This window comes from Dendrobates tinctorius, unplaced genomic scaffold (assembly GCF_039654945.1).
Source record: "Dendrobates tinctorius isolate UK_male_01 unplaced genomic scaffold, ASM3965494v1 ptg000254l, whole genome shotgun sequence".
Taxonomy (NCBI): Eukaryota; Metazoa; Chordata; class Amphibia; order Anura; family Dendrobatidae; genus Dendrobates; species Dendrobates tinctorius.
In genome coordinates this window covers 8001548-8073636 of record NW_027361921.1, presented here as the reverse complement: position 1 = coordinate 8073636, position 72089 = coordinate 8001548, and the positions used below count along the sequence as shown (strand labels likewise).

Genomic DNA, 72089 nt, shown 5'->3' with positions numbered 1-72089 from the left:
ATTGGACCCCAAAAGTTGTTTTGCAATTTGTCCTGAGTAGGCTGACACCCCATATGTGTGGGTAAAACTGTTTGGGCGCATGGCAGAGCATGGAAGGGAAGGAGCACCATTTGACTTTTTCAACGCAGAATTGGCTGGAATTGAGATCCGACGCCGTATTGCATTTGGAGAGCCCCTGATGTGCCCAAACAGTGAAAACCCCCAATTATAACTCCAACCCTAACCCCAACACATCCCTAACCCTAATCTCAGCCCTAACCCTAGCCCTAACCCTTGTCCTACCCCTAGCCCAAACCCTAATCTCAGCCCTAACCCTAATGGGAAAATGGAAATAAATACATTTTCTTTTAATTTTATTATTTTTCCCTAACTAAGGGGGTGTTAACGGGGGGTTTGATTTACTATTTATAGCGGGTTTTTATGTTTGGCAGCTGTCATAGGCTAAAAGACGCTTTTTATTGTAAAAATATTTTTTGCATCACCACATATTGAGAGCTATAATTTTTCCATATTTTGACCCACCGAGTCATGTGAGGTCTTATTTTTTGCGGGACGAGTTGACGTTTTTATTGGTACCATTTTCGGGCACGTGACATTTTTTGATCGCTTTTTATTCCGATTTTTGGGACGCAGAATGAACAAAAACCTGCGTTTCATGAATTTCTTTTGCGTTTACACCGTTCCGCGTGCGATAAAATTGATAAAGCGGTTTTCTTCTTCGGGTCAGTATGGTTACAGCGATACCTCATTTATGTCGTTTTTTATGCTTTGGCGCTTTTATGCAATGAAAACTATTTTATATAAAAAATAATTATTTTTTGCATCGCTTTATTCTGCGAGCTATAACTTTTTTATTTTTTCGCTGATGTTGCTGTATGGTGGCTCATTTTTTGCGGGACAAGATGATGTTTTCAGCGGTACCATGGATATTTATATGCGTCTTTTTGATCGCGAATTATTGCACTTTTTGTTCGGCGGTATGATAATAAATCATTATTTTTGCTTCGTTTTTTATTTTTTAAGGGGTTCGCTAAAGGGGTTAACTAATGGGACAGTTTTATAGGGCAGGTCGTTACGGACGCGGCGATAACAAATATGTGTACTTCTATTGTTTTTTTATTTTTTAATTTCCAAAAAATGAATTTATTGGGGAATATTTTTTTTTCTAATTTATTTAGCGATTTTTTCAAAATTATTTTTACACTTTCTTTTTTTTTTTTTTAACTTTATTAGGTTGTCCCAGGGGGGACATCACTGTCCTGTGACAGATCGCTGATCTGTCACATCACAGATCACTGTGACAGATCAGCGATCTGTCACAGGCATAGACGCAGACTTCCTCATGCCTGCGCTTTGCAGGCACTGAGGAAGTCAGCTCCCTATAGGCCCCCGAAGGTCCTCGTCGCCATCTTGGATCCGGGGACATGTGGGGAAAGAGACCCCCCGCAGCGGCGCTGCACATTGCGCTGCTGTGGGGGGCTCAGGGAAGCACGGAGGGAGCCCCCTCCCTGCCGATGCTTCCCTTTAACCCCCGGTACACCGCGATCGTGTTTGATCGTGGTGTGCAAGGGGTTAACGTGTCGGGGGCGGTCCGAGACCGCCCCTGACAAATTGTGCCGGGTGTCAGCTGTGATAATTAGCTGACATTCGGCCACGATCAGCGGCGCTCACCACGTGGGCGCCGCTGATCGCTGTGACGTACTATCCCGTCCCTGGGAATTAAGTCCCAGGGCACATGGACGGGATAGTACGTCACATGGGATTAAGGGTATGTGCACACGCTGCGGATTTTGCTGCGGTTCTGCAGCGGATTTGGCCGCTGCGGACCCGCAGCAGTTTTTGCTGCGGTGTACAGTACCATGATTCCCTATGGGAATCCCCTATGGGAATCAAAAACCGCAGTTCAGACGGTGCAGAATTTTCCGCGGTTTTCAATCCCCAGAAAGAATTGACATGTCAATTCTTTCTGCGGATTCTGCTGCGGTTTGCCATCTCCTCCATTGAGGAGATGAAAAACAGCAGAGCAATCCGCAGGTAAAACCGCAGGTCTTTTGACCTGTGGTTTTACCTGCGGATTTTACAAAATCTGCGCGGATGAATCCGCACCCCAATCTGCAGCGTGTGCACATACCCTAAGGGGTTAAAGGGAACTCCGCTATGGAAGTTAGGGCAAATCCCTCAGCGCTCTGATTCTGACCCCAGGCCTCTCTTAAAGGGATCATTGGTATGGAAGTCAGGGCAAATCCATCCAGTGCTTTGTTTTTGATGCCAGGCCTCTCTTAAAGGGATCCCCAGTAAGGAAGTTAGGGCAAGTCCACTCAGCATTATGGTTCTGACCCCAGGCTCTCTTAAAGGGATCCCCGGTATGGAAGTCAGGGCAATTGCCTTCAAATGCTTTGGTACTGACCCCAGGCTCTCTTAAAGGGATCTCCTGTATGGAAGTCAGGGCAAATCCCTCAGCGCTTTGATTCTGACCCCAGGATTCTATTAAAGCGATCATTAGTATGCAAGTTAGGGCAAATCCACGCAGCGCTCTGGTTCTGATCCCAGGCTCTCTTAAAGGGATCCCCGGTATAGAAGTTAGGGCAATTTCACTCTGTGCTCTGGTTCTGACCCCAGGCCCCTCTTAATGGGATCCCCAGTTTGGAAGTGAGGGCAAATCCACTCTGCGCTTTGGTACTGACCCCAGGCCTCTCTTAAAGGGATCTCCGTTATGGAAGTTAGGGTAAATCCCTCAGCGCTCTGATTCTCACCCCAGTCTTCTATTAAAGCGATCATTGGTATGGAAGTCAGGGCAAATCCACTCAGCACTCTGGTTCTGACACCAGGCCGCTCTTAAAGGGATCCCCAGTATGGAAGTTAGGACCGTTCCACTCAGCATTCCGGTTCTGACCCCAGGCTGACAGGATGATGTGGGATATTAGCGGTAGTAGTCCGGTGGCTCTGGCTGATGGGATGATGTGGGATATTAGGGGGAGTAGTCCAGTGGCTCTGGCTGACAGGATGATGTGGGATATTAGGGGTAGCAGTCCGGCGGCTGTGACGGGATGATGTGGGATATTAGTGGTAGTTGTCCAGTGGCTCTGGCTGACAGGATGATGTGGGTATTAGGGGTAGTAGTCCGGTGGCTTTGACGGGATGATGTGGAATATTAGGGGTAGTAGTCCGGTGGCTCTGAAGGGATAATGTGAGATATTAGGGGTAGAAGTCTGGTGGCTCTGGCTGACGGGATGATGGTGGGATATTAGGGGTAGTAGTCCGGTGGCTCTGGCTGATGGGACGATGTGGGATATTAGGGGTAGTAGTCCAGTAGCTCTGGCTGACAAGATGATGTGGGATATTATAGTGAATGTGGCTATGCGGAGTGGGCGGGGCTATACACTCAGCTTTATATATATAGTTATAATCATTATAATTTGTTATAACTAACTGTAGTTAGTTACTATGCCCGGGCAGCGCCGGGCTCTACAGCTAGCATACAATAAAAAAAATGATATTCATATTTCATATATTTCATATTGACATGCTTTAGCACTACACAGTGCAACTTTTTTTGTTTATTGTATATGGAGATGGCTGTTCCTAGTATGCCCCTGTTCATACTAGCTTGGAAATGCCTGTCATTCTTTTGTCACAAGTAAAAACACAAAAAGCAGTTTTTAAATGAAGGTCTTTATTATTAAGGAAAAAACAACTACAGGTCACTGTGTGAAAAAGTGATTGTCCCCTTAAAACATAAATTAACTGGTTTATCACATCTTTGGAAAGCTGAGTTAAAATTTCTTAGCCAAACCCAGGCCTGAATACTGCCACACCTGTTCTCAATAAAGAAATACTTAAAAAGGACCTCCTTGACAAATTGAAGTAGACCAAAAGGTCCTCAAAAGCTAGATATCATGCCCTGATCCAAAGAAATTCTGGAACAAATGAGAAACAAAGTAATTGCCATCTATCTGTCTGGAAAAATTATAAAGCCATTTTTAAAGCTTTGGGACTCCAGTGAACCATAGTGAGAACCATTATATACAAATGGCGAAAACAGCCATCCAATACAACCCTAAGAGCGTAGAAATGACTTGTCACAAAAAGACACCACAACAACATCCAAATAACAGGCCTCATTTTCCTCAGTTAAGGTCAGTGTTCATAACTCCACCATAAGTAAGAGGTTGGGCAAAAATGTCCTGCATGGCAGAGTTCCAAGATGAAAATCACAAGCAACAAGAACATAAAGGATCTTCTCAGTTTTGCCAGATTATATCTTGATGATTCCCTAGACTTTTGAGAAAATACTCTGTCGACTAATGAGACAAAAGTTGAGCTTTTTGGAAGGTTTATGTCCCATTACATCTGGCATAGAAGTAACAGACCATTTCAGAAAAGGAACATCATACCAACAGTAAAATATGGTGGTAGTAGTGTGATGGTCTGGGGATGTTTTTCTGCTTCAGGACCTTGAAGACTTGCTGGGGTAAATAGAACCATGAATTCTGATGTCTACTAAAAAATCCTAAAGGATAATGTCCGGCCATTTGTTTGTGACCTCAAGCTAAAGATCCCTTGGGTTATGCAGCAGGGCAGTGATTCAAAATGTACAAGCAAGTCCACTTCTGAATGGCTTAAGAAAAACAAATTAAGACTTTTTAATGGCCTAGCCAAAGTCCTGAACTTAATCGGACTGAGATGCTAAGGCATGAGCTTAAAAAGGCGATTCATGATTGGAAACCCTCCAGTGTATCTGAATTTTCTGCAAAGATGAGTGTGCCAATTTTTTTCCAGAGCATTCTAAAAGACTCATTGCCAGTTATCTCAAATACTTGATTGCAGTTGTTTGTGCTAAGGGTGGCCCAACCAGTTATTTGGTTTAGGGGGAAAGCACTTTTTCACACAAGGCCTTTAACAACTCGGTTGTTTAGTGACCCAGGAACAGGGGCTCCTAACCTGTCCCTAAGACTAGGGGGTGCCCTAGCTCGCCCTATTCCCCGGGTAACTTCTGAAGGTGAGGATGCCAAAGCCACAAACCTTGCCTTATCACCTGTATCCACCCTCCGTCTGTTCCCTTCCCCCACCCAGGGAAGAGGGGAGCAACCGTGCACCGCAGTACACCAACCAGATGAACAAGGCAACATGAACAAAGGAAACTGAAAATAACAGGCATACAAATATTCACTCACATATAACAGAGGAATGCATCGGGGAGTGGAGGATGGGGAAAAACCAAAGAAGGGAAGAAAAGGAAATTATCACACTTACAAGCCCAAGCAACAGTCACAGATAAATCCACCAAACTCCCTCTCATATAACCACCAAATAACTCCCCTCCAAGCCATGTAACATAAGCTAGCTCTGACAATGTGTTTCAGTAAGGACTCAGATTTTATAGGGGATAGGAGTTGCTAACCATGCTCAGCTGAGAGCTCAGACTCCCAGAGCTTCCAACATGGCCGATTAACCACTGTACTGCCAAAAGAAATTAATATAATTTAAAAAGAAGGTGAAGTGCTTCTTTTCAGTGCAGGAGTAGGAGCAATCAGGCGCTGTGGTCTTCTGGCTCCTCTCTGTTGTGGTAACCCCGTGACAGTACCCCTCCTTCTACAATGGACCTCTGGAACCTCACGCCTGGGTTTATCGAGGTGTGCCACGTGAAAAGACCAGATCAGTCTGGCCGCAAGGACGTCAGATGCTGGGACCCACATCCTCTATTCAGGACCTTATCTCCTCCAATGAACCAGATACTGAAGCAACTGACGAACTAAACGAGAATCCATGATTTTCGCTATCTGAAATTCTAAGTTTCCATCCACAATGACAGGAGATAGTGGTAGCAGTGATGGTACCAAAGATGCAGCATATTTTTGAGGAGAGATCGATGAAATACATTATGGATCCTAAAGGTAGGTAGCAGAGCAAGGCAGAATGCTACGGAATTGATGATGGCTACAATCTTATAAGGACCGATGAACCTGGGAACCAGTTTCCAAGATGGAACCTTCAACTTAATGTTCCTAGAGAAAAACAAAGTCATCAACACACAGGTCTAGACTCACCAATCTTCTCGGATCAGCCACACTTATGTTTGGACCTCACCTTCCTCAAATTATTAGTAACCCCTTGCCACACGGACATAATAGATAATGAAAACAGTTCATCAGGTAATCCAAAAGAACGATTCTTATCAAATGAGCTGAACTGAAGATGAAATCCGTATGCTCTGAAGAATGGGGACTTACCAGTAGACTCATGACAAGGATTATTTATTGTGAATTCGGCTAGTTGTAAGTAGGTAACCCAATCCTCCTGATTCTCAGATACAAAACACCTAAGATAAGTCTCCAGACTCTGGTTGACCCATTCAATTTGCCCATTAGAATGCGGGTGAAATGCATTAGAGAACGACAGATGGATCCCCAGATGGGTGCAAAACGCCCTCCAAAACTTGGAAATAAACTGTACCGGTCAGAAACAATATCGGTCAGGATCCCGTGTAGTTGTACAGTTTCCCTGATGAAAATTTGCGCCAATGACTTGGCGTTCGGTAAAGATAGTAATGCAATAACATGAGACATCTTACTGAATCTATCCACCACCACCAGAGTTACAGTATTCCCCGCTGACACGGGTAGATCATGATAATGTCGACCAACAGGCAAGTCTACGGTCTTCTGGGAATGTCCAATGGTTGGAGAGACCCTGACGGACGAGTACGAAAGGTCTTAGAATGTGCACAGACACAGGTGGCTACATACTCCTGGACATCCTGATGTAACCCTGGCTACTAAAAATGCAGAGTAAGATCAGTGGTGGCTTTATTACCAGGATGTTCACTAAGGACTCTTAAGATAAAAATTCACAGGTACAACCAGTTCCCATAACGGACAGGCAGCAGGGGCATCCCCCAAGCGTCAACAACCTCTTTTTCAAGATTGGAGCAAATAGATGCTATAACCACTGCTTTTTGTAGAATAAGTACTGGTTCACAATAATTTCCTCCCCCAGGAAAACAATGATAAGGTAAGCGCCTTAATGTTTTTGTTCCCCAGCCTATAAGTGACAAAAAAGTTAAACCTGGTGAAGAACAATGCCCATCATGCCTGTCGAGGCATTAGATGCTTTGAAGATTCTGAATATACAAAATCCTTATGATCTGTGATCACCATTAGCAGCTGAACTGCTCCCTCCAAAAACGATGCCACTCTTCAAAAGCCCACTTGATTGCCAAGAGTTTGCTGTTACCTATGTTATAATTTTTTTCTGCAGGTTAGTTTTTTTAAAAATATGCACATGGACACCATTTACTAGGAGACACACCCTGCAACAGTACAACCCCCATACGCCACTCAGATGCGTCAACCTCGGCGATAAAAGGTTGAGTGACGGCAGGATGTATGAGGATCGGCGCAGATGAAAAACAGCTCTTCATGGTATCGAATGCCTCCCTGGCTGCACTAGACCACTAGGAAAAGGCTGTTCCCTTCCTAGTCATATCCATCAGAGGTTTGACTACTATAGAAAAGTTTTTGATGAACTTAAAGTAGTAGTTGGCGAAACCTAAGAACCTTTGTTACACATTCAAATCCTCAGGATGATCCCAATCCAGTACAGCCCGGATTTTCAACGGATCCATGCGAAAACCAGTGGACGATAACACATATCCTAGAAAAGGGATCTCCTCAACTGAGATCATACATTTGTAGAGTTTGACAAATAAATTATTGTCTATGAGTATTTGTAAAAGCTGCCTGACATGTATCTGATGTGACTCAAGGTTAGGTGAATAAATTATCATGCCATCAAGATAGATCATGATAAATCTACCTACCAGGTGACTAAAGATTTCATTGAAAAAGTGCTGAAAGATGGCGGGCATGTATGTCAACCCAAATGGCATCACCAGGTTCTCATAGTGTCCCTTTGTGTCTCTCAGGCAGATTGAAAGCTGTTTTCCACTCATCCCCCTCTTTAATGCAAATGAGATTGTATGCCCCCTGAGGTCCAGTATTGAAAACCATTTTGCTCCTATAATCTGATTAAAGAGGTCTGGGATGAGAGGGAGTGGATATAGATCCCGGGCCGTGATCAGATTGAGTTTGCATAAGTCAAGACATGGGTATAACCCTTTATTAGTGTTGAGCAACTTTTGTTTTTTTAGGGTCGAGTTTCGTTTCATGAAACCCGACTTTTCCAAAAGTCGGGTCGAGCAAAATCGGCCGACTATAGGGAAAAGTCGGGGTCGTCTCGAAACACGAAACCCAATGTAAGTCAATGGAGAATTAAAGTCGGCAGTGAGAGGAGGACAGGAAACACACCAACAGTGCCCATTTGAATGCCAAAAGCATAAATTCTTGTTACTGAAGCTTGTCAACCTTAATTAACTTCATAATACTAGTTACGCACTGAAAAATGGGGGTTATTTGGCTACAGTTGTGGGGGGGAGGGCTGGCTCCAGGTTTTCGCGGGCCCAGGGCCAAAGAGCGCCCCTTTAACACATACCACAACTCATGATGCTCCGATACGGCAGAGAAATAGCAGTATAGTACAATGAAAAATACTTCACTTCTCACATCATGACTGATATCCATTTTAAATTCTCCAATACCTCCAAAAATAGACAGTATATAACTCCATACAGTATTATGGCCAGCGCTTAGTGCGCTATACAGAGTAATGAGGCCCATATATTTCTCCATACGGAATCATTATTCTCATATAATGTTTCAAACTGTATATGATGAGCTCCACATAATGCTACAGTATATGTTGGTCCCAATGGATGAAGCTCCACTGTCTTATGGGCCCAAATAATGCTCCATATATAATGGCCCCATTTCTACTGCTCTAGTGTATAATGGGCCCTGTAAATGCTGCTCCAGTGTCTCATGTCCACCTTTGGAATGCTCCAGTGTATGGTGGGCCCCATATATCATTCACCAGAGTATAGTGCTCCCCAAAAATTGCTGTCCCAACATTGAAAACAATTACATAAGTCTCCTTGCTAGGGAATCCCTGCACTACTCTGAACTCCTTGTCGTCCCCATCTTCCATCTCACTGCACTTGACTGTTTAGGCCCTCCCACCGGCAGAGACACTTTTGCATACTATGCGGTGCCCTGTGCCAGTGCCATCGCCCATGAGTATGCCCCCCCACCTGCTCAAGGAACATGCACTTTCATCTGCACCTTCCTCTTTGTCACCGTGTAAGGTGGTATAGTATGCGGGAAGGGGAACCTGAGTTTCCTCTGGGTCAGATTCTGGCTGTGTAGAGTCCGAGGGGAATGTAGTGGTCTGGGTCAATGTACCAGCAGCATCATCCAGCAGTGGCTGGGCCTCAGTGCACTTGTGGCGTCCCCAAGAGTACGGTCGCCACTGTGGCTTTGCCTTCCTACTAGGGAGTGTGTTGTCAAGCTTGGGAGCAATGAAGGATCTCTCTAGCAGTGAAACCAACACACAACACATTTCCCACTCCAGGCCAGCAGGGAGACCTCTGAACCTGACTGCTGAGGAGCTGCTCTCTGTGGTCAGGAGGAGGTAAGTTAGGGCACTCTGTGCAGGGAAGGGGAAGTGTGTGGACGTGAGAAGGCAAGCTGGAGGATGAGCACAGTTAAGGCTCACTCCTAGCTGGAGCGCATGGTCCGGATTCCGGTCTCCGAGTTTGTAGGGACACTGACGTTCCTGCAGCAGAAACCGGGGGAAGTAGCAGCTATAAATGCTCTGTACCCAACTAAGGCTCGGAGGCCCCAGCATCGACGTGTGCGAGGCAGAAGGAAAAGGCTACAACTGTCTGCCATACAAGTAAAGTCTGAGGAACATCTGTTAGACAGGGGGCGTTTCAGTGAACCACGGTCCTGTGAGTGCTTCCCCCACAAGCGCTAGAAAGGAGACGTTCAGGAAGGTACATGTTGGCGGAGTGTTGGAAGGGAGCTGTCCATTCTGGTCCCGGAGGTTGGCAGAGGTCCTGACCTGGAGGACACAGCACGGAGGCAGGCATCTGTGTAACCTGCAGACTGTGAGTAAAGCTTTGGAACTGCACGCTCTGGTGTCCTACAGGTATTCCAGCACCGCTACATCTGGGTACCAGCACCTACACCGCCTGTGCCTTTCCCCCATCACTACATCTACACTTCCCTGGGACTCCAGCTTCACCTGTGGGGAGCTTCACCATCTTTGCTGCACAACACCATCAGTCCCAGAGGATCTGCATGCAGCATCGGCCTAACATCTATGTTGCCGAACACCACAGGTGGCGTCAAACTATATAAACTCTTTACCATTATACCACGCCATTTACATGGGTGCCCAGGGCCACCATCTGGGTCACCGCTGCTGTGACACATCCCACTGACACCAGCCCGGTACGGAGTACCCCACAGCCCTGGGAGGGCGACCCATATGCCGACTGCTGATCGGGAGGCGTTATTCCCACGAACCTCCAAACAGCGTCCCTGAAGGCAAAGTTTTTGGATTCCGGGGGCAGTATGATTGCAAAGCTGAACCTTAAAGGAATGTCCAAAAGGGCACCACCAGGAGTGGAGCCTGTGGCTTAATTGGACTGCACCCGGGAAACCACTACCATACAAGCTACAGAAAAGATGGACAGATTGCAAGCTTTGTCGATTCTGTGTGTGGTGTGGTATGTCCGTTTGTAGTTGTGCTAGCGATTTCTCAGCTTTATTCCGTTAACGACCGAGACTCCGGCATGGACCCGCGGTACGCGTCAAGCTTACTAGAGGGATACGCGAGGCTGTGGCACGTGAGATCGAGCAATAACAGGTCTAGCATTCCAGTCCGGGGCTGCATGCATGCTACACTGAAAGGACCAGCTTTTGTCGCTTACAGGTGCAGATAACCTGCTGAACTCCGTTAGTGATGGGGATCTGGGATTCAGATTATTCCCCGCGAACGATGATTTCCCAGTAAGTTCAGGTCAACCGCAATTCCGGAGTTAGACCTAACCGTCATTCCTGAAAAAATTACGTGTCCAAACCACAGGTGCTGTAGCTTGCATAACAGCTCGGCAGCCGTTCTCAGGCCCAGTATGGATTCAACAACATTGTAGAAAGTTGATAAAGGGTACAGTTTCACCGGATAACACGTATATATGCAGCCTAGTTTACACGTTAAAAATATATGTCTATAGATCAGGAGGCAGACTCAGATGTTCTCAGGCCCAGTATGGATTTGAACAGATTGTACAAAGTTGAGAAAGGGTACTTTATCACTGGATTGCAGGTATATAGCATAGTTTAAACATGTAAAATCTCCGTGTTCTCAGTATGGATTACACAGCAATCTAAAAAGTGGAAAAAAGGAAATGCATTTGAGGCGTACACAACTATATACTTTTGGTGCTATTTTTAAATCTTCATATATATTTCTGTCTCAGTAATACAGTCCAGCCTCTCCGCAATAGGAAATGAGATGCATACAATTAGTGACATAAAGGCTATTGATTGCAGAAATCTAGGAATTATTATTCACGGGAAAAAACTTCCGTCACAATTCTCATAGGCGATGTTGACCCTCAATTAATTTGTGTGTTGAGACAGTGAAAACATTTTTTTGTGAATAAAGTCTTGCTGTATCGCACTTCCGTTGATTCCATCACTGTTACTCATCTCAATCCAATTTTTATCACAGGGAGCGATGTAAACATGGTGCTCACTGGCTATCATGATCTGTCACGTAACTTTGGAGTGCAAAAGACAGAAGCCACAGGCCGTAGGCGATTCTATTTGATTAGCATGAGAGGGCACATTTTGAAATGTGCGCCGGAATGTCACACGTTTGTGAGTAGGAAAACTGTGAAAGCTGATGATAAACCACCACTGCATGTAATTGTGAGTCGACGTCCATAAGAAATGGAAGCCACTGATCATCTGGAGCTAGAGCCCAGCCAGCAGGACAGGGCATAGCTACATCTTAACCATCATCTTTCAGTTCAATCAATTTGTAGTGGCAGTCCCAGTGAAGGATTTGACAGCCCAGACTACACAGCGGAGGAGCAGGGAGAGGTAAACATTGCAAATGCTGGGGCCCTGCCCAAGCAAGGGGGGCACAATTGTGGGCGTCGGTACTGGCACTGTGCCCCTCATAGTACGGCGGTGTGTCTGACGGTGGGTGTGCACCACCACTGTCAGAGACACTTGATTGCACTATGAGGGACCCTATGCCAGTGCCCGCGCCCAAGAGTCGGCCTACCCACCTGTCCAGGGCAACGGCACTCGCACGGTTTTGTGCGCTAGGTGGTGACCCCGGCCATGGGGGGGCGCCCACTTAGGGAGGTTTGCAAAGTGGCATATGTAGATGTGGGTCATTCAGCTGCTGCAAAAGGCGAAATAGGTCAAGTTCGCGGAATAGGAGGAGGACCAAAGCAAGCCATTTTTCTGGCAACCTATGTGTCATCAAGGGAAGGTGGGACAAAATCATTGGAAACCCATGCATGGTTCATTTTAATAAAGGTTAGATCATCCACATTTTGGGTTGACAGACGGGTCCTTTTTTCTGTCAGGATTGATCCAGCTGCACTGAAGACTCTTTCCGATAGCACACTTGCAGCTGGGCAAGCGAGCTCCTGTAAGGCATATTTTGCCAATTCAGGCCAGGTGTCCAGTTTAGCGGACCAATAGTCAAAGGGGAATGACCTGTGCGGGAGAACATCGATATGGGAGGAAAAGTAGTTGTTAACCATAGTTGACAACTGCTGTCTCCTGTCACTTTCCATCGTTGCAGTATTACCAGTTGTGTGAGCGGTCCGTGAAAAATCAGTCCACAACATTGTCATGAAACAACCTGTCTCCAACGCCACTTATGCTGTGTGCACCACGAACACCTCTGCCAAGCTGCCCCCGGCCCGTACGGCTCGTGTGAGAACCATCACCGCTGCTGTGTGCTGGGAATGCCTCAACAAACCGGTTAACCAGAGTTGCTTGTTTAGTAGCCAATATTAGGTCAAGGTTCTCCTGTGGCATGATGTTTTGTAATTTGCCTTTATAGCGTGGATCCAGGTTGCTGGCCAACCAGTAGTCGTCATCGTTCATCATTTTGGCAATGCGTGGGTCCCTTTTTAGGATCTGCAAGGCATAATCTGACATGTGGGCCAATGTTCCCGGTGTCAATGATGCACTGCGAGTGCTGGGTGGAGGAGCACTTTCTGGCAAATCCACATCCCTCCAGTCATGCACAAACCATGTACCAGACCTTGCCACGCCAACATTTTCACTTGCCCCACGAGATGCATCCTCCTCCCCTAAGTAATCATCCCCATCATCATCCTCCTCCTCCTCTTCTTCCTCCACCTCGTCCAGGAGAGGTCCCTGAGCAGACAATGGCTGAATGTCATCAAGGATTCCCTCCACCTCTTCCTCCTCGTCAACATTGGCTGCAGACGCCTGCTCCTTAAGGTGCGTCAAAGTTTGCATGAGCAGACGCATAAGTGGGATGCTCATGCTTATGATGGCGTCGTCTGCGCTTACCAGCCGTGTGCATTCCTCAAAACACTGAAGGACTTTACAGAGGTCTTTCAGCTTCGACCACTGCACACCTGTCAACTCCATGTCTGCTCTCAAAGTGCCTGGCCGTGTATCCTCCCACAAATGCATTATGGCCTGCCTCTGCTCGCACAGCCGCTCAACCATGTGCAGGGTGGAGTTCCACCTTGTTGCAATGTCGATAATGAGGCGGTGGTTGGGAAGGTGGAGCAATCGCTGCAGCTTCTGCATACGAATGGAGTGTACAGGCGACCGGCGGATGTGCGCGCACTGTCTTCGCACCTTCTGGAGCAGGGCTGTTAACTCCGGATAATTATTGAGGAAGCACTGCACCACCAGGTTCAAGGTGTGAGCCAAGCAAGGTATGTGGCTGAGTTTTGAAAGGGCTATGGCTGCCACAAAATTACGGCCGTTATCACTAACTACCTTGCCTGCCTCAAGATGTACTCTGCCCAGCCATGACTCAGTTTGTTGCTGAAAGTACTCGGCCAGCACCTCGGCGGTGTGTCTGTCTCCCAAACACATCATCTGCAGCACAGCCTGCTGACACTTTCCACTAGCTGCTCGATAGGGGAACACCTCATGTGCAACAGTGGCAGCTGCAGATGGAGTGCTCATACGACTGCGCTCTGTGGACGAGCTTTCGCTTCTGGAGGAGGAGGAGGAGGAGGGTCGAACGCCTACAGCCAACTGTTTCCTATACCGTGGGCTAGGCAGCACTGTCCCACCTCCGCTGTCCCCTGTGGACCCTACATCCACCACATTAACCCAGTGCGCAGTGATGGACACGTAACAGCCCTGGCCATGCCGACTGGACCATGCATCAGTTGTGAGGTGCACCTTTCCACTCACTGACTGCTTGAGTGCATGGACAATGCGGTCTTTCACATGATGGTGGAGGGCTTGGATGGCTTTGCGAGAGAAGAAGTGGCGACTGTGTAGGTCATAGCGTGGTACTGCATAGGCCATGAGTTCGTGGAAAGCTGCGCTTTCCACCAACCGATAGGGCATCATCTCTAACGAGATTAGTTTGGCAATGTGGGCGTTCAAACCCAGTGTACGCGGATGAGAGACTGAGTACTTTCTTGACCTACTCATAGTGTCTGGGAGGGTGAGCTGGACTTGAGAGCTGCATATGGTGGAAGTAGCGATGGACAGGGCGGACTGAGAGAGGGTTGATGATGGTGTTGGAGTTGGTGTTCTTTCTGATGGCCTAGATTCAGTCTTTCGTTGATATAACAGTGGGATTCCCTGACTGCTGTGGCCTTGCAACGACACCTCAACATTTGCTGCTGTGCTAACCGGTGGGCTTACAGTGGGGGAAACAATGTAGCATTGCTGACTACCTTCTTTGTGATCAGTTGCACATGTGGCACTTGAGGTTTGGTGTTGTGTCCACGCTTGCAAGGGCATGCTGGTTAAATGTCTAAGCATGCAACTGGTATTCAAATTTTTCTGATTTTTCCCTCGGCTAAAGGTCTTTGCGCATTTCTTACAGATAACCTTGGCCTCATCATGAGGATTTTGTTCAAAAAAGTGCCACACTGCACTCTTCCTACTTTGGCAGACATTTTGCAGCCTAGCACGCTGTGATATTTTGTCCCTCTGGACAATCTGTCCAGCAACTCTTTTGATTTTTGGAACCTGTCTTTGGAGTGCTCCGGGCCTGCCAGATAACAGCTGTTGTGATGTCGATGTCTGCTGTGGATGCTCCTCCTCCTCATCTGAGCTATTGGAAGCAGCACCCTCTTCCCCCAATGGATGCCAATCTGGGTCAACAACTGGGTCATCCATCACCTCCTCTTCAATGTCATGTGCACCTTCCTCTGTGTCACCGTGTTTGGTGGTATAGTGTGCGGGAAGGGGCACCTGAGTCTCATCAGGGTCAGAATCTGGCTCTGTACACTGCGAGGACAATGTAGTGCTCTGAGTGAATGTACCAGCAGAATCATCTATCAGTGGCTGTGCATCAGTGCACTCCATGTCAGATTCATCTTGGCCTGGGTAATTCACCATTTCACTTGATAATCCAGGCATGGTATGTGAAAACAGCTCCATGGAGTAATCAGTAGTATGGCCTGCGTCATCCTTCAATCTTGGTTGGGGTGAAGGACACAAGGAAAGGTGTGGTTCATGAGCATGAGCCTCCAATGACGACTCAGTGCTTTTATTTTTTACAACTTCAGAAGAGGAGGCAATAGAGCTGGAGGCTGAGTCAGCAATGTAAGACAAAACTTTTTCCTGAAGCTCTGGCTTTAAAAGCGGTTTGCCAACTCCTAGAAAACTAAGCCTTTGAGGCCTTGTGGAGCCAGATGATGACGCAGGCTCAACACCTCCTGCATTCGGTCCTATTTTGCTTTTGCCACTACCATCAGATCCACCACCAACACCATCATTACCAGCTGCCAACCCCCGCCCAATTCCACGGCCTCTTCCACCAGCCTTCCTCATTTTTGGTAGAAATGTAGACAAAATCCAACAAACTATATAGTAATGTAAAACAAGGTACAAGGTGTCTATAGGACAGGGGAGATTTTGAATTTCTGCACACACTTGTGGACACTGGACACTTTTGGATTGTGTGAGGCCCACTGAATATCACAGCGCTATGTCACAGGCTCGATGTCGCAGGTGTGAAAAATGTCACTAGAGGATAACGGAGATTTTGAATTTCTGCACACACTTGTGGACACTGGACACTTTTGGATTGTGTGAGGCCCACTGATTATCACAGCGCTATGTCACAGGCTCGATGTCGCAGGTGTGAAAAATGTCACTAGAAGATAACGGAGATTTTGAACTTCTGCACACACTTGTGGACACTGGACACTTTTGGATTGTGTGAGGCCCACTGAATATCACAGCGCTATGTCACAGGCTCGATGTCGAAGGTGTGAAAAATGTCACTAGAGGATAACGGAGATTTTGAATTTCTGCACACACTTGTGGACACTGGACACTTTTGGATTGTGTGAGGCCCACTGAATATCACAGCGCTATGTCACAGGCTCGATGTCGCAGGTGTCAAAAATGTCACTAGAGGATAACGGAGATTTTGAATTTCTGCACACACTTGTGGACACTGGACACTTTTTGATTGTGTGAGGCCCACTGAATATCACTGCGCTATGTCACAGGCTAGATGTCGCAGGTGTGAAAAATGTCACTAGAGGATAACGGAGATTTTGAATTTCTGCACACACTTGTGGACACTGGACACTTTTGGATTGTGTGAGGCCCACTGAATATCACAGCGCTATGTCACAGGCTCGATGTCGCAGGTGTGAAAAATGTGACTAGAGGATAACGGAGATTTTGAATTTCAGCACACACTTGTGGACACTGGACACTTTTGGATTGTGTGAGGCCCAGTGAATATCACAGCGCTATGTCACAGGCAGAAATTGGCTAGTGTATGACAAACTACAAGGTGTATATAGAATTGGGCAGAATAGGAATCTCCCTAGAGTGTAGGTCTGTAAGAACGGAACAAGTCCTCGACTTATCCTTACAGAGCGACACACAGATAGCTTCACTGTGGCCGTGATAACAGCCGTTACACGGTACTGAGAGAGGAGCGTGCACATACACGGCTGTCCGGTGTACGTAAAATTGTCAAGCTCCGTGTTTTTTAAGTATACGGACTGACACACGCTGTCTCTCTATAGTTTTGAATGTGATCAAACAGCAAATATATTTAACTGTTTGAAAACTAGACAAAACTAGAAGGTGCAGGTCTGTAAGAACGGAACATGTCCTCGACTTATCCTTACAGAGCGACACACAGATGGCTTCATTGTGGCCGTGATAACAGCCGTTACACGGTACTGAGAGAGGAGTGTGCACGTACACGGCTGTCCGGTGTACGTAAAATTGTCAAGCTGCGTGTTTTTTAAGTATACGAACTGACACACGCTGTCTCTCTATAGTTTTGAATGTGATCAAACAGCAAATATATTTAACTGTTTGAAAACTAGACAAAACTAGAAGGTGCAGGTCTGTAAGAACGGAACATGTCCTCGACTTATCCTTACAGAGCGACACACAGATAGCTTCACTGTGGCCGTGACAACAGCCGTTACACGGTACTGAGAGAGGAGTGTGCACCGCTGTATGGTGTGAAAAAATGCACGCTCAGTACCTCACCAGGACAAAAAAAAAAATTGGGATTGCTTTTAAAAAAGCAGTTTGCAGAGCAGTGGGTAAACAGCAATGCAGCCGTCAGGAAGCCTTAGAAGGCAGCCTAACAACCAACACCACTGATCCAGCAAAATATAGCCTCCACTTGCACTGCACACACAGTGACTGGTGTGTGGTACAGGCAAAATCACTAGCAGCAGAAGCAGTTTTTGGTGTCTTCTTCCCTGCCTAACGCTCTCCCTACAAAATCAGCAGCAGCAGCAGCAGCTCTCCCTATTCTGAGATCAGCATGAGTAACATGGCGGTCGGCGTGCATGCCCTTTTATACCCCCTCTGACGCCCACCAAAGCAAGCCAATCACTTGCATGCCCTTCTGAAAGATGGTGGTGACCCCTGCCTATGTCATCACGTTGCCCACAGTGTCCGTGGATCCTGATTGGCTGAAAAAGAACGCAAAACAAACTTTTGAAACGCATCTTTGGCGCTTAAGTCGCCGACCTCGTGGCCGACCTCATCCTAGGGTCGGGTTTCGTTTCATGAAACCCGACTTTGCCAAAAGTCGGCGACTTTTGAAATTTTTCGACCCGTTTCGCTCAACTCTACCCTTTATCTTTCTCTTAACAAAGAAAATCCCTGCAGCAATGTTAGTGGACGATGGTCTGATATGGCCTATGCCAAGTTCTCTGTGATATAGTCCTTCATGGCTTGCCTTTCTGGACCAGAGATATTATATAGTCTGCTCTTAGGCAGCTTGGCCCCAGGAACAAGATTAACGGCGCAGTCATAAAGACGATGGGGAGAAAGTTCTTGGCACCCCTGCTCCGAGAACATATTCCCAAAGTCAGACAGGTATATCCACCCTAGCAAGTAGGATATCCAAGCAGTGTCCTTGACAATACTCACTCCACTTTACCACATCCTGAGTCTGGCAATCTACCACAGAATTGTGCAGCGTGAGGGTCCTGTTACATTTAGTGATGCACCAGCAATCCCGACAACGATATGACCTGGTCAGGATAGCTGGTGCATCGCTAAATGGTCGCTAGTGATCTGCCAAACAGGCAGATCTAACCAGCGATGCAGCAGCGATATGCGATCTGTCGGCGGTCTTTGTTAACTGTCACACCGCAATGATGATTTCCGCCTGTGTCCATGCATCGCCAGTCGGCGCCAGCGGGATGCCAACAAGGAAAAAATGGCCTGGGACATTCGAGCGTGATCAGCGTTATCCAGCGGGAGGGGTCGGTCACAGGTACGTGTCACACAAAGCGAGATCGCTAGCGATGTCGCTGTTGCGTCATAAAATCGGTGACGCTTTATCGCTAGCGATCTCGCTATGTGTGAAAGGCCCTTCAGCCAAATAAGTCCATGAACCACAAGAGAGGGCAGACTCTAGCACATAATGGTCAATTACTTCAGAGTGCATGGCCCCTACCTGAAAATGTAAACCTCAAACGACTTGGGTAAAATACCCGTCTCAAGGAGGTGTCAATGGCGAATTATGGGTATGTGGATTGAGGCCCCAGACCTGGACGAACCTAGCATGAATCAAGTTAAACCCCGCCCCACTGTCCAGAAATAGACACAACCACCTTAATTTCACCCAGGTGAATCTCAGCTGGCAGACAAAAATTGGGTCCTATCCACGGAGGTGATAAGTACACCCAGGTTGCTAACCAACCCGCAAGCTGGATTTCTTTATCAGTGGTTGTTTTACTATGAGGTCAGGAAGGACACTGGCCCACGAAATGACCCTTTTTACCGCAGTAAAAACACACTCCTTGTTTGCGCCGGACAGCAGACTGTTTTCTAGGAAGAGATGCCGCACCCAACTGGATGGTTTCTTCAGTTGATTCAGACCCAATCTCACTTGGCTCAGGACCTCCCACACAATGGAATGTCTCCCTATGTCTCTGGCGAAGACTGATAGCCAGAGACATGGCTGCCTCAAGGGAAACTGAAATCTCATACAGGGCTAAGGCATACTTCACCCTTACTGATAACCCCTCACAGAACAGGCTACGGAGTGCGGGGTCATTCCACTTAGTATCTGTGGATCACCTCCAAAACTCAGAGCAATACTCCTATGCCAGCCAGTCCCCCTGCTGAAGCTGACGTAGTGTGGACTCAGTCAAGGAGACGCAGGTGGGCAGGGTCGTTGTATATAAAACCCAGCGCCAGAAAAAAATCCTCCACCATCTGAAGCAACTGACTAGAGAGAAAACGCCCCTGCTTGGGGGTCCCCCTGAAGGAGCGAGATTATCCCCACACATTGCTCCTCTGTACGTGAGGAAACAGAATGGAACAAAAACTACAGATTAAAGGTGTCCCTGAAAACAAACTTGTCACACCCCCAGAGAACCTGTCAAGCAACGCGATCTTGGGGTCCACTATGTTTAGGGTGCTGCAAAACAGTGTGTAAATCTGCTACCTCCAGACTGAGTGGCTGCAGTTCCTTGTCAGAGCAGTAATAGGATCCATAATGGATCAAAAAATGGCTTCAGTCAGAGCTAATTTCACTACTCGATTGTCAGGTGACAATCCCTAACACTTGGGGGCGCCCTAACTCACCCTATTCCCTGGGTTACTTTTGAAGGTGAAGATGCCGACGCCACCAATCTTACCTTATCTCCCTGTATCCACCCTGTCTGTTCCCTTCCCCCACCCAGGAAGAGGGGAGCAACCGTGCACCACAGTTCACCAACCAGACTAACAAGGAAACACGAACAAGGGCAACTGAAAATACCAGGCATGCAAATATTCTTATCCTGGCATATGTCCCTTATCTTGGGTCCCATGCTGGTATATGTCCTCATCCTGGCATATGTCCTTTATCCTGGGCCCCATGCTGGTATATGTCTCTTATGCTGGTAATGTCCCTTACCCTGGGCCCAATCCTGGTATATGTCCCTTATCCCAGGCCCCATCCTTGTATAAGTGCTTCTCACAAAACTAGAATATCATCAAAAAGTTAATATACAGTGCCTTGCGAAAGTATTCGGCCCCCTGGAACTTTTCAACCTTTTCCCACATATCGTGCTTCAAACATAAAGATGCCAAATGTAAATTTTTGGTGAAGAATCAACAATTGGAACACAATTGTGAAGTTGAACGAAATTTATTGGTTATTTTAAATTTTTGTGGAAAGTCAAAAACTGAAAAGTGGGGCGTGCAATATTATTCGGCCCCTTTAACTTAATACTTTGTTGCGCCACCTTTTGCTGCGATTACAGCTGCAAGTCGCTTGGGGTATGTCTATCAGTTTTGCATATTGAGAGACTGAAATTCTTGCCCATTCTTCCTTGGCAAACAGCTTGAGCTCAGTGAGGTTTGATGGAGATCGTTTGTGAACAGTAGTTTTCCGCTCTTTCCAGATTCTCGTTTGGATTCAGGTCTGGACTTTGACTTGGCCATTCTAACACCTGGATACGTTTATTTGTGAACCATTCCATTGTACATTTTTGAATGTCCTTTTCTTAACAATCCTTTCAAGGCTGCTGTTATCCCGGTTGCTTGTGCACCTTTTTCTACCACACTTTCCCCTTCCACTCAACTTTCCATTAATATGCTTGGATACAGCACTCTGTGAACAGCCAGCTTCTTTAGCAATGACCTTTTGTGGTTTACCTACCTTGTAGAGTGTGTCAATCACTGCCTTCCGGACATTTGTCAAGTCAGCAGTCTTCCCCATGATTGTGGAGCCTACTGAAACAGACTAAGGGACCTTTTTAAACGCTTAGGAAGCCTTTGTAGGTATTTTTTGTTAATTATTGTAATTTACTGAGATAATGACTTGTGGGTTTTCATTGGCTGTAAGCCATAATCATCAACATTAACAGAAATAAACACTTGAAGTAGATCACACTGTAATATTATATTATATATGAATTTCACTTTTTGTACTGAAGAACTGAAATAAATTAACTTTTTAATGATATTCTAAATAGTACAGTAGGTAAATCATCAAGCTATAAAATAAAATATGAACTAGTCTTAAACAATTAATAGTCTTTACACCAAACTTGGGCAAAGTGCGGCCCGCAGACCACCTCTGGCTGTCTCAGTAAAGCCCACTGACCGAGTCAGCCATGGGGCTGGAAACTAGGTCAACGGGCCGCACCGTGCCCTCCCGCTTTCTCCATCTGCGCTAGTGACCTGCGCTGCCCGCCCGCTTTCTCCATTTGCACTAGTTACCTGCGCGGCTGACATCTTTGGTGGAGGAGGGGCATCCAGCCACTTCCTCCACAATCAGATTTTTACAACTTATTCAATTAAGTAATTTCATCGCGTCTGCTGTGTACTGCGGAGAGTTTGCACACCGGAGGCAGGGAGAGAAGCAGAGCTCAGGGGAACGGGACCGAGGAGAGAGTATGTTTTTTTTTTCCATGTGTATGGGATGTTTGGGTGGGCATGGGGAGGCTCTGGGGGGTGATATGCTGCTGCACATGGGATGACAGGTTGCTGCATGTGGGGGGGTGACATGCTGCACATGCTGGATGACACGCTGCTGCACATGGTAGTGACATGGTGCTGCATATGGGGGCGGCGTGCTGCACATGGGGGCGATATGCTGCTGCACATGGGTTGACAGGCTGCTTCCCGTGGGGGTGACGTGCTGCACATGCTGTTGCACATGGGGGGTGAAATGCTGTTGCATTTTCGTAGTGACATGGTGCTGCATATGGGGGCGGCGTGCTGCACATGGTACTGCATATGGGGGGACATGCTGCACATGGCGCTGCATATGGGGGCGGCACGCTGCACATGGCACTGCATATGGGGCGGCACGCTGCACATGGCACTGCATATGGGGCAACATGCTGCACATGGCACTGCATATGGGGCAACATGCTGCATATGGCGCTGCATAAGGGACAACATACTGCACATGGTGCTGCATATGGTGGAGACATGGGGGAGACAAGCTGCACATGGTGGCGACATGCTGCACATGGGGAGGCTATGGGGCCACATGCTGCACATTGGGGTGACATGCTGCTACACATGGGGGTGACATGCTGCTGCACATCGGGGTGACATGCTGCACATGGGGAGGCTACGGGGCCTCATGTAGTGTATATGGGGAGGCTGTGTGGGGCTTATGATGTACAGTGGATATGGAAAGTATTCAGACCAGACCCTTTTAAATTTTTCACTTTTTGTTTTATTGCAGCCATTTGGTAAATTCAAAAAAGTTCATTTTTTTCTCATTAATGTACACTCCACTCCATCTTGACTGCAAAAAATTTATTAAGAAAAAATGAAATATCACATGGCCCTATGTATACAGACCCTTTGCTCAGACACTCATATTTAAGTCACATGCAGTCCATTTCCTTGTGAACCTCCTTGAGATGGTTCTACACCTTCATTTGAGTCCAGCTGTGTTTAATTAAACTGATAGGACTTGATTTGTAAAGGCACACACCTGTTTATATAAGACCTCACAGCGCATGTCAGACCAAATGAGAATCATAAGGTCAAAGGAACTGGTCAAGGAGCTCAGAGACAGAATTGTGGCAAGGCAGAGATCTGGCCAAGGTTACAAAAAATTTATGCTGTACTTCAGGTTCCTAAGAGCAGTGGCCTCCATAATCCTTAAATGGAAGAAATTTGGAACCACCAGAAGTCTTCCTAGACCTGGCCGTCCAACCAAACTGAGCAATCGTGGGAGAAGAGCCTTGGTCAGAGAGGTAAAGAACCCCAAGATCACTGTGGCTGAGCTCCATAGATGCAGTAGGGAGATAGAAGAAAGTTCCACAAGGTCAACTAACACTACAGCCCTCCACCATTCGGGCCTATATGGCAGAGTGGCCCGACGGAAGCCTTTCCTCACTGCCAGACATATGAAAGCCTGCTTAGAAATTGCTAAAAAACACATGAAGGACTCCCAGACTGAGAAATAAGATTCTCTGGTCTGATGAGACGAAGATAGAACTTTTTGGTGATAATTCTAAGCAGTATGTGTGGAGAAAACCAGGCATTGCTCATCACCTGCCCAATACAATCCCATCAGTGAAACATGGAGGTGGCAGCATCATGCTATGGGGTGTTTTTCAGCTGCAGGGACAAGACGACTGGTTGACATTGAAGGAAACATGAATGCGGCCAAGTACAGAGATATATTAGATGAAAACCTCTTCCAGAGTGCGCTGGACCTCAGACTTGGCCGAAGGTTCACCTCCCAATAAGACAATAACGCTAAGCACACAGCTCAAATAACAAAGAAGTGGCTTCAGAACAACTCTGTGACCATTCTTGACTGACCCAGCCAGAGCCCTGACCTAAACCCAATTGAGCATCTCTGGAAAGACCTAAAAATGGCTGTCCACCAACATTCATCATCCAACCTGACGGAACTGGAGAGGATCTGCAAGGAAGAATGGCAGAGGATCCCCAAATCCAGGTGTGAAAAACTTGTTGCACCATTCCCAAGACGACTCATGGCTGTACTAGCTCAAAAGGTGCTGCTACTCAATACTGAGCAAAGGGTCTGAATACTTATGGCCATGTGATATTTCAGTTTTTCTTTTTTTAAAAATTTGCAAAAATGTCTACATTTCTGGGTTTTTTTTGGTCAAGATGGGCTGCAGAGTGTACATTAATGAGAAAAAAAATGAACTTTTTTGAATTTACCAAATGGCTGTAATGAAACAAATAATGAAATTTTTTTTAAAGGAGTCTGAATACTATCCGTACTCGCTGTATATGGGAGACTGTGTGGGGCTCATGCTGTATATAAGGTGCGGTGGGGGGCTCATACGAGATACAGAAGGGACTGTACTCGGGTTCAAACGATATATAGGGGGTGTCAGCATACTTAATTCTGCTCAATATTCCGTGATACAATTAAGATTAATATAATTATCAATGATATATCAATATTAATATTGAATAGAATTACAGTAATTTCGGCCTCTTGGTTCGGACCACCACAAGAGTCACAGTCTCTCATGTGGCCCCTCGAGAAAATTAATTGTCCACCCCTGCTTTAAATTGACCTTTTATCATTTGTCCCTTCTACTGGGTGAAACAATCTTGTCCATAATCTGTTACTAAGCATATGTTCACATGTTGCGGTTTTGTCTGCAGGAAAAACCTGCTCCCTTGGAAGTAAAGAAGCTGCTTACAAAAAGCAGGTTTGGGTGCATTTTTTCAGCTACATTTTTCTCTTGTGGATACAAGTTTTATGCACCAAAAAAGTAGCAAAACCTGATTCCTGTGTTTTTGTACTTACTGCGTCTATGGGCGCAAAAACGCAGAAAGAAGCTACATGCTGCAGTTTTCCAATTGTCAGGAAAAAAAAAATGTGTGCATGAGATTTCTGTAATCTCATAACTTTTGCTGGTACTGTGAAGCACAGCTTTTAATTTGCATAAAAAATGCAGCAAAAACGCAACGTGTGAACATAGCCTAACACTGGCCATTTCCTTTTGTGTCAGAGTATGTAAAGCTGGTTTGGGTCCATGTTAATATAAGATTTCTGTTTACTTATACAATATTTGGTTTTCTTGGCTAGATAAAAGATGGTGATAATTAGAGTTGAGCGACTTTGGTCGGATTGGGTTTCGTGAAACCCGAATGAAACAAAATAAGTTTCAGATGAAACTCGTCCGACTAGAGCAAAACAAAGTCGGAGTTTCGTCCGAAACCCGACCCCAATGCAAGTCAATGGGAAATAAAAGTCGGACGAAACTCCGACTTTTTTTGCTCTAGTCGGACGAGTTTCATCTGAAACTTATTTTGTTTCATTCGGGTTTCACGAAACCCGATCCGACCAAAGTCGCTCAACTCTAGTGATAATCTTTGGAGAGTCCATTAGCCAGCCTCCAGCGCCAATCATATTCACAGGTCACATAACCTGTTATGTCATCCATTGCCAATTTTATGCCACCTTTAATCACTTCATGGACTTCACTGTCGTTGCTGAATGAAATAAAATCCTTGTTTTTATTTCTGTTTCACTACATGGAATGAAAGTGTGGTATTGCCGAGTCCCTTTGCTGTGTTTTGCTTCCTGTAAACGACGTTTCCACAAACTCTTCTCTTCTTTGTCGTCCTGGTTTGTACAGAACATACAGTCATGGCCAAAAGTATTCACACCCCTGCAATTCTGTCAGATAATACTCAGTTTCTTCCTGAAAATGATTGCAAACACAAATTCTTTGGTATTATTATCTTCATTTAATTTGTCTTAAATGAAAAAACACAAAAAGAATTGTCCTAAATCCAAATTGGATATAATTCCACACCAAACATAAAAAAGAGGGTGGACAAAAGTATTGGCACTGTGCGAAAAATCATGTGACGCTTCTCTAATTTGTGTAATTAACAGCACCTGTAACTAACCTGTGGCACCTAACAGGTGTTGGCAATAACTAAATCACACTTGCAGCCAGTTGACATGGATTAAAGTTGACTCAACCTCTGTCCTGTGTCCTTGTGTGTACCACATTGAGCATGGAGAAAAGAAAGAAGACCAAAGAACTGTCTGAGGACTTGAGAAACCAAATTGTGAGGAAGCATGAGCAATCTCAAAGCTACAAGTCCATCTCCAAAGACCTGAATGTTCCTGTGTCTACCGTGCGCAGTGTCATCAAGAAGTGTAAAGCCCATGGCACTGTGGCTAACCTCCCTAGATGTGGACGGAAAAGAAAAACTGACAAGAGATTTCAACGCAAGATTGTGCGGATGTTGGATAAAGAACCTCCACTAACATCCAAACAAGTTCAAGCTGCCCTGCAGTCCGAGGGTACAACAGTGTCAACCCGTACTATCCGTCGGCATCTGAATGAAAAGGGACTGTATGGTAGGAGACCCAGGAAGACTCCACTTCTTACCCCGAGACATAAAAAAGCCAGGCTGGAGTTTGCCAAAACTTACCTGAAAAAGCCTAAAACATTTTGGAAGAATGTTCTTTGGTCAGATGAGACAAAAGTGGAGTTTTAGGGCAAAAGCATCAACATAGAGTTTACAGGAGAAAAAAGAGGCATTCAAAGAAAAGTACACGGTCCCTACAGTCAAACATGGCGGAGGTTCCCTGATGTTTTGGGGTTGCTTTGCTGCCTCTGGCACTGGACTGCTTGACCGTGTGCATGGCATTATGAAGTCTGAAGACTACCAACAAATTTTGCAGCATAATGTAGGGCCCAATGTGAGAAAGCTGGGTCTACCTCAGAGGTCATGGGTCTTCCAGCAGGACAATAACCCAAAACACACTTCAAAAAGCACTAGAAAATGGTTTGAGAGAAAGCACTGGAGACTTCTAAGGTGGCCAGCAATGAGTCCAGACCTGAATCCCATAGAACACCTGTGGAGAGATCTAAAAATGGCAGTTTGGAGAAGGCACCCTTCAAATATCAGGGACCTGGAGTAGTTTGCCAAAGAAGAATGGTCTAAAATTCCAGCAGGGCATTGTAAGAAACGCATTGATGGTTACCGGAAGTGGTTGGTCGCAGCTATTTTGGCTAAAGGTTGTGCAACCAAGTATTAGGCTGAGGGTGCCAATACTTTTGTCCGGCCCATTTTTGGAGTTTTGTGTGAAATGATCAATGTTTTGCTTTTTGCTTCATTCTCTTTTGTGTTTTTTCATTTAAGACAAATTAAATGAAGATAATAATACCAAAGAATTTGTGTTTGCAATCATTTTCAGGAAGAAACTGAATATTATCTGACAGAATTGCAGGGGTGTCAATACTTTTGGCCATGACTGTATATACTGGATGTTAGGAATATTTTTCTCACTGTACAGTCAGCCAAAAGTTTTGAGAATGACACAAATATTATATTTTCACATGATCTGCTGGCCTCTGGTTTTTATGTGTGTTTGTCAGATGTTTTTATCATATACAGAAATATAATTGCAATCATATTATGAGCAGCAAAAGGTTATATTGACAGAATGAGTTAATGCAGCAAGTCAATATTTGCAGTGTTGACCCTTCTTCTTCAGGACCTCAGCAATTCTCCCTGGCATGCTCTCAATCAACTTCTGGATCAAATCCTGACTGATAGCAGTCCATTCTTGCAAAATCAATGCTTTTATTTTGTCTGAATTTGAAGGTTTTTGTTTGTCCACCCGTCTCTTGATGATTGACCACAAGTTCTCAATGGGACTAAGATCTGGGGAGTTTCCAGGCCATGGTCCCAAAATCTTTGTTTTGTTCCCTGAGCCATTTAGTTATCACCTTTGCTTTATGGCAAGGTGCTCCATCATGTTGAAAAAGGCATTGTTGATCGCCAAACTGCTCTTGGACGGTTGGGAGAAGTTGCTCTCGGAGGACATTCTGGTACCATTCTTTATTCATGGCTGTGTTTTTAGGCAAGACTGAGAGAGAGCTCATTCCCTTGGCTGAGAAGCAACCCCACACATGAATGATTTCAGGATGCTTGACAGTTGGCATGAGACAAGACTGGTGGTAGCGCTCACCTGGTCTTCTCCGAAATAAGCCGTTTTCCAGATGTCCCAAACAATCGAAAAGGGGATTCATCAGAGAAAATGACTTTACATAACCCAGTCCTCAGCAGTCCACTCCCTGTACCTCTTGCAGAATATCAGTCTGTCCATGATGTTTTTCCTGGAGAGAAGTGGCTTCTTTGCTGCCCTCCTTGAGACCCGGCCTTGCTCCAAGAGTCTCCGCCTCACAGTGCGTGCAGATGCACTCACACCTGCCTGCTGCCATTCCCGAGCAAGCTCTGCACTGCTGGTAGCCCGATCCTGCAGCTGAAACACTTTTAAGAGACGGTCCTGGCGCTTGCTGGTCTTTCTTGGGCGCCCTGGAGCCTTTTTGGCAACAAGGGAACCTCTCTCCTTGAAGTTCTTGATGATGCGATAGATTGTTGACTGAGGGGCAATCTTTCTAGCTGCGATACTCTTCCCTGTTAGGCCATTTTTGTGCAGTGCAATGATGACTGCACGTGTTTCTTTAGAGATAACCATGGTTAACAGAAGAGAAACAATGATGCCAAGCACCAGCCTTCTTTTAAAGTGTCCAGTGGTATCATTCTTACTTAATCATGACAGATTGCTCCATTAACACAGGTGTGGGTGTTGATGAGGACAGGGCTGGAGATCAATCACTGAAACGATGTTAGCTGGTCCTTTTAAGGCAGGGCTGTAATGATGTTGAAATGTGTTTTGGGGGATAAAGTTCATTTTCTAGGCAAATATTGACTTTGCAAGTAATTGCTGTTAAGCTGATCACTCTTTATAACATTCTAGAGTATATGCAAATTGCCATTAGAAAAAATGAAGCAGTAGACTTTGTAAAAATTAATATTTGTGTCATTCTCAAAACTTTTGGCCATGACTGTAGTTGAAAAGTTGCATAGGTGTTAAAGAAGCCATTCACTACTTCGATAGCACCATGTTATACACCATGCTTGGCCCTGATTAGAAAAGCCTATACCTGACTTCCAGTGCCGGTACTCGCTCTCCCCGGGGCTCCTGTGACGTGACCCCGCCGTCACTATCTCTGCCTTGGGACAAATTAAACATGAAGTAGTCTGGGCTGCAGGTGATTGACTTTTTCATGTTCAGTTTGTCCAAAGGCAGAGACAATGATGCCAGCGCACTGATGGCTAGATCGAGCGGCAAGGCGTTTCACTGTGCCTCCTATCCTAAAGTGCCATTCGGCTGGCATATATTTATAAACATTTTCCTGGTTTTATACTGTGCTAGAGCCATCCTCACCAATCTGAATACCTTCCAGCTTCTCTCCTTCGATCATAAGCTTAGTGTTCTGGTGTGCTGTACAATCACACATGAGTGGACCACTCAGCCGGGACACAATTCTTAGGTTGCAGGCCAGCAAATTTTAAAATCCCACTGGCAGCGCAGACAAAACAGCTTTATTTACTAAACAGCGATGACTATTACAATAGGAATAATTTGCAACTCCAGCCGAAAATAAAATAAAAAGGCATGTGGTTTTTACCTTCTTTTTCTGGGGGGGGGGGGGGTACACGTGAAACATGGTTTTAACATTTAATTCTTCAAAACTAAAGACTTATGACCTCCCCCAAGTGCATGCACTGTGCGGTTCAGGGATTCACCAGTTTCTGAACCGGTGGCAGTGGGTACCTCTGCATGATGCATACTCCCAGCCAGAGCCAGACTAGTGAGTGCACCCTCGCTCCATACATTTATCAACCCATCTGAGCTCAGGAACCAGCAAATCACCGCACAGCACAGTGCATGTGCTGGGGGGTAAAATTCATAAGTTTGGACCGGACAGCCCCTTTAAATGCAAAATGTACATACAGATAGATAAGCGAGTCAATGTGGTCATAAAGAAGCTGCAAAAAAGATACTAAAAACAGGATTGCAATTATAATAATTCACACAAAGCTTGCTATCCGGATAGTTCAAACTGGAAGTACAAAAGTATTCTATATACATACACTTTTCATTTAGAAGTAAACCAGGATTGAAAACCATTAGAAAACTTTGTTTTAATTATTCAAATATTTAGATCTACACTTTAAAAATATAAGAATACATTCCTGAGAAAAACAAGTGTTTTAAAAATGCAGATTATGAGCAAAACGTTAAAGTGCTGGGTACAAACATCAACTCTCAATTCGTCACAAATGGTCGGCTTTGCATTTAACATTAATCCATAAAACAAAGATTAGCCAATAGTCCTCAAGTAAATGGCCATCCTTTCCATACAACGGTGCCTATTTGGGAGGCTTGGAGTTCAAAATATAAAATATATATTATATATATATATATATATATATATATATATATATATATATATATATATATACATACATACACACACACACACACACTCTCTAGAGTCAGGCTTTGTGAGAACATCTTCCTCTATCCAAGGTGATGACAAAGATGAATGCCGAAAACAAGCCTATAAAATAAAAAGAGAGATATGTTCAAAGATTTAATTAGGTAGGCGATTCATACTTAACACTTAGAAACTAACCCTATTCTTTTCTTACATATAGTTGAGCAGCAATACCTACAGGAAAAAAACACTAATAAAGGGCATTTAAGGTCTGTGGTCTTAATAGTGTAAAATGGAAGTATGGATTATATTCATCGTTTTACCATGGTCTGCTCTAAAAAGGTAAAAATAACGTCCTCTTATAAATAAACCCCTATACTCTGGCAACTTTCCCTCACTTTAAGGACTTGAGGAATTAATTGACTAAATGCAATTCACTTTCTCGCCCTTAAGTCGCATAAAAGAGGTGAAAATGTCCTATCTTCCTAAATTAATGCATTTCTTCAAGACCCTTCCTGTAAAAGTCGCACTAATCAACCTTAAATCCCTTCAAGCAGGTAACACGAGATTAATCTGGAATAACAAACATCACAAAACCGCTAAACAAATCTTTACCACAAATAGACTTCATATTATTGGACTTCACATTTAAAAAGGATTCCATCCTGGGCCTGGTTAGCCCTGGTTAGTGGGATGGTTAGTCTCATCCACCCAAACTTCCTTTTGTGGTCTGACCAGCCTATTAAAGGGAATCTGTCACCCCTTTTTTGAGATATCATATAATATCATTCAATTGTGTGTCACATAAGGATTCTCTTAGTACTTTTGCTTCCCCCTGACCCCGCACCTTTCATGCATAAATACTTTTTTTATATCAGTTCAGATGTATGTAAACTGCTGCTGTCCCATCCGCTGGGCGGGGCTTATTCACCTGCTCCCCCCTCCCTGTCTTGCTCTACGCAATTCTTCTTGTGTAGAGCAAGACAGGGAGGGGGGGGGGGGGGGGCGCGCAGGTGAATAAGCCCCGCCCAGCAGACCGGACAGCGGCAGTTTATATACATCTGAACCGATATAAAAAAGGTATTTATGCATGAAAGGTGCGGGGTCAGGGGGAAGCAAAAGTACTAAGAGTCCGTATGTGACACACAATTGAATGCTATCATTATATGATATCTCAAAAAAGGGGTGACAGATTCCCTTTAAGTGATCTATTCCACGTCTGGGCCAAGTACAGTTCACTAGAGATATTTAGCATACGTGTATCAAACGGTTTGGACTAGCGTCTTTAAACTCCCCAATGATTTCTTTTATCTACCAACCCTTTACCCCAAGGGTGGTTTGCACGTTCATGACCGGGCCAATTTTTACAATTCTGGCCACTGTCCCTTTATGAGGTAATAACTCTGGAACGCTTCCATGGATCCCGCTGATTCTGACATTGTTTTCTCATGACATATTGTACTTCATATTAGTGGTAAAATTTCTTTGATATAACTTGCATTTGTGAAAAAAACGGAAATTTGGTGAAAATGTCGCAATTTTTTAACTTTGAATTTTCATGCCTTTAAATCACAGAGATACGGCACACAAAAATACTTAATAAGTAACATTTCCCAAATGTTTACTTCACGTCGGCACAATTTTGGAATCAAATTTTTTTTTTTTTGTTATGACGTTATAAGGGTTAAAAGTTGACAAGCGATTTATTATTACAACACCATTTTTTTTTTTTTTTAGGGACCACATCTCATTTGAAGTCACTTTGAGGGGTCTATATGATAGAAAATACCCAAAAGTGACACCATTCTAAAAACTGCACCCCTCAAGGTGCTCAAAACCACATTCAATAAATTTATTAACCCTTCAGGTGCTTCACAGGAATTTTTGGAATGTTTTCAACAAAATGAACATTTTACTTTTTTTCACAAAAAAATTACTTCACATTTGTTTTATTTTTACCAAGGGTAACAGGAGAAATTAGAACCCAAATGTTGTTATACAATTTGTCCTGAGTACATTGATACCCCATATATGCAGGTAAACCACTGTTTGGGCGCATGGTAGAGCTCGGAAGGCAAGGAGCACCGTTTGTCTTTTCAATGCAAAATTGGCTGGAATTGAGATCGGATGCCATGTCGTGTTTAGAGAGCCCCTAATGTGCCTAAACAGTGGAAACTCCCCAATTTTAACTCCAACCCCAACCCGAAAATACTTTTCTATTTTATTATTTTTCCCTAACTTTTTTCCATGTTTTCGAGTACATAATATGGTAAAACCAATGGTGTAATTCAAAAGTACAACTTGTCCCGCAAAAAACAAGCCCTCACATGGCCATATTGATGGAAAAATAAAAAAGCAATGGCTCTGGGAAGGGGAGTGAAAAACAAAAATGGGCTCTGTCATGAAGGGGTTAAAAATGGACAGTACACGGATTTCACACAGATGGCAAAAGTATGTTGTCTGTCATTTTCACAGACTCTCATACTTGTGTGGGTGATTTTGATCTGTGTGTCAGATCAAATTAATGAAATGTTCATGATTTTTCACCAGATACATGGTCTGTCAGGAAAAACCCCCATAAAAAACAACCTGTGAGCAGCCCCATGGTCCTGTACTGTGTATGTGTTCCGACTGAATGGGTCCCAAAATTCATTAGGTAATGTCACGTGGACCCGTCCTGTGTGACGCGACCAGCAGGCCGGTAACTAAGACAAGAAGACGCAGCACGTGATACTGTCCTGTGTGACACGGCTCGCAGGCCGGTAACTAAAACAAGACAAGGGAAGGGAAACAGTTACAACGGTGGGCCCTGCGATAGGGAAAGGGGACGTGGAGACCTCCTCCACTCCCCTGATTCAGTGTCCCTAATGCTCCTAACGTTCCCCATGCTGGCTCCGCACCGGGCGCCGATCAGGAGCATGTCGCCCTAGCACACCCTACACCTATCCCTTGCTAGGGAGCTGGGTGGCGCAGGCACTGACCCCACCGCTGTACTAATACACACTAAGGAAAAGCACAAACAGGGAAACACAACTTAGCTTTACTCTGTTGCACTAGCTCCTGGCAACAGAGTCCACCACCAGAATGCAGCTCTCCTCCTGAATCGCTGCCACCAAGCTCTGTCAGAGCTACAAGGAAATCCCATATGACTCCTTCCACACCAGGGCTAAGACAGTGCTGCAAGGAACGCTCTCCAGCTCCTTCCTTCACAAGGATGGTTGAAATGAACACTATCACCAACACTGATTGCAACACCTGTGACTCTTTTATAGCAGAGCCAGCAATCACACCTGCATTATAATCATGTGCACTTAACTAAAGAAACAAGAGCGCAATGATGCTTACCACCTCCGGGGGCAAACTTAGAACAAACGACACCACAGTGCAATAATCCTAATGGCCACCGGGGGCAAAAACCAAACCTAAGCACAGCTTAGAAAAAAAAAAAAAGGTTACCTGTGCTTTTTATCAGTCCTGATCCAGCATGGATCATGACATGTAATTTTACAAAGAAACTGCATAAAAAACTCAATTCAAGAAAAATCAAAATAACAAAATAACTTCGTGACAAATAAAACCTCTCACTTACACACTTAAGTTACATCATCAGCAAAATGTGCTGTCTAGCCAGCAACTTCCTTTGTACCATCACTCTTAGGCACAAGGCTATCCAACTGGTGTCGATTTTCCGTTTTAATAAGCCATTCATTGAATTTTTGTTCAACAAGAGCCTGAAAATGGTTTCGTTGGTCCCTACAAAAAGCAAAAAAAAAAAAAAAAAAAAATATTAGAATACAACAAAACAACTTTTTAACTAATCGTAACAGCATTTTTAAATGGACTATGAATATGAGAACGTATTTAACCTCTGTGAATGCAGTACTACTACCCTAACTCCAGGAGCTGCTCCTGCTTTCCTTCCTCTCCCTACCATGTGGATCAATTTTCTTGCTTTCTAACCCGTATCTACAGTTCCCAGCCTGACTGTACTGTGTTCTGCCTCACAATACTCACAGCCGAGCTCGGTTAGCCACTCCCTTCCCCTTTATAATTTGGGCTCTGTTACTAATCCTTGTCAGAGCAAGTATTTTCTGCATGCCTAACTGAGGCAGAGGAGTTCATAAGAGGAGTTATTAGTGACTGTTGCTTGGTGTGTATGCATGGTAATTCCTTATCCTTCTCTGTTTTTGTTTATTCCCCTACTTTCACACATTGGTGCATTCCTCTGTTACATAAGCGTGAATATTTTGTATGCCTCGAGTTTTCTGTTACCTGTTGTTTGTCGGGTTGATGTACTACGATGCATAGTAGCGCCCCTTTTTCCTGGGTGGGGGAAGAGAACAGACAGAGGGCTAATTGAGGAGATAAGGCAAGGGTGGAGGCCCCAGGCATCTTCACCTTTAGGGCTCATACTCACTTGCGAGAGACTCACATGATTCTTGTGCAAGACTCTCGCATGAAAACCTGGCACTGCCGCCGGCATAGGGACTGGAGCGTGCGGCTACATGTATTTCTATGCAGCCACACGCTCCGGTCCGAGTGCCGGTGGCAGTGCCAGGTTTTCATGCGAGAGACTTGCGAGAGAATCGTGCGAGTCTCTCGCAAGTGAGTATGAGCCCTTAGAAGTATCCCGGGGAGTAGGGCAAGCTAGGGCGCCCCCTAGGGTTAGCAACAGGAAAGGAGCCCCTAGTCCCGGGTCACCTGACAGCTGTGTCATGACAGCTAGCCATCAATCCCAGGCTCTGCATAAAGCAAGAATAAGGGACAGGTGTCAGATGTGTGCCATGATTAGTCTGCACTACTTAGTGTATTTTGTGTACTGTGACAGACAGGATCATGCTAATTACCTTAAAATTTATATAATTTATTGTGTGTATGGAAGAGTTGTCCACTACTCGCTGAATTTGCCAATGTAATATAAAAGAAAAAGAAAACATACCTCCTGCACTAACACTGTCCCAGCGAGGTCAGCTGTGTTCCATTGGCTTCTACCATTAGGCTGTTTCACTCACACTTGCCTCGGATGAAACTTGAATGCCCGAAGGAAATGTGAGGACCACAGCCTAATAACTGCTCGTGCGCGTGACATAACTCATGTGAGCGCTGCTGGCCCGGCGCGGACATCGCTGGAATGGCGCCAGTGAGTGGTTTTGTTTGTTTTATTTTACAATGGAGAATACATGCAACAACCTTACATGCAAGCATGCTTCTTCTTCCATATTTTTTTTTCTATTAAAAATCACTGCTTCCTAATCTTACTGATCACTAGTTTACTTTGCATTTAAGGCTGTGGCTACATAGCGACTTTGGCCATGACACAAGTCATGCGGTTAAAAGTCATGGTATGTAGTCATTTCATAGAAAAACTGTGCAAGTGAATATGGCCGCATTACGAACCACAAAGTAAAGCAACAAGCAAGTCCGCAAAAAATCCAACTGGTTCAGCCTGAAATTAGCTTCAGTAAAAAGGACAGTAGGTAAGGTGGGTGCAATATAATGAGAAGTCTTAGTGCAATGTATTTTGGGGTTACAGGGTGACTTTGGCTATAACATATGCTGTATGCCACTGATACATCACAGCTTACTGCAAATGAACGGTGTTTGTAACATAGCCCTCAAGTTAAAAACAGTACATTTGTGACTTGCTAATCCATGATAAGACCTCCATGCACGTGCATGATGTCATGGAGCAGCAATAAGTGATCTCTGAAAGCGTGAACTGCGTCATGGGCCCCATGCTCTTTTGGTATACATCTCACTGAACTACCATCTTCCATTATCATTTTAACAAAGATCACTTCAGTCACATGATTACTATGAATTGCTTTGTTACATTTGGGAATGTAAACTTGTTGGATTTTGTATTCTCCATTAAAACTTCAAAAAGATTTAAAAATAATCTAAATCATACGAACCTACTTAATTTTGCTTCCTTGACAGCTGTTTGCCACATCAGGACTTTCTGTTGTCTTTGATCCATTGATTTCTGGAACACTGGTGGAAGACCTCCTGGAATCTCAGCCGTGTCCCCTTCCATTTCAAATGGAATAACAAATGAATAAAACTCACGTGGTGACATGAGCTTCCATACCTGGCCGTCATTCTCTGTAGATAGCAGATGTGGCCTGTCCCAATAATTAGGCAACGTTGCTAAACCAGTCTGTCCCATGTGATCTTCTAACATTGCATAATGCGTGTGAAAGGGGGCAAATACAGCAGACTGATTGCCAGAGAATAACAGAGGCCTTGTAGGAGTAAGTATATGAAAAGTACAGCTTGTGGTAGACAAAAGTGACAGGCGCTGACAAACGCTGATGACTTTCACATGATCACACATCTGAACATGAAGAACTGTTTGCACTGGACCCAGGATAATTGTGCTATTTCTACATTTTTCAATAGTAACGCACCTAGAAATAAAACATTGGAAAAAGTGTAATTTGCTGACTGAACCAAGCTTGAATGAACTTATATGTGCTTTACTAAAACTAGACCAGTTCAGAAGTGACAGGGAAAGACAATTCATCTACATAAAAGGAAGAAGGCAAATAACTCTTATGTCTATTATCAACTATTAATTACATTCAGCTACAGCAAGAACACTTTAAATGGGTTGTTCGGCCCACCATGAGCTGCGATGACTCACCAGTTTCTAAGCCATATGTATGAGTTCTACATACTCCTGGCCAAAGTCTGTCTAGAGGGTGCGGCATTACCCCATATACTTGTAGTGAGCAAGGCAGCACCCCGACTTAAACACGGCTGTCTAGTGGGCATGGCCAACTAGAGGGCGCACACATACCTGCCAGTCCCGACTCGGAAACTGGCGAATTCTCGCAGCGCAGTGCGTGCGTGCGCTGGGGGGGGGGGGGGGGCGGCATTCATAAGACTGCAGATTCAGCCATTTGGACAAGACAAAAAATGTGATGAAAATGGCCACTATCATATATTTCAAGCTGCAACCTATCTTAGTCACGTGTCAGGATGGGTTACAGAATGAACACACACAGCCCGAGACATTCCTCAATATTCAGCATAGTAGCACCGTGAGCAATTGTAACTGATCTACTCGCTCAGCCATGCAGCAGGAGAGAGAAAAAATAACTTGAACATGACGGAATGAGCAAAACAGGCTTTTTTTCCTCCATCTTAAAGAGGATCTTTCACCAAATGTTTCATGTTGAACTGGTCAAAATGTAAGTGCATGCAGAGTAGAATAACTTTTTTCTTTTTATCTCTTGTGGAGCTATTAGTAAAAGTATTAAATAAAAGTTGTTAGTCCACTGCAGTCAATTTTTGACCTGTTCGTTTTTTCCTCCCAGAGCTTTGCAAACTGCGATCAACATAATACGACAAACCCTCATGCCAGCACGCTGTTAATGTTATCGTTTGACAGTGGCATTTAAAAGGTTAACAAATTGTGGGTGGCACAGTGGTTAGAGGCAGATCCTGGCTGTAACACAGTCATTACCTGACGGACATGGGGTGATCTCACCTGGTGAGCCCGCGCCATACACCCGCTACCGACTTGCACCGTACATGTGTGACAGATGTTGGTAATGGGTTAACAGAGATTTCACTAGGGGCGTGTACTTCTTCCTCTTTATGAAGCTGACCAATCAAACAGGCAGCAAAACACTGGGGAAAGATGAACACACCCCCCAGAATAGCTTAGAACAGGGTCAGTGTAAAAGCATATTGACAAGCAGTCTGCTTTTCTTATTGCAGTGTGAGGACTAGTGAAGCGCAAGCACTAAAATTATCAAATGCAAGTCGGACACTCAGGCAGGCTCAACTCAAGTACAATGGGAGTCAATTGGAAATTCAAGCAGTTTTTGTAAGAAAAAGCAATTAGTTCCAGCTGCGTGTAAAAAATTCCTTCTTTATTTCAACATTAAAAATATGTCATCTTCATAGTATATGCCATACACACGGACACGGCAACATTTTTTTCTTGTAAAATCCATTTTAGGCTATGTGCACACGGTGCAGATTCTGCTGCGGATCCGCAGCGTTTCTGCTGCGTTGTACAGTACCATTGTTTCCAATGGTAAAAAAAAACCCGCTGTGCACATGCTGCCGATTTTTCCGCGCGGATTTGCTGCGGGTTACAATCCGCAGCATATCAATTGTTTGTCCGGAATCCGCTACGGTTTCACATCTCCTCCATTGTAGAGGTGTGAAACCACAGGGCTAACCGCAGGTCTTTTTGACCTGCGGTTTTTCCAAAATACACGCGGAAAAATCCGCACCACCGAAAACTACATGTGCACATAGCCTTATTTTGTTAGTCTGTAACAGTGGAGTAATACTCTGACAACATTGTTCCCAACTGCGACCTGGGAGTGAGAGATGCGTCCAGGCATCTTCCCCATGCTGTTGCCATTTCTGCCATTTTTCTTGCACTCCTGTTAGGGTCTTACAAAAACTGAAAACAAACAAAAGCCAGCTCACCAAGTGTTCACCGCAGACCTCGGAGCTCCGTCTGGACTGACGTATAATCAATAGGAAAAAGCAATTAGTTCCAGCTGCGTGTAAAAAATTCCTTCTTTATTTCAACATTAAAAATATGTCATCTTCATAGTATATGCCATACACACGGACACGGCAACGCTTTTCGATCTGTAAGATCTTTGTCAGAGCCATAGAGATACACTGATCTCAGCTGCATATATACTACATTTGATCCAATGACATGCACAAATACAATCACATGACAATTAACTCATTAAAATTACATAGCAATGTACAAAATAAATTAAAACACATGTTGCAAAAGAAAAATATTTATCTTTTCAACAATAATGAAGCATTAGGTCATTTCGTTTATTTAAACCATTCGGGGATCGGACATCTAGGTGATAAATCCAAAAAGCCTCTCTTGTTAACAGGCGTCGCTTTGAATCTCCGCCGCGGAAAGGAATTTTAACCTGTTCTATTCCTTGCACTTTAAAACTCGAGGTATTTCTAGCATGGTGCCTAATGAAATGCTGCGACACAGCTGATATATTACGATTCATGTTATTCGTATTCTCAATATCATGTAGATGTTCCCTAATGCGCATCTTCATTTTTCTAGATGTGCACCCTATATATGATAATTTGCAAATGGTGCAATCTATCTTATATATTAGTTGAATTACAATTGATATATTGTTTTATGGTATATTGCACTTTATTTGCCGCATCAGAAATTTTTTTTGTGACATTTGCATATCTACATGTTTTGCATTTTGTAGCTCCACATCTGAAAAAACCATTGCAGGTTAACCAGGTTTTATTAGTTTTATTATTGAGAGAAAATAAATTAGGTGATAATTTGTCTCCCAATGTAGGAGCTTTTCTCGATACTATATTAATACCTGGCTTTAATATATCTGCCAATTTACTATCTTCATATAAAATGGGCAAATATCTATTAATGATTCCCTTGATTTGTGGAAATTGGCGACTAAACTGAAAACAAATATACGGTTTCTTTCCAATAACTCTCATTTGCGTTGCCACCAGAAAAAATCATTTTATTACGTTTTTTATTTTTTACTATTTGTTGTGCTCGATTTAAAGACCAATCCGGATACATGCGATTTTTTAATTTTTTCTTTACATGTTCCAGTTCACTATCTAGATTACTCTCTTCACTACAATTACGTTTAACCCTTGTGAGTTCTCCTACTGGTATTGCTTTAAGGGTATGTTTATTGTGACTGCTAGTCGCATGTAAGATGGTATTCCCACTATAGGGTTTATGATGTGTTTTCGTAGAGATTATTTCCCCCTCAACACCAAATAAATCCAAAAAAGATATATGTTCCATATTATGTTCATGCGTAAATTTAATATTGTATTGGTTAGAGTTTAGATATAACATAAAGGCAGGTATGGCAGATACATCTCCATCCCAAATTAATAGGGTATCATCGATATATCTGCCATACCATGCCACCTGTCCATGAAAAGGATTGGAATCTGAGAAAATAAATTCATATTCCCAATACGACATAACCAGATTTGCAAGGGACGGTGAAAATTTGGCTCCCATGGCTACTCCCTTCAACTGTAAATAATAACACTGGTTGAAGGAGAAAAAATTGTGACATCAAAAATGTTATTACTTGCAAAATATAATTAATTAGATCCATAGAGTAGTTACTAAACCTTTTTAAATGAAATTGCAAAGCTCTTATTGCTAAATCATGAGGGATACATGTATATAATGATACTACATCACAACTAAGCCATGAATATGATGACAACCACATCTTGTTAGAAAACATTTGTAATACCTGTTTGGAATCTCTAATATAGCCAGGCATCCGCTGTACAAGGGGTTGCAACAATGTGTCAACCCATTGTGACAAATGCTCATGTGCTGAACCGATGCCCGAGACAATCGGTCGCATAGGAGGAATGCCACAGCCTTTGTGTATTTTGGGTACTCCATATATAATTGGAAGCACCGTTTTTTTCACTTGCAGATATTCTGCCTGTTTTTTAGTAATGACTCCTAACTCCAAACCTTCCATGATAATTTGATTAGTTTTATCCCTAAATTGTTCTAAAGGGTTATAATCCAGTTTCCTGTATGTCAACAATGAACAACAATGAATGAAGAAGGAGAATGTGATGACAACACTCAGACAATAACCAACGAATTTTTACATATGAACTTTCAGGAGCAGGTGTCATTGGTAACTTTACAAGATTTGGATACAGAAAAAAATAGAGAGACGGAATATGTTAATCAGTCATTAAATTTTTCCACAAAAAATCCCTATTTCTATCCGGTCCACGCAAGATCTGAGTGCATGGACCGATTCCAAGATATAGTGGAAAAGGAATTGCAAATTTTGTTTAATCAAAAAAATAGTAAATTTAAAAATCTATCTGGCAAGCAATTTATAGCCCTAAGAGAATTAAAATCAATGACAAATATTGTTATAAAAATGTCAGATAAAGGTGGGGTAGTTGTGGTTCTAGATTCTAAAGATTATTATGATAAAATGATTGAGTTATTGTCAGATGAATTGACATACAGGAAACTGGATTATAACCCTTTAGAACAATTTAGGGATAAAACTAATCAAATTATCATGGAAGGTTTGGAGTTAGGAGTCATTACTAAAAAACAGGCAGAATATCTGCAAGTGAAAAAAACGGTGCTTCCAATTATATATGGAGTACCCAAAATACACAAAGGCTGTGGCATTCCTCCTATGCGACCGATTGTCTCGGGCATCGGTTCAGCACATGAGCATTTGTCACAATGGGTTGACACATTGTTGCAACCCCTTGTACAGAGGATGCCTGGCTATATTAGAGATTCCAAACCGGTATTACAAATGTTTTCTAACAAGATGTGGTTGTCATCATATTCATGGCTTAGTTGTGATGTAGTATCATTATATACATGTATCCCTCATGATTTAGCAATAAGAGCTTTGCAATTTCATTTAAAAAGGTTTAGTAACTACTCTATGGATCTAATTAATTATATTTTGCAAGTAATAACATTTTTGATGTCACAATTTTTTCTCCTTCAACCAGTGTTATTATTTACAGTTGAAGGGAGTAGCCATGGGAGCCAAATTTTCACCGTCCCTTGCAAATCTGGTTATGTCGTATTGGGAATATGAATTTATTTTCTCAGATTCCAATCCTTTTCATGGACAGGTGGCATGGTATGGCAGATATATCGAGGATACCCTATTAATTTGGGATGGAGATGTATCTGCCATACCTGCCTTTATGTTATATCTAAACTCTAACCAATACAATATTAAATTTACGCATGAACATAATATGGAACATATATCTTTTTTGGATTTGGATTTATTTGGTGTTGAGGGGGAAATAATCTCTACGAAAACACATCATAAACCCTATAGTGGGAATACCATCTTACATGCGACTAGCAGTCACAATAAACATACCCTTAAAGCAATACCAGTAGGAGAACTCACAAGGGTTAAACGTAATTGTAGTGAAGAGAGTAATCTAGATAGTGAACTGGAACATGTAAAGAAAAAATTAAAAAATCGCATGTATCCGGATTGGTCTTTAAATCGAGCACAACAAATAGTAAAAAATAAAAAACGTAATAAAATGATTTTTTCTGGTGGCAACGCAAATGAGACAGTTATTGGAAAGAAACCGTATATTTGTTTTCAGTTTAGTCGCCAATTTCCACAAATCAAGGGAATCATTAATAGATATTTGCCCATTTTATATGAAGATAGTAAATTGGCAGATATATTAAAGCCAGGTATTAATATTGTATCGAGAAAAGCTCCTACATTGGGAGACAAATTATCACCTAATTTATTTTCTCTCAATAATAAAACTAATAAAACCTGGTTAACCTGCAATGGTTTTTTCAGATGTGGAGCTACAAAATGCAAAACATGTAGATATGCAAATGTCACAAAAAAAATTTCTGATGCGGCAAATAAAGTGCAATATACCATAAAACAATATATCAATTGTAATTCAACTAATATATAAGATAGATTGCACCATTTGCAAATTATCATATATAGGGTGCACATCTAGAAAAATGAAGATGCGCATTAGGGAACATCTACATGATATTGAGAATACGAATAACATGAATCGTAATATATCAGCTGTGTCGCAGCATTTCATTAGGCACCATGCTAGAAATACCTCGAGTTTTAAAGTGCAAGGAATAGAACAGGTTAAAATTCCTTTCCGCGGCGGAGATTCAAAGCGACGCCTGTTAACAAGAGAGGCTTTTTGGATTTATCACCTAGATGTCCGATCCCCGAATGGTTTAAATAAACGAAATGACCTAATGCTTCATTATTGTTGAAAAGATAAATATTTTTCTTTTGCAACATGTGTTTTAATTTATTTTGTACATTGCTATGTAATTTTAATGAGTTAATTGTCATGTGATTGTATTTGTGCATGTCATTGGATCAAATGTAGTATATATGCAGCTGAGATCAGTGTATCTCTATGGCTCTGACAAAGATCTTACAGATCGAAAAGCGTTGCCGTGTCCGTGTGTATGGCATATACTATGAAGATGACATATTTTTAATGTTGAAATAAAGAAGGAATTTTTTACACGCAGCTGGAACTAATTGCTTTTTCCTATTGATTATACGTCAGTCCAGACGGAGCTCCGAGGTCTGCGGTGAACACTTGGTGAGCTGGCTTTTGTTTGTTTTCAGTTTTTGTAAGACCCTAACAGGAGTGCAAGAAAAAAGCCAGAAATGGCAACAGCATGGGGAAGATGCCTGGACGCATCTCTCACTCCCAGGTCGCAGTTGGGAACAATGTTGTCAGAGTATTACTCCACTGTTACAGACTAACAAAATAAGGCTATGTGCACATGTAGTTTTCGGTGGTGCGGATTTTTCCGCGTGTATTTTGGAAAAACCGCAGGTCAAAAAGACCTGCGGTTTAGCCCTGTGGTTTCACACCTCTACAATGGAGGAGATGTGAAACCGTAGCGGATTCCGGACAAACAATTGATATGCTGCGGATTGTAACCCGCAGCAAATCCGCGCGGAAAAATCGGCAGCATGTGCACAGCGGGTTTTTTTTTACCATTGGAAACAATGGTACTGTACAACGCAGCAGAAACGCTGCGGATCCGCAGCAGAATCTGCACCGTGTGCACATAGCCTAAAATGGATTTTACAAGAAAAAAAATGTTTCCCGACTTTTAGATAAGACAAAATTAAAAAAGAAGACTCCTTTACATTTTAATACGTAGTTGACCCAACTCTCACCGTACTTCCCCCGTCACCTACGACTATAGTAGATGGGAATATAAAACTATATCCACCGGTAAAGGCAGTTTTAACATTTTTCTATCTTATCTGGGTATGTAGTGTGTGTGTGTGTGTGTGTGTGTGTGTGTGTGTGTGTGTGTGTGTGTGTGTGTGTGTGTGTGTGTGTGTGTGTGTGACATCGTCAGACACATCTTAGTTAAATTAGGAAGGGGAACTCAAAATAAAAGCAAGAACTGCCAAAGTTTGAAAGGACGAGGGACTTCGATACACCCTGTACCAGATATAAAAGAGGGCCTCATACACATTCTGTTAAAATTGTTAGGTAGTGGGGCTCGTAAATTTTGGCATCACTTTTTATATCACAAACAATACCATAAGAATTTTGTACACAAGAGAATGTACTTATAATTAAAAAAATCTTTATTAAATAAAAATATCAAAAAAACAAAAGGACATGCATACGTGATGCAAGGGGCATGGAATGGCAAAGAAATCCGTGAGAATATAATTTCATATGTATAAAAAAATATATATAACATATGCAATATACATAGTATAAAAATATATCAAGGTGTATAATGATATACAAAAAATGATATACAAAAAATTAATAAAAAGTACACAAGTGACAGTGATTCAATAATTAAACACAGTCTGGCAAATCATACTGTCAATCTATCCAAAACATTATATTGTGAATATTATATAAATCATTGGGAGATAAAAAAAGTGAACAACATGATAAAATATTAATAATTAATTCCCATACGAGATAAAGTGCACAATGGATAAAAAATATACGCAAGACTGATCAACCATGATTAATAAAATAAAGTGCAATAGTAAAAGTGCATGGAAAATCAGATACCAACCAGTCTGGCACTCCACTGCACTGACACCTTTATATATTTTTTTTATTATATATATATATATATATATATATATATATATATATATATATATTTATTTTTTTTTTATTTTTATTTTTTTTTTACACATATGAAATTATATTCTTACTGATTTGTCTGCCATTCCATGCCCCTTGCATCACACATGCATGTAATTTATTTATGATATTTTTATTTAATAAAGATTTTTTAATTACAAGTACTTTCTCTTGTGTACATCATTCTTAGGGTGTGGTATTGTTTGTGTAATCATGTTTTAGATGTTAATAAAGTGATATAATACATTTTTTCATCATAGCACTTTGAATATCTCTTTTTGGATTATAATAGTAGAGATAGGCTTCATACACATCCTGTAAAAATTATGAAGGAGGGCATCATACACACCCTAGAAAAATTAAGAGCGAGGGCCACCTGATAACATGGGAGGGTCGCATGACTTGCTCATTTTAAATTAGGTATATAATATGTCTGCAAACCTTCCAGTATCATTAGGGAAAAAAAAAAAAATACGTAGCCCTGAAAAGGACTTTTGTTTTTAGGTTGCAGTAGAAATATACCTTTAAAATGACAGTAAGGAAATAAACCCTGCCTATATGCCTCTAATCCAAAAGTATCCCTCCTCCACCAGCTATGTCTAAACTGAATGAAGGTAAGAGCGATTTTACTGCAATAGAAATCAACTCTCCCTTAAAGCTTCTAGTGCACCTCGTCACCGGGTCTTATATGAAATGGCTACATGGATACAGCATTATAGTACATGGCAGGTAATCCCTGCATGTTTACTGGCTGTCTAAAAATGAAAAAACTGAGGCTAAAAGAAAAGTTGTGTGAAAAAAGTACTTTCTTTTTTACAGATCAATTTATGAAGCACCTGGGGGTTAAAGTGCTCACTATGCATCTAGATAAGTTCCTTGGGGGGTCTAGTTTCCAAAATGGGGTCACTTGTGGGGGAGCTCCCAAGTTTAGGCGCACAGGGGCTCTCCAAATACAACATGGCAACCACTAAATATTCCAGCATATTTCCATTCAAAAAGTCAAATGGCACTCCTTCCCTTCTGAGCCCTGCCGTGCACTCAAACAGTGGTTTATGACCACATATGAGGTATCTGTGTACTCAGGAGAAATTGCCCAACAAATTTTAGGGTCTATTTTATTCTGTTGCCCATGTGAAAATAAAAAAATTGATGCTAAAAGAAAATTTTTGTTGGAAAAATTAAAATGTCCATTTTTTCCTTCCACGTTGCTTTAGTTCCTGTGAAGCACCCGAAGGGTTAATAATCTTCTTGAATGTTTTGAGTAGCTTGAGGGGTGCAGTTTTTAGAATGTTGTCACTTTTGGGTATTTTCCAGGGCTGTGGAGTCGGAGTCGTGGAGTCGGAGTCGGTGCTCATTTTGGTGGAGTCGGAGTTGGAGTCGGTATAAAATGGACCGACTCCGACTCCTAAAATATATAATAAATTGGGTACAGTAATTCAATGCAGGATGTGCTGAATATTTTTTCATAGGAATTTGGGAAAGTTATGAAATGTCCTATAAATGGCTGTTCTATTCCTGATCTAAGGCTACATTCACACACAGCGTTTTTCCTGTGTTTTTTGAGGATACGTTTTTCAGCTGCAAAAGTTGATCATCTTTTTAAAAAACCGCATCACCTGAAAGGTTTTTGAGCTCATAAATAATGTTTTCAATAGCAAAAGCAGATTAGAAATCTACTCTATCTATCCATTTATCCATATCTGTCTATCCATATCGTATCTGTACCAAAAAGAATGAAAACCGGGTAGTACACCAATATATATTCTGTTCTATCTAAATATCTTGATTATGGGATCATAAAAATGATTAAATGTTTGAGGTTCACATTGTACTACAATAAATTTTTCACTTAAATATAAGCAATATGTGTGGGAGTCGGAGTCGGAGTCGTGGAGTCGGAGTTGGAGTCGGTGTAAGAGAAATTGAGGAGTCGGAGTTGCAGGTTTGGCTTACCGACTCCACAGCCCTGGTATTTTCTGCCATATAGACCCCTCAAAGTGACTGCAAATGTGAGGTGGTCCTTAAAAATATGGTTTTGTAAGTTTTGTTGTAAAAATGAGAAATTGCTGGTCAACTTTTAACCCTTATAACTTCCTAACAAAAAAAAAAAAATTGTTTCCAAAATTGTGCTGATATAAAGTAGACATGTGGGAAATGTTATTTATTATCTAGTTTGTGTCACATAACTCTCTGGTTTAGCTGAATAAAAATTCAAAATTTGAAAATTGTGAAATTTTCACCAAATTTCCGTTTTTTTTTTTCACAAACAAACGTAAAAATTATCAACCTAAATTTACCACTAACATGAAGCACAATATGTCACGAAAAAACCTCAGAATCGCTAGGATCCGTTGAAGCATTCCTGAGTTATTACCTCATAAAGGGACACTGGTCAGAATTGCAAAAAAATGGCCAGGTCATTAAGGTCAAAATAGGCTGGGTCATGAAGGGGTTAAAATGAACTTAGGCTACTTTCACACTTGCTGCGTTAGGAGGCGCAGCGCATGGCCGCCGTGCAGCTGCGCCCCCCTCTACCGTCAGCTCCTCCTATGGGTGCATGAAGCTGCATGCAACCTGCGTACCCTATCGTTATCATTGGGTACGCAGGCTGTGCGCTGGTATGCTTTTGCCGGTGCATGTGCCCTTTTGACGGTGCGCTGTGTGCCAAAACGCACCGTGTTGCATTTTGGTGTGCTCAGCGCACCGTCAGAAGGGCACATGCGCCGGCAAAAGCATACCAGCGCACGGCCTGCGTACCCAATGATAACAATAGGGTACGCAGGTCGCATGCAGCGTCATGCGCCCATAGGAGGAGCTGACTGGAGGGGGCACAGCAGGGGGCGGAACTGCACGGCCGCCGTGCGCTGCGCCTCCTAACGCAAGTGTGAAAGTAGCCTTAGTGGGAAACCCCTTTAATGACATGTTACAGCCAAGAGCCTTATGTGTTTTGAGATTTTCCACCAACCCTTCACAGTCATCTGCTCTTGAGCTTCCCAAAAAATTAACTATTCCTTTATCTTTGCTTCACTCAACTTCAGAAATTCACCAATGAGATACTTTATTTCGCATTTTTATCCATTGCCTTTACAAAGTTCTTCATTAGGCCTAACTTGATATGCACTGGTGGTAACAATCTTAAGTGGGTCAACAACATCTGGATGCAAGACATTTTTACTCCCTGGCTGAAGCGAACGTCAGAGAGGTCAGTCTCTTATTATAGTGATATTCTCTTGCACGACTATCCTATTCACAAAGAAAGCAGCAGTAGTTTCTGAATCCACCCAAGTAAGAGGGCAACCACTTTTAAGTCACCACAGAGGGACCACAAATGTTGAGGTGCCTGAACTATGTTGTCATAGGTTTCCTCCACGTGGACTGCATATCCACGGTGGCTCAGTTGTTAGCTGGGGTCCTGGGTTAAAATTCCATCAAGGACAACATTGCCAGGAGTTTGTATGTTCTCCCCGTGTTTGTGTGGGTTTCCTCCCACATTCCAAAGACATACTGATAGGGAATTTACATTATGAGCTCCAATGGGGACAGTGCCGATAATGTCTGTAAAGGTCTGTGGAATTAATGGCGTAATACAAGTGATTAAAATAAATATCCAACTGGAAGTGAAGGTAGCGCATTGCCATTATGCAGCAAGACAGCTTTTAGGCTTGTTTTGGGCAAATCGATAAAGAGCCTCGATTCCTCTGGACTATGACTTATCTTTATAGCTTCCATTAAACTGTTGATGTTGTTCATGTCACAAGATCGCCCCTCCATGAAGAAGTACTGGACAAGATCTTTATCACGGTCCAAACATCACCCGCTAGGAGATTCCACTGCTGTAGCCTGGGAGCTAAGAGCTCAGCCACACTCTTGGGCAGATCCAAATCACTAATAAGATCGTTCAGTTTTTCTTTGTGTTATAAAGTTTGGTTCAGCTGAGGTTTCTGACAATGTCTGGGTCATGTGAGGAAGATACTTCATGACACCAAGCGCCCTCTTCTTCCTCACTTGACTGAAAATGTTTCTGGTGCTTTTGGAACCAGCAGTCCTTCTGTAAGTGGTACTGGGCGTATTACAATGTTTGTATACTGTAAAGTTCACTTCTTCCTTGAAACGCCTTTCCTAATGGGTAGCACCATACAGAAACAATAAGTGGTAGCGTGATTGGTTGGCTCTCTCCAGATCATTGGGACTGCAAAAGGCACAGATTGCCTCTTCCCATGCAACCACTGGGTAAGGTGATGCACATCTATTACAGTATGTGTGTGGAGCCAAACTCTTACCCTGATCTCTTATTCTGCACCCAAAATACAGGTTGTAGGCTTTCCTTATGACGGTAGCCAAGTTTCGCCTTTGTGACGCAAAAGTGACTTCTCCGTATGTGCAGCAAAAACTAAGGGTTTTGTTAATGCAAGAATGAGGCATGCCTGAAAATACATAGAAACATGTCTATATGCTAAGAAATCTGAAAGCTGTCTACCTTACACAGAGAGCATTTATAAAAGTAGGCGATACAACTGTGACTAGGGTTAGGTCATCGGAATGGAGCGGTCATTTTCTCTCACACTAAGCTTGTTCTAAGCTTTTGTGGGAGCATGTTCTTTTTTTCCTTCAGTGTTTTGCTGTCTGCTTATGATTGGTCAACCTGTTCACGCCTCCCAGAGAAATCATTTTGGAAATACCCATTTGAACTTAACTGTTCGGTGCCAAATACTTAGCAGCAGCCACTATTACATCATGTATTCAGTTCAACATGAAAAATTTCGGAAAGGTACTTATTAGGCCGGGGTCAGACTTGCGAGAAACTCACATGAGTCTCACATCTCAAACCTGGCACTGCTGCCGGCACTCGGGACCTGAGCGTGTGGATGCATAAAAATACATGCTGCTGCACGCTCCGGTCCCGAGTGCCGCCGGCAGTGTCGGGTATTGAGATGCGAGACTCGTGCGAGTTTCTCGCATATGTGACCGTGGCCTTAAAAGGGATTATCCGGTCTAAAGCAACAAGTCTGCAGTCACTGTATGTGACTGCAGACTTGTGAATCCTGACGCATTGTGAGGATCCTCTGGTGTCAGGTGACCTCAAATATATGATATGCATACTTTCGGCTACAATCTGACTAGTTTATGGCCTCGCCCAATACACTTGGACTGAGCAAGGCCACGCGCCCACCTAGTCGGAATGCTGCATATTGCTTTCCTGCAGTCATATGACTGCCAATTTTGGCACTAATGCCAGAAAATCTTCACAGAATGCAATGCGTGTGACGTGGGTTTTCACAAGTCTGCAGTCACAGAGTGAATGCAGACTTGTTGTTTTAGACTGGACAACCACATTAAGTCTTGGTGCCTGCTCAGTTAGTCTGTGCCCTGCAGTTAATTTATCTCACTGAATCTACAGAAAGGGTTGGCAAATAAGCAAATAGTGGGACTGAACCTGAAGGGAAAAAAAAAAAAAAAAAAAAAGCCAGTTCTGCTCAGTCTCAGCTGAGACTATTTTTGTTTTTCCTAATACAGCTCTGCTCCATAGCTGAGTGAACATATGTTATGTCTGTTCATGAATGATTTAGACCCTAACAGTGTAGGCACATTTCAAGCAGTATTTCTTCACGTTGCTATCTGTCCTGACATGTTACTAGGACAGGTTGCAACATGAAATTTGGAGTGGCGGCATTTTTTATCATGATCTTGGAGAACCCCTTTAAAAGATTACCAATATTTCTATTAGGATACACTAAGTAAAGAAGAGTATTTTAACTCATGAGCAATCAATGGAATACACAGTGGGGAACAGAAGTATTTGATCCCTTGCTGATTTTGTAAGTTTGCCCACTGACAAAGACATGAACAGTATAATTTTAAGGGTGGGTTAATTTAACATTGATAGAATTTCAAAAATTAAATCCAGAAATTCATATTGTATAAAATATCTAAAATTTATTTGCAGTGAGAAATAGCTATTTCATCCCTCTGGCAAACAAGACTTAATACTTGGTGGCAAAACCCTTGTTGGCAAGCACAGCAGTCAGACGGTTACTGCAGTGGATGATGAGGTTTGCGCACGTCAGGAGGAATTTTGGTCCACTCCTCTTTGCAGATCATCTCTAAATCATTAAGATTTTGAGGCTGTCGCTTGGCAACTCTGAGCTTAAACTCCCTCCATGAGTTTAAGCTCAGAGTTAGGCTAGGCCACTCCATGACCTTAATGTGTTTCTTTTTGAGCTTCTCCTTTGTTGCCTTGGCTCTATGTTTTGGATCATTGTCTTTCTGAAATACCCAGACACAAACCATTTTTAATGTCCTGGCAGAGGGAAGGAGGTTGTCACTCAGGATTTTACACATGGCTCCATCCATTCTCCCATTGATGCTGTGATGTAGTCCTGTGCCCTTAGCAGAGAAACACCCCCAAAACAATGTTTCCACCTCCGTGCTTGACAGTGGGGACAGTGTTCTTTGGGTCATAGGCAGCATTTCTCTTCCTCGAAACACAGCGAGTTGAGTTAATGCCAAAAAGCTCAATTTTTGTCTCATCTGACTACAGCACCTTCTCCCAATCACCCAAAGAATCATCCAGGTGTTCATTGACAAACTTCAGACAGGCCTGCACATGTACCTTCTTGAGCATGGGGACCTTGCGGGCACCGCAGGATTCTAAACCTTTACAGCGTAATGTGCTACCAATGGTTTTCTTGGTGAGTGTGGTCCCAGCTGCCTTGAGATCATTAACAAGTTCCTCCCAGTGTAGTTTTAGGCTGATCTCACCTTCCTCATGATCAAGGATACCCCACAAGGTGAGATTTTGCATGATGTCCCAGATCTATGTCGTCTGACACTCCTTTTGTATTGAATTTCCTTACTATTGCACCAACAGTTGTCTCCTTCACACCCAGCGTCTTACGTACGATTTTGTAGCCCATTCCAGCATTGTGCAGGTTTACTATCCTGTCTCTGACATCCTTATAAAGCTCTTTGGTCTCACCTATGTTGTAGAGGTTAGAGTCTGACTGATTAATTGAGTCTGTGGACAGAAGTCTTTTATAAAGGCGACTATGTAAGACCTGTCTTTATGCAGGTAACAAGTTTATTAGGATTGTCTAACTGGTCTGTAGGAGACAGAACTCTTAATGGTTGGTAGGGGGATCAAATTCTTATTTCTCACTGAAAAATGCAAATAAATTTATATAATTTATACCATGTGATTTTCTGGATTTAATTTTTGATATTCTATCTCTCAATGTTAAAATTAACCTACCCTTAAAATTATAGACTGTTCATGTCTCTGTCAGTGGGCAAACTTATAAAACAAACAAGGGATCAAATACTTATTTCCCCCACTGTAAATAAAATATCAAATCAAGAATAAATCCGTTTAAAAAGTGACTAGTTGAACAGTCATTCTGTGCAGACAAAGTACAGGCACAGTGCATCATGGCGGGCCCAATCATTTAAATACATGTTCACACCTGCTTGTTTTCCATCTATCTCCACACTTCTCTGGCCCCATGAAGCCAGAGCTGTCAATCAAGAAACAGGGGACTGGAGATTGAGGGAAAACAAGCAGGTAGAGAAAACGTATTTAAATGACTGTCTTATCATGAAGCACCAAACTGTGGAACTTAATTTGAACAGTCATTCTGTGCTGACAGAATCCCTTAAGGGCCTGTCTCACTAAGGCCTGTTTAACACTTCAGTTTTTCACAATCAGTCAAGATCCACCGATTTGCCAAAAAAACGGATCCGCCATTTTTCTTGGCAGATCCGTTTTTTTTCCCCATTGACTTTCATTATCAGCGGATTTTGACTGATGATCGTCCGTTGCATCCGTATTTGTGCGGATCCACCAAAATTTTGGCGTCCGCTGAGATCACCGAACGGACCATGCAACTTTTTTTGCTGTCCGGATCCGCATTTTCCCCTTTTAACCCTGAATCAAGTGTCGCTGCTGGATGAAAATTCTCTCTCTCTCTCCTCCATTCCTCACTTGATCTCCAGCTCCATCTTTCGCCACGCGATCTTCCACGTCTCACATCGCGCGATCTCCTCTCACCCACATCCCGCGAGACGATCGTTCACCGCAGATGCCCGCTCTCTTCCGGATACCATTACATCCGCCGGTATTAATTTTTAATTTTTTTTCTTTTTTCCCCAGGCGCGGTTCCTTTAAATTTTTACCATCAGCAGATCCGTACATCCGCCGATCCGCTGACCCTCGTTTCTGTCAGTCCGCCTGCGGATCCGTTTTCCGCTATTTTGGCGGATATAGACTGACAGAAAAAACTGATGTCTGAAACAGGCCTAAGCGATATCTCTAGCAATATCGCTATAACGTCACTGGTTTTTGTGACGTAGCAGCGATATTGCTAGCGATATCGCTATGTCTGATATTTACCTCCAACCGGCTCCCCCGCTGATCGCACGAAAACGTCCTGGACCGTTTCTCGTCATCAGCTTCCTGCTGGGATTCTTGTGGCGCCGACGAGCAACGCATGGACGCGGGCGGGAGGACGTTTTCATCGCCTCGTATTGACAGGCAAGTAGCGACCCCCGACCGCTGCGATGTCGCTGGTGAGATCTGCCTGTGTGGCAGCTCACTAGCGACCACTTAGCGATGTACCAGCGATCCTGACCGCGTCATATTGCTGGTCGGGATCGCTGGTGCATCGCTAAGTGTGACAATACCTTTAATGTCAGCGGCAATTTGGTACTTAATGACCAAGCTGATTATTTACAATTCTGACCACTGTCACTTTATGAGGTAATAACTCTGGAACACTTCCATGGATCCCGCTGATCCTGAGAATGTTTTTTGTGTGTGACATATTGTACTTCATGTTAGTGGTAAAATTTCTTCACTATAACTTGCATTTAATGAAAAAAAATGGAAATTTGGCAAGAATTGTGAAAATTTTGCAATTTTCCAAATTTTTATTTTTGTACCCTTAAATCAGAGTGGTGTCGCACAAAATAGATAATAAATAACATTTCCTACATGTCAACTTTATATCAGCACAATTTTGGGAACAATCTTTTTTTGTTAGGACGTTATAAAGGCTAAAAGTTGACCAGCGATTTCTCATTTTTCCAACAAAATTTACAAAATCATTGTTTTTAGGGACCATCTCACATTTGAAGTGAGTTTTGGGGTCAATACCCCAAAATGACACCATTTTAAAAACTGCACCCCTCAAGGTGTGCAAAACCACATTCAATAAGTTTATTAACCCTTCAAGTGCTTCACGAGAACTAAAGCAATGTGAAAGGGAAAAAAATGAACATTTTATTTTTCCCAAAAAATTTACTTTGGAACAAATTTTTAATTTCACAAGGGTATCAGGAGAAAATGGACCATAAAATTTGTTGTGCAATTTCTCCTGAGTATGCCATTACCCTGTATGTGGGGGGAAAGTCACTGGGTGCATGGCAGGGCTCAGAAAGGAGGGAGCACCATGTGACTTTTTGAACGCATAATTGGCTGGCATCAATGGTGGCACCATGTCGCGTTTGGAAACCCCCTAATGTACCTAAACAGTAGTACTCTCCAATTCTAACTCCAACCCTAACCCCAAAACACCCCTAACCCTAATCTCAACCCTAACCCAACCCCAAATTTAGCCCCAACCCTAACCCTAGCCCCATCCCTAGCCCCAACCCAACTCTAACTGTAGCCCAACCCCACCCGTAACTGTAGCCCAACCCTAATAGAAAAATGTAATTAAATACATTTTTTTATTTTAACCTAACTAAGGGGGTGATAAAGGGGGTTTGATTTACTATTTTTAATTTTGATCACCGTGATAGGGTCTAGAACAGTGATTAAAATGAACTAATAGAAAATTTTTCCTATTGTAGCCATGTGCCGGCCGGCAAACACATCAGAGGAGAGAGAACTTAAGTGGGAATTCGGATTTTTTTTTTTGCGTTCGCCGTTATTCCGTTAATAACAGCGACGGCAACACTAGGGTCAGTAAAAACCAACCTGAATCATGTTCTCTGGAGTCTCAGCTAACCACGGTAGCTAAGTTCCCGGAGAAATTCCGACTCTGGGGGGGGGAAGTTATACGCTTATTTCACAGCGCCAATAAAAAGCAGCACTGAGGAATAAGAACCCTTTACTGCCGCCGTTAAAAGGCGTATCGGCGGTCGTTAAGGGGTTAATTGTAAAACATTTCACCTATTTAAATCAAGAAATAATCAGAAAAATAAAGTATAGCATGTTCTTACCTTAATGGAGATAGCAAATAAATATAAGACTCATTGCAGTGAGCGATTTTAACATGCGCTTCCACCAAAGTTTCAGAACTTTTAGCCAAAGTTTGTTTATGTATATAACTCATCAGAACCATACGATTACCATGTGGCACTTTATAAACATTGCAAACAATTTTTGCTTTTCTGTGCGAGCCATCAACTGGAAAAAAAAACAAAACATGAAAACAAAAATGGAGCAAAGTGCATATTGTTCCAACGCATATACATAACTGAACATATGACAAATTAGTCCTATGTAGAAAAAAAGTGCATAAATCACAGACAATTGATCCACTACATTTAAAACACCTGGTAATGTGAAGGCCTGACCCTTGTACCACCTAAACAACTCTGACCTGCCAAATCATGGACAACACAAGAACTCTGAAAGTGACGAGTTTTATTTGGCACCAAGACATTAGCAACAGATACTTTAAATACTGTAATGTACAAGGCGAGGAAACAAATTACACATATCTCAGACCTGCATGATTAAATTAAGATTTGGGGAGTTTTTCCTCATGTTCTTCAAAGCATTCCTCAACAATTTTGGCAATATGGCAGGAAGTATGATCCTGCTGAAAAAAAAAAAAAAAAAATCACTGACGATAGGACAGCTAAAGGACACGTACAAAAAAAAAAAGCCCACAATTCCAAAATATTTAACTAATATTAGAATGCCAAAGTAAAATCAGGATGAAATGAGTGGATGAAACACATACACTGATGTAGATCCTCTGTTTTACTGTACATTACTCTCTTGGCTGGAGGCAGTCCTACACATACTGCTTTGTAAAATTAATATTTTAGTGTCAGGCTTGATTTGTGTCTCTTTGTATCTTGTCTTCTTAACCCTATGAGACGGAGCCCGTTTCACCTTCATGACCAGGCCATTTTTGACAATTCTGACCACTGTCACTTTATGAGGTCATAACTCTGGATCCCGGTGATTTTGAGAATGTTTTCTTGTGACATATTGTACTTTATGATTGTGGTAAAATGTCTTCAACATAACTTGCATTTATTTGTGAAAAAAAATTGGCAAAAATGTTGAAATTTTCTAAATTTTATTTTACATGCCCTTAAATCAGAGTCATATCGCACAAAATAGTTAATGAATAACATTTCCCATATGTCTACTTTACATCAGCACAATTTTTGAAATATATTTTTGTTAGGATGTTATAAGGGTTAATCGTTTACCAGCGTTTTCTCATTTTTACAACAAAATTTGCAAAACCATTTTTTTTAGGGACTATCTCACATTTGACGTCACTCTGAGGGGTCTATATGATAGAAAATACCCAAAAGTGACACCATTCTAAAATTGCACCCCTCAAGGTGCTCAAAACCACAATCAAGAAGTTTATTAACCCTTCAAGTGCTTCACAGGAATTTTTGAAATGTGGAAGGAAAACTGGACACCTCAAACTGGAGTCCGGATGCATTAGGGTGTTTTATTACCCTCTTACTGTGTCATTTCTCTGATTACACAGGTCAACGAAAAAAAATTTTTTTTCTGGTGTCCAAAATATTTTAATGAATTTGGGGTATTTTTGGGGTGCTGATTCTGAATATGTCATCAGTTTTGCCAGATTGGCTCAAGTTTTTGAGATTTTTGGTATCTTATTTATAGCACTTGTTGGTAAATGCGACGCATCATCTCATTAATTTCTTTGGATTAGTACTTGAACTGAGCAGTTCTCAATATAGTTTTGTGTTAATTAGTGTTCTAAAAGTTTGTTCATAGCTTGATTTTTGCACTAACTTTATGTTGTTGTCTGTTTTCCAGTGAAAAGCATGAACTCATCATGAAGAAGTTGTCTTAACGATCCAGACTCATTCTGTTACATTTGTGGTGAATATACACTGCCAAAACATAGAAGAAACATAACACACTTCGTAAAAAAAGTGTATTTTGCCTATTTTGGGGTTATGCTTGGGGACCAAGACAAGTTTTGGGCACCACACATAGTGTGCAAAGCATGTATCGAATTATTACGAAAATGGAGCAAAGGACAAAGAAAAAGCTTCAAATTTGGTGTTCCAATGGTGTGGAGAGAGCCAAAAAATCATCATGATGACTGTTATTTATGGTAAACACAGGTACAGGCACATCTTCACAATGAGGGACAGGCCTTCTTGCAGATTCCATGTTACTCCCATTTTCGTTTCTTATGCTTATTGAATCCTTGCACTTGCACTGCACAGAAATAACAGTCATCATGATGATTTTTTGGCTCTCTCCACACCATTGGAACACCAAATTTGAAGCTTTTTCTTTGTCCTTTGCTCCATTTTCGTAATAATTCGATACATGCTTTGCACACTATGTGTGGTGCCCAAAACTTGTCTTGGTCCCCAAGCATAACCCCAAAATAGGCAAAATACACTTTTTTTACGAAGTGTGTTATGTTTCTTCTATGTTTTGGCAGTGTATATTCACCACAAATGTAACAGAATGAGTCTGGATCGTTAAGACAACTTCTTCATGATGAGTTCATGCTTTTCACTGGAAAACAGACAACAACATAAAGTTAGTGCAAAAATCAAGCTATGAACAAACTTTTAGAACACTAATTAACACAAAACTATATTGAGAACTGCTCAGTTCAAGTACTAATCCAAAGAAATTAATGAGATGATGCGTCGCATTTACCAACAAGTGCTATAAATAAGATACCAAAAATCTCAAAAACTTGAGCCAATCTGGCAAAACTGATGACATATTCAGAATCAGCACCCCAAAAATACCCTAAATTCGATGAAATATCTTTGGCACCAAAAATGCTGTTGACCAGTGTTATTAGAGAAACTGGGCAGTGTGCGCATTCTCTAATTATAAAGTGGTATATACACCGCGGAAATTTCTGATATCCGTTTTACTTATTTGGGTTTAATCCAGTCTATGTGCATGCTAATTGTGATATAATGCCATTTGTTATGTAATCTTACAATGACCGCTTTTTTATGTGGATATTGGATTCATTTTAATCCATGATGGTTTACATCATTTAACATCTTGATAGGGAAGTCTAGAGGGCTATATTATTAGCCTCAAGGGTCTACTTGAATTGTCATTGAGTGACTTTTAAATGTTTTTAAATGGGTTTTTGTCTGTACCTAATAAAAATTTGTGATATTTGTGGTGATCCTGGTGTCTTTGGTCAGTAGCTTTTTCTCCCTTATTGTATTGTGCCCTGTGCAGACAAGACATGAAACTAACTGAAGTCAAATCATGAGATTTAGCCCAGCCATAGTGCCTAACTATAGCCTATAGGTCCAAGGCCTAGCTGCGTATATGTGAAATCAAACCTCAGAATGAGGTTCTAGACCCAGTTTTGGCACGAAGGCATGAAGCTAGCATCAGCCCAGAGGCCTTCAACACAACACTCCACCGTGAACTTACCTGTGCTGGCTCCACACCCGTTAAAACAGGGGGAGCTGGTAATGCCAAGAGCTCACCAAGGAAGGAAGCGGTGTCTCATCAGGAATGCTGCATTACTGCAGATGATGCACACGCTGACTGTTGACTGAGGAACTTCTCGGTGTTGGCCATAAACCGCTTGACAGGAGGAAGGGAAGGCCGTGACCCCCATGATCTCCTTGGGACTATACCGGTACAGCGACTGATGGTTCAGAGAGGCGTCGGCCATGGACTGCTTGACAGAGGGAAGGGAAACACTGGAGGGTGGAAATGGGGGCTTTTAACCTCTCTGGTATCCTGTCCCGCTATAGGTCAAGGACTACCTCCAGTGATGCTGTACGGAGAAACGTAATGGAAGTGGATATTCTGCTTGCTGTTCACAATGAAGGTTACCTCCAGCTTCAATCTCCTCAATGTTTATTTGTATTTCCGTTCTGTGCAATCATCCTCCGTGCACCTCTATATGGTGGTGGAGGATGGAGCCAACCCCCATTAAGCTCAAGGAGGAAAAGATATACTTTTTTGATGTATAGCCCTGTATTTGGCCAACTAAAATAAATTATATATATATATATATATATATATATATATATATATATATATATATATATATATATATAGAGCCTTGAAAGTTTTCATGTCCTGAGAACTTTTCCACTTTTTTTTTCACGCTACACCCACAAACTTAAAATGCATTTTGTTGGGATTTGATGTGATATACCAACACAAAGTAGCAAGTATTTGTTAAGTGTAAAGGACATGATACAGGGTTTTCTAAATATTATAAAAATTGCTTTTAAAACTGACTTTTTGTAACTACCATAAAAGCCAGATATGTGGAAAATACACCCAACAATAGTCCTGTGGATAGTTTCTCCTACCTGAGCTGTGGATCTCTGCAGCACATCCAGAGTGACCATGTGCCTCTTGGCTGTATCTCAAATCAGGGGTCTGAATACAAATGCATGTCACAATCTTCATACAGTTTTTTTTAAATAATTAGAAAACCATGTATCGTTTCCTCTACACTTCACAAATACTTGCTGCCTTCCGTTGGTATATCACATAAGATAGAATACGTTTAAGTTTGATGGTATAACATGAAAAAAAAAAATGTGAAAAAGTTCATGGGATATGAATACATTTTCAAGGCACTGTATGTGGTCCCGGCTCCTCTGTCAGTTTAGCCACTGATCTCGGGAGCTGCATGACTTCAGTCCTTCTTGACACTTGACTAGAGAGGGCTGCAGTTTGAATTATGTCACAGGTTCCATTGTATCTCATTTGCGGAAACCTGTTTTAATGTCCTGCAGATGACACCTCATATTTTCTTAGTGAAGTAGTAGGAAAAAAAATGACCACCCCTAACTTCATACTCAATGCTAGTAAAAAAAAAAAAAAAAAAATTCTTCAAAGACTGAAACGTGGGCAAATTTACATACCAAATATGGAAAAGAAAAAATACAATTTTCTTACTTTGCTGAGCCCATGACAATTTTCTTCCAGACTCGATACATGCAGATATCCCAAATGGATTTACCACAAAGCATTCCTTTATCCAGGCCTGCAACTTTTTAATAGAGAATGCTTCACTTGTCTTCGAATAACCACATAAAGTTTGCATTGGGTGCCAGAGGGCTAAGTCAATAAAGGAATGGATAGTTCTGTTTTTGTCCACTGTTCCTTCCAGAAGAAAGCTGAGAGCATGTGCTGCATCAAGGGATAAAAGACTGTAGGGACTAGAATGAGAGGATTTAGTAAGCTGGTCAGGATCCAGAAGTAACTCCAAAAGATAAGGTAAGTGATGATGTATAAATGCATGGTGGCCATCGTCGTCCCAATTCTAAAACAAAAGAAGAAAACAGAATTCCATGAATTAGATTTCAGGAAGCCAACAATAAAGGATTACAATTTCTAAAAAAAAAAAAAAACCTTGTCATGAGTAAGGCCAAGTTCCCATTATGAGCTTTTGATTTTGCAGGTTTTGTGCCCCATTTCTACATCCATTAAAGGGAACCCGTCAGGTGATACATGCTGCTCAAACCTAGCAAAGACACTAGCACCCAAGGGGATAGGTACTGCTGAAAGAAAGACGGGTCCTGTGTGGCAAACCTTTGGAGAAAGGTAATCTGATATAAAAAAAAAAAAAAAAAGCAGGGGTGCATATAGCAATAAGAATTGCATTTATAAAAGTAATGCTCAGATCAACCCTTCAATAATCATGTTAATTCAAACTTACAAAGTGGTATTTATGATTAGTTCCTCTGTATTAATAGAAAAAAGACCTCCAGCTTGCTGATATCGCCTTCTTGTTATAGATCATTGGAGGATCCCTACAGCAGTTCACCCAGGAGCGCTCGGAGGAATAGGGGTAACCCTCATCCTCCAGTGAACTCTAACAAGGGCACTATATCAGCGAAGTGTAGGTCTTCTTTTTGAGACGCCTTATGTTTCACATGCAGGTTTGTTGGCTGAAATGCTAGGTCTGTGGTGGTAACTATTTGTAGCATTATAAACGGACTTCTTAATAGAAAGAGAGTGGTGAAGTATTTATATTCTATATCCCAAATGATAGATTTGCGGTTTTAGTTAGCTGAAACACCAAAAATTATTTTTGTTACTACTTCTTATGTTTCTCATGCAGGACTGTTCGCTGAAATGCTAGGTCTACGTTGGGAACTATTTGTAGCACTAGAAACTGACACATTTTATTAGAAAGAGAGTGGTGAATTATTTAAAAAAAATTCATGCTGCCCAAACCACTGGCAGCATGTATCAGCCACTAGCTGTACGATCACAGCCATGCATGTTTGTCTCTGAAACGCCTTTTAATAGTTGCCAGGGACGGAGCCGCACAGGTAACTAGACATACAGGCGGTCCTGCTGACGGTCAATGACAAGCCTCTGCCTGTGTGTGCAATTTGAAAAAATTCTTTGATGGTTCAAATCTGCAAGGAAAACATAAGACCGCAGTAGCTTGTTGGTACTGTAAAACACTGCGATTTTTTTCCACCACAAAAATGTGTAGGAGAAAAACCTCAGGGTTTGAACAAGCCTTGAAAGATTAGCAGCAAATTTTCTTTTTTTTTTCCCAAGGAAATTTACAAGACATAATTTATTAGGAACAACTGAACTTTTGAAGCCACTAAGGCTTACATTGGTCAGAAAAAACCCCAAACAAGACCCCTTTTTTAAATCTACACCCTTCAAAGTATTCAAAATGGATTTCAGGAAGAGTGTTAACCCTTCAGGTGCTTCACAGCATGTAAAGCAAAGTGAAATGGAAAAAAAAAATGCTCTTTTAATACACTAAATAGTTGCTTTAGCCCCACGTTTTTAGAAAGAATAACAGGAGAAAAACCTCAAAATGTGTAACAATTCTTACTAAGTAAGAGAACACCCCATATGAGGCAGGGGACTATTGTATGGGCAGACGACGGGACTCAGAAAGGGGAAGAGCACTAGCTGACGTGAATAGTTTGCATATACCATGTAAAACTTACAGACAGTGTGATGTTCCAGAATAGCAGAAAACCAAGAGTGACCCTATATTAGAAACTACATCACTTAAAGAAGTTGTCAAAATTTAGACAACTTCTTCCCATAGCCCTCGTTTGGCCCCACAAAATAAAGCATATACTCTCCTCCTGTGCTGGCGCCGTTTCCACCGCTGTTGGCATTTGTTTTCCCCAGGTCTCTCGAGCGGTGTTGTAACACGTGACGCTGGGGCCTAGTCAGAGCTGGCGTCACTGTCCCCGCCTTCGTACGAATGGAGCATGAAGAGGAAGCCAGGGATTTACAGCATCCCAAACTTCCTCTTCATGGTAGATCTGTTGGAAGGTGGGGACAGTAACCCTAGCGCTGATTGGGTGCCGGTGTCACAACATCACGAGAGCCCCGGTGAGAGCGCATGCCGACACCACTGGAACAGCGCCAGCACGGGAGGAGAGTATAAGCTTTATTATTTTATCGGTGCCAAACATTTTGATCGAGGGGTTGCCCTAGTAGTGGACAACCACTTTACGAAATGTATCTAGTCATTGGGTGAGCATCAGAGACTTATTATAATACTGGGCAGTGAAAATAAAAAAAATACATAATTTCTACTAAAATGTTGGCTTTGACCCAACTTTTTCATTTTCATAATGGGTAATAGAAGAAAAATTAACCCACAATTTGATACAGTTTGCCCCAGCTGTGGCAATATCCGTATGTGGGGTGAAAACGACTGTTTGGGCAAAGGCCGGCTTTTAGAAGGAAAGAATTATTTGGCTTATGGAGTGGTAATTTGGCTGGAGTAGGTTACAGAGCCATTTGCAGCGTCCTAAGGTGCTAGAGCAGCAGAAAATCCCCAGAAGGAAATTCACCTTGTGGTGCGTAATCAGCATTTTTGCAGTACGGGCATCTCAGTCTTTCTTCCCCCCATTCGGCTGTGAAAATTTACATTAGCAAGGGTGGGTTCAGATAAGCGTGTGCAAAATTTGCTTATCATCCAAAGGGAAAAAAATATGTTTTTATTCCATTTTTCCTTTTTTTTTTGCAGTTTGTATGCCATCCGATTTTACATCAACAATTTAATAAATAAAAGACAACATTCAGTTTTCTGTTATTCCATGCAATGGATACATAAAAAATGGATGCCATACGGACGGGAAGCGCGTCTGAACAAGCCTTTACAATAAGTACTTTTAGCTCGAAAGCTTTCATTTTTACCATGGCTCATAAGACGAAGTACATAAGAAAGGGCAGATTGATAGTGCCATTTCTCCCAAGTACGGCAATACTCTACAGACAGTCAGAGCAGGGCTCAGAAGGGATAGAGAACTATTTAGCTTTTGGGGATATATTTTGCAGGAATAGCTTGTAGAGTCCAATTTTGCAGCCACTAAAATGTCAGAATGTACAAATTCCACGAAAGTTTCAACATTTTGCAAATTACACCCTCAAAGAACTCATCTACAGGTGGTTGTGACTATTTTTACTCAACGGGCATTGTCGACGCAGTTGATGATGCAGAGTGAAATTATTTTCGTTCCCAATACATCGTGCCCATCTTCTGAATACACGCAACCCATAAACGGCTTGTCAATGGGGAATAAAAGTTGGCATTGAGTGGATGAAAGTCATCCGCTCATTGCCAACTTTTATTTCCCATTGACTTGCATTGGGGTCGGGTTTCGGACGAAACTCCGACTTTTTTTTGCCCTAGTCAGACCAGTTTCATCTGAAACAAATTTTGTTTCATGAAACCCGATCCGACCAAAGTCGCTCAACTCTAGTCGCGAGTTCGCTTTCCGGGCTCCCGCTGGTGGTTACAGGAGGTAATGGAGCTGATCTAATTAACAGAGGCCTGCCACCTGATAATGAGGAGGACGATTGGACATTGGGAGTTTCTGACTGGATTTAAGACAGCCGACTCCCTCTATCCCTGCTGATTTTTTCCTGCCTTCTGAGGTCTTAGCTTGAGCATACAGGGACTGAGCTGGAAAATAAGTGTTCTTTTGCTATTGTCCACATTTGATTTGGTTTTGTCTATTTCCGTTTTATATGGTCAGCCAGCCCCGTCTGGGGCTGTGCTGAATTTCCATCCTTATGTTACTGTTTGTGCCAGTTTGTTTTTGTCCCTTATTAGATTGGCCTGTTATGAATGGGTCACCGAGGAGGAAAAAACCTAAACATGCTAAGCCCAGAAAAACCAGAGAGGTTGGTAACTATGCAGATTGCAGATCCTTGATCCTACCACACAACTAGCAGCAGCCGTGGAGCATGCCTACGATGAACTTAGACGCCTCGTCACAGCCGGAGGACTAAATAAGCCTAAAGCAAGAAAAGGGAAAAATAACTGCCCCAGAGCAGACCCCAAAGGAATAGACAGCCCCCACACATGTATTGACGGTGAAACAAGATGAAAACACAAACACAGGTAGGAAAATAGGCTGAGCAAACGATGGGGCCCAAACTAACTAGAAAGGAGAGGAAAGGACAGACACTGTCTGCAATTTGCCCAAAACCCTACAAAATAATGTCCAACACTTCTGGATAACAAAATTAACCCTGAAGTCACTAGACTTCTCCCACTATATCAGCACTCTGAAATATTCTGAGACAGAGCAAAAAGAGGCCAATCTAATAAGGGACAAAAAGCAAAATGGCAAACACAGATAAACAAGAGTGGAAATTCAGCAGAGCCCAAGCCGGGGCTGGCTAACCACACAAAAAACTGAACAGAACAACAAAATCAAGTGTGAACATTAACAGAGAAACTTAGCTTGAGCTGACTGGAACAGAGCTGAGAACCAAGACCTGACAAGCAGAAAGAATCACCAGCAACTGAATAGGGCGTCGGCTGTCTTAAATCCAATCTGAGACTCCTGAGATCCAATCGTCATCCTCATTCTCAGGTGGCAGATCTCCACTGATCAAATCAGCCTCACTACCTCCCGTTACCACCAGAGGGAGTCTGGAAGGAGAACTCACAATTGGTGAACCAGAGAATGAACTTAAAACATTGGCCTCTCTTTGCTCTGCTTTCAGAATATACCAGAGTGCTGATATACTGGGCAAAGTCCAGTGACTTCAGTATTTTTTCCATCAGACGTGTTGGCCATTTTTTGCAGGGTTTTTTGCGTGATTGCAGACAGTGTCTTTCCTTTCCTGTCCTGTCTAGTTAGTTTGGGCTCCATCGTTTGCTCAGCCTATTTTCCTACCTGCGTTTGTGTTTTCATCTTGTCTGACCGACAATATATGTTTGGGGGCTATCTATTCCTTTGGGGTCTGCTCTGGGGCAGTTTAGATTTCCCCTTTCTTGCTTTAGGCTTATTTAGTTCTACGGCTGTGTCAAGGCGTCTAGAAACATTGTAGGTACGCTCCACGGCTACTGCTAGTTGTGTGGATAGGATCAGGGGTCTGCAATCCGCTTAGTTGCCAACCTCTCTGGCTTTCTGTGGCTTAGCTTGGTCTTGCTTTCCTCCTCGGTGACCCAATCATAACAGATGTTAACCCCCGCCTGACCAGGTCGGGAGGCAGAAAGCAAACCCCGACCTGGATTATGACAACTTAAGCCATGCCTCTAGAAGCCCATTACGAACTGTTCTTCCCGTGCACTTCACCTCAGCTGCCATTTGCCATTCCTTTTGTAGGTGACTTGAATTCAACTTGCAGTTGTTGAGTGACATTCGAATAAAGTGACGGTCATCCCAGTCAGTGGAGAGTAGTTTTTGCTCTCTGCTGGTCTGTAGCTTTCTTGCCCCAATGTCTGCTGCTTGACATTGTTGTAATGGCCTGCCGTCTTAGAAATTTTAAGGATGGAGGCAACATGATGCTCACTGTATCCCTCTGCTAGTAAAGCCAGAATTCAGACCGTCTTTTCCTCACTCAAGACTTTTCTTTTCAACTCCTTTGGAACGGTTAAAAGTTGTTTTTTCATTTCTATTGCTTTTGGGATATTACTAGCATTTGCTTTGACATCCAGCTTGTTCTATTGCAAGAGGATTGTGAACACCAACACCACAGCAGGGTTTTTTATACTTTCCTTCGTTAAATAAGATTTGGTTCAGGTGATCACCTAATCAGAAGCACATTAAGTAGAATGAGGTGTACTCTGGTTGGAACTCAACTGACACTGGAATGGAATGGCTGTTAGACATGGAGAGAAGCTGATTTTTATAAAACTGTGCGGTGGTCTCCTAATTTTTGCCAGAGATGTATTTGTCTATTTGTGTTTCTTGATATGCCTATGACTAAGGGCGCAGTATCACACCAGAAACGCGCAAGGATTTTTAATTCATTCCAGTTTTTAGCTGCACTTTGTTCCTTTATTCAGAAATAATCTTTTTCACCAATCTCGTTGAAGTGCCTGAGAAATCCTTTCCTTTTCTAACTATACTTGTTCTGATAAGCTATGTTGCTTACCCCATGTGCAGGGCATTGCAGTAGCTTAAATATCCATGGTTACGACCACTCAGTGATAGGTATCCATGGGCATGACCACTAACTAAGCTACTGAAATGCCCTGCAAATGGGGTAAGCGACATAGCTTATTAGAAGAACTATACTACATTTCTAATTGGAGGTATTGGCTAATATTATTACGCCTTCGACTTATTGGGATAGGATCTTGGAGTACCCCTTTACACCGTACTGATTAAAAGCATTAGCAGACAGTATTTTTTTTTTTTCTAAGGGATGGATTGAAAATAATAAACTGAGGCATATTCACCTTCTAGTCCCCATGGATCCAGCGCAGGCTATTATGGAGGTCAGCTCCAGCATGTTTCTCCATGAGCAAAAAATATTTTTTATTAATGGACAACTCCTTTAAATGGGAATTGTACTTAACAAATATTAGGTTTACATATTCAAAATCATTCTGTGCTATTTTTTTTTTTAAACTGACTAAATGCAGATAGTTTTTACCTTATGAAAATGTGACTGTCCAGATAAATCAGGAGTAGGCGATCTCGCTCTAGGACTTGGCCATTCATCCCCAATCAGAGAAGTACGCAGAGAGACCTTATTAATTTGTTGTATGTAAAGGAAAAGCAGGAACTGCAGAGTGTCCACCGAGAGCTGTTCAGGAAAGAGATCAGTAATCAGCATCAGAAGCAATGGAAACAGCTATGCACAGGCCTGCAGAGTGCTGTCCCCCATGCTTTACACTTGTCTGTACAGCACAAATCCAGACTTTTTGTAGCAGATAAAACCCAAACTACATAAGGTACTTAGTTAACACTATTTTGATTAAAAAAAAAAAAAAGCCATCCCACATCAAGGTGTACCCATCGGAACGATCCTAACCTGTCTAGTATTAAGACTTAAGACCTTACCCTTAATGGGAATAAGGGCAGAGGAGCACAAGCGACCCAAAGTTCAGCCATTGCTTCTTGGATTTTGCCTGTGAAATGGCCAATGTGAATGTGCCCTTACACAATGCACGTGTAGCAACTTGTGCTCTGGCTCATTTATTTGGTTTTGCTGTATTTTCTTGTACTTTGTACAAACAAGGATACGTGCCCTCTACGGAGCTAAGAATTTCATCGATATAGCTTTGTATCGACAAGAGCCTGTACAGTCTGGCCCCCGTCCTGCTGTCCTTATTCCCACTGACGGGTGTCTGTACAGTCTGGCCCCCGTCTGCTCTGCCCTTATTCCCACTGACAGGTGACTGTACAGTCTGACCCCCGTCCTGCTCTGTCCTTATTCCCACTGACAGGTGACTGCACAGTCTGGCCCTCGCCCTGCCCTTATTCCCACCGACGGGTGTCTGTACAGTCTGGCCCCCGTCTGCTCTGCCCTTATTCCCACTGACAGGTGACTGTACAGTCTGGCCCTCGCCCTGCTCTGTCCTTATTCCCACTGTCGGGTGACTGCACAGTCTGGCCCTCGCCCTGTCCTTATTCCCACCGACGGGTGTCTGTACAGTCTGGCCCCCGTCCTGCTCTGCCCTTATTCCCACCGACGGGTGTCTGTACAGTCTGGCCCCCGTCCTGCTCTGCCCTTATTCCCACCGACGGGTGTCTGTACAGTCTGGCCCCCGTCCTGCTCTGCCCTTATTCCCACCGACGGGTGTCTGTACAGTCTGGCCCCCGTCCTGCTCTGCCCTTATTCCCACCGACGGGTGTCTGTACAGTCTGGCCCCCGTCCTGCTCTGCCCTTATTCCCACCGACGGGTGTCTGTACAGTCTGGCCCCCGTCCTGCTCTGCCCTTATTCCCACCGACGGGTGTCTGTACAGTCTGGCCCCCGTCCTGCTCTGCCCTTATTCCCACCGACGGGTGTCTGTACAGTCTGGCCCCCGTCCTGCTCTGCCCTTATTCCCACCGACGGGTGTCTGTACAGTCTGGCCCCCGTCCTGCTCTGCCCTTATTCCCACCGACGGGTGTCTGTACAGTCTGGCCCCCGTCCTGCTCTGCCCTTATTCCCACCGACGGGTGTCTGTACAGTCTGGCCCCCGTCCTGCTCTGCCCTTATTCCCACCGACGGGTGTCTGTACAGTCTGGCCCCCGTCCTGCTCTGCCCTTATTCCCACCGACGGGTGTCTGTACAGTCTGGCCCCCGTCTGCTCTGCCCTTATTCCCACCGACGGGTGTCTGTACAGTCTGGTCCCCGTCTTGCTCTGTCCTTATTCACACTAAGGGCAGCTGACACAGGATCAGTGTCTTGCTTTGGTACACCTTGGCACGATTAGATGACAAAGGTCATAAGTACCCTGTTATTACTTGCACTAGTCCTGTTTGATTATTTTAGGGCACATGCTCAACTTGTTTATGTAAAACTAGCTGAAGAGCACGGCGTTGCCCAGGCATAGTAACTAACTGCCGTCCCGCTCTATCCCTCCGCAGCCCCGCTTCTCCAGGCGCCCTTCCCGCTCTATCCCTCCGCAGCCCCGCTTCTCCAGGCGCCCTTCCCGCTCTATCCCTCCGCAGCCCCGCTTCTCCAGGCGCCCTTCCCGCTCTATCCCTCCGCAGCCCCGCTTCTCCAGGCGCCCTTCCCGCTCTATCCCTCCGCAGCCCCGCTTCTCCAGGCGCCCTTCCCGCTCTATCCCTCCGCAGCCCCGCTTCTCCAGGCGCCCTTCCCGCTCTATCCCTCCGCAGCCCCGCTTCTCCAGGCGCCCTTCCCGCTCTATCCCTCCGCAGCCCCGCTTCTCCAGGCGCCCTTCCCGCTCTATCCCTCCGCAGCCCCGCTTCTCCAGGCGCCCTTCCCGCTCTATCCCTCCGCAGCCCCGCTTCTCCAGGCGCCCTTCCCGCTCTATCCCTCCGCAGCCCCGCTTCTCCAGGCGCCCTTCCCGCTCTATCCCTCCTCAGCCCCGCTTCTCCAGGCGCCCTTCCCGCTCTATCCCTCCTCAGCCCCGCTTCTCCAGGCGCCCTTCCCGCTCTATCCCTCCTCAGCCCCGCTTCTCCAGGCGCCCTTCCCGCTCTATCCCTCCTCAGCCCCGCTTCTCCAGGCGCCCTTCCCGCTCTATCCCTCCTCAGCCCCGCTTCTCCAGGCGCCCTTCCCGCTCTATCCCTCCTCAGCCCCGCTTCTCCAGGCGCCCTTCCCGCTCTATCCCTCCTCAGCCCCGCTTCTCCAGGCGCCCTTCCCGCTCTATCCCTCCTCAGCCCCGCTTCTCCAGGCGCCCTTCCCGCTCTATCCCTCCTCAGCCCCGCTTCTCCAGGCGCCCTTCCCGCTCTATCCCTCCGCAGCCCCGCTTCTCCAGGCGCCCTTCCCGCTCTATCCCTCCGCAGCCCCGCTTCTCCAGGCGCCCTTCCCGCTCTATCCCTCCGCAGCCCCGCTTCTCCAGGCGCCCTTCCCGCTCTATCCCTCCTCAGCCCCGCTTCTCCAGGCGCCCTTCCCGCTCTATCCCTCCTCAGCCCGGCTCTCCAGCCGCTAGTGGGCGGGGATACATGGAGTGGGCGTAGCTTGATACATACACACGTACACAGCTTTATATATATATACATAGATGGCCAGTGTGAACGTGCTCTGACGCAGCGCACATAGAAAGCTCATGCTCCCGCTCATTTGTGGGTTTTAGTAGCAGATGTACCTGTAATTTCAGCTCAGTCCCACTAGTGTGAGGGGAAGGAGCAGAAATACCGGGCACATCCACCAATGACCGGTCGGCTGCAGCCGATCGCCCCTGTGTGATCAGCCATCTTTGCCCCTGTGGGATCTGAGACCTCCGCTGCCCCTGTGGGCCGCCTGCCCCGTACCGGCCTTACCGTGCTCCGGACCTCCTCGTACTCGCCCACCGAGGAGCAGCTGGACACACATTCCGCCCACTCCAGGCTCTTGTGCGCGCTGCGCTCAGTCAAGCAGTGAAAAGCCTCGTAGTAGAGCCAGGCCGTGTCCTCCGCCAGCTGCAGCTTCCCGCACGCGATGTGCCGCCACATGGGCCAGCGGAGGCGCGGGTAGCAGCCTTCCGCAGAGCGCGCTCTTACGTACGTGGCCATCTTCCGCAGGTAATGCATGCTAAACTTGGCCGGCGGCGGGAAGGGCAGCGCTCCGATCAGGAACGGCTCTGTCCTCGCCCACACTTGTACTTTATAAGCGTCCATCGCCCCCGAGACCAGCACAAGCCCGGCTCCTGCCGCCGCCGCGTCTGACGTCTCCGGCTCCGCTGCCGAGGAGGACGTAACGTAACGCAAAGCCATGGAAACCAAGCTCTGTGGGCGGGGCAAAGAAAGCGCGATGGTAATCTCAGCAGATCAGTGACCTCCCGGCCAGCAGGTGGCGCAGCTTCCGTAGTGGGGGCTCCAATGGACCAGCCGAGCGCTTCTTTTGAGAATGAATGGAGCTGAGGTGCGCAACTGCGCATGCTCCACTTTTACATACAGTAGTCAGGCCTCATTGAGTGAGAAGTTATCTCCTAGCTGTCCTACCAATGCTGCTCACACAGACGTCTGTGCAAAGCGGTCCAAGCACGGAGCGTACTGCCCTGCCGTCACAGCTCGTGTATGTCTGTGAGGCTACGCTCCAGCGGGGAGACTCGCTATTCGGCGCTCGGCCTTTCTCGGACGGATTTACCCTGACGTCTACATGAGCGTCCCTGGGTCAGGCCGTCCCTCGCCTCGTCCCTGGGTCAGGCCGTCCCTCGCCTCGGCCCTGGGTCAGGCCGTCCCTCGCCTCGGCCCTGGGTCAGGCCGTCCCTCGCCTCGGCCCTGGGTCAGGCCGTCCCTCGCCTCGGCCCTGGGTCAGGCCGTCCCTCGCCTCGGCCCTGGGTCAGGCCGACCCTCGCCTCGGCCCTGGGTCAGGCCGTCCCTCGCCTCGGCCCTGGGTCAGGCCGTCCCTCGCCTCGGCCCTGGGTCAGGCCGTCCCTCGCCTCGGCCCTGGGTCAGGCCGTCCCTCGCCTCGGCCCTGGGTCAGGCCGTCCCTCGCCTCGGCCCTGGGTCAGGCCGTCCCTCGCCTCGGCCCTGGGTCAGGCCGTCCCTCGCCTCGGCCCTGGGTCAGGCCGTCCCTCGCCTCGGCCCTGGGTCAGGCCGACCCTCGCCTCGGCCCTGGGTCAGGCCGACCCTCGCCTCGGCCCTGGGTCAGGCCGACCCTCGCCTCGGCCCTGGGTCAGGCCGTCCCTCGCCTCGGCCCTGGGTCAGGCCGTCCCTCGCCTCGGCCCTGGGTCAGGCCGTCCCTCGCCTCGGCCCTGGGTCAGGCCGTCCCTCGCCTCGGCCCTGGGTCAGGCCGACCCTCGCCTCGGCCCTGGGTCAGGCCGACCCTCGCCTCGGCCCTGGGTCAGGCCGTCCCTCGCCTCGGCCCTGGGTCAGGCCGTCCCTCGCCTCGGCCCTGGGTCAGGCCGTCTCTCGCCTCGTCGACCAAAACCAAAGTACTGACTATTTTTATTGAATAATACAATTTACATTCA

The 72089-nt window shown here is 43.9% G+C and overlaps 1 protein-coding gene across 1 annotated transcript; it reads right to left on the bottom strand.

Annotated features, from left to right (window-relative positions):
- Positions 1-30057: 30057 nt before the first annotated feature.
- On the bottom strand, positions 30058-71020 carry TBCCD1 (TBCC domain containing 1). The gene is made up of 7 exons (XM_073558130.1): positions 70456-71020; positions 67173-67325; positions 60234-60600; positions 55304-55490; positions 36289-36783; positions 33963-34126; positions 30058-30496 (listed from the first exon to the last, which is right to left on the bottom strand). Exons 1-6 carry the CDS (start codon positions 70885-70887, stop codon positions 33997-33999), a joined length of 1764 nt encoding a protein of 587 aa, XP_073414231.1. The 5' UTR covers positions 70888-71020; the 3' UTR covers positions 30058-30496; positions 33963-33996.
- Positions 71021-72089: the final 1069 nt, after the last annotated feature.

Coding starts and splice junctions, on each gene's coding strand:
- TBCCD1 (XM_073558130.1), bottom strand. CDS start 70,887: ATGGCTTTGCGTTACGTTACGTCCTCCTCGGCAGCGGAGCCGGAGACG. Junction 67,326..70,455: donor ACGAGGAGGTCCGGAGCACG/GTAAGGCCGGTA, acceptor TTTCCTGAACAG/CTCTCGGTGGACACTCTGCA. Junction 34,127..36,288: donor AAGGAAGCAAAATTAAGTAG/GTTCGTATGATT, acceptor TGCTTTTTGTAG/GGACCAACGAAACCATTTTC.